This window comes from Sapajus apella, unplaced genomic scaffold (assembly GCF_009761245.1).
Source record: "Sapajus apella isolate SASKATOON/1434 unplaced genomic scaffold, GSC_monkey_1.0 scaffold28, whole genome shotgun sequence".
NCBI lineage: Eukaryota > Metazoa > Chordata > Mammalia > Primates > Cebidae > Sapajus > Sapajus apella.
Genome location: NW_022436968.1, coordinates 12,290,506 through 12,362,594, shown reverse-complemented (window position 1 = coordinate 12,362,594; position 72,089 = coordinate 12,290,506). Strand labels below are relative to the sequence as shown.

Here is a 72,089-nt window from a genome sequence, read left to right as displayed (position 1 = left end):
ATAGATATGCTTGTGTTAAATTCAAGTCTTTTTCTGTTAGAAATGAAATGAATAAATAGATAACAGTTAAAATATATCAGTTTGGATTTGTGCAAATTATCACTGTCTTTTTTGTGATCATTCAGATAGGAAAATCACACAAAGATCTTTCTGAAAGAATAACCATTACTTTTTAAGATTTCAAGTTATAATAGCATTTAGAGATGAAAGCTAATGATCTGAACCTGTTCATGTACTTAAGCTGATTGTTAAAATGGAACTCAACCAACCAAATTGGTCTAGATAGCCTAATGAAAGCAAGATAAAATTTCTTTCAGGAGGGGGTATGGGTAAGTAATCAAGTTATATATTTAATGTTACATAAAAATTCTACTTGTGGTTTTTTATTTCAAATAACTCTTCAATCTCCAGTGGCAATTTATTTTGAAGCTTCTGTTAGACTAATTTCAATTTACATTCCAGAAGAAACATGCTTATCTTTACTTATTAATTTTCGCAGCCCTTGATAGGTCAATGACTCTCCATGCTAAAAGATCTCTGACTAATGTAGAGCATACAGTTATGAGTGTAGGCAACGGTTAGAAATTCCAATTCTGATCAAGTTGCTGAATGACATAAGGGAAAGGGGGAAGAATCCTAAAAGAGCTAAGAAGACCCAGCTCCCAGTTTGGGTGAAATTTATGCCTCCATTCTACAAAAATTAAGAATGTTAAACATGTTTTCTAGTCCTGACCCTCTGAAGACAAAATCTAAAGAAGGAAAAATGTCATAAAGGGAATTGAAAGGTACCTTCTCCTAATGTACCTGGGATCTAATCAGGCCAGGCTGGGAATCCCAACTCTGCCAATTAGCTGTGTTATCTGGGACAAATCATTCCACTTTTCTAAACCTAGTTTTCCTCATCCATTAAATGGGTCAATCTTCTACAATTGCAGAGAAGCTGGAGGATTCAAAATAAAAGACATAAAGCACCTAACAGAATGTAAGGCATAATACAGACCATCCATAAACAATAGTGTTCTAGCTCTGGTCACTTCTTGTGGCCATGGTTACAGGAATGTGGAATTATGGAAGAAAACTCAGTTCTGGCTGGGTGCAATGGCTCACATCTGTAATCCCAGCACTTTGGGAAGCCAAGGCAGGCGGATCGCCTGAGGTTAGGAGTTTGAGACCAGCCTGGCCAACATAGTGAAATGCTGTCTCTATTAAAAAAAAAAAAAAAAAAAAAAAAGTTAGCCGAGCGTGGTGGCAGGCACCGGTAATCCCAGATACTCAGGAGGCTGAGGCAGGAGAATTGCTTGAACCCGGGAGGTGGAGGTCTCAAAAAAAAAACAGTTCTTTAAACCTCCCTGTTCCTATTCATGGCTCCTCATACTTTTCCAGTAGTTTTGCTTCTCAAGTCAAGAAGTTGCTGCAGCTATTCAGGGCTCTGAGAAATTCAAAATTCAAGGTAATTGATCTGGCAGTGAATCTGTGGCTAAGGGGAAAAGGCATAATAAGATCCATGAACTAAAAATGGAGTTAGGGTTGTTAAAACGGATTAGGAAGTTAGGCAGAAATTTAAATACATGATTCTTGGGATAGAAGGGACAAAGTAAGAATTTTCTTAGTAATCTTTGTTTATATGTGCTGTGTCTACTAATATTTACCATATTAGAAATTAAAACAAATTTTAAATGTTTATTAATTTATTTAAAAATAATAATTCTATTACATATTAACATACATACCTGTGAAAAATTTTCCCCAAAATTAATGAGTAAGATGATAGCATTTTACCTTTCTGCAAATCTCTTAATGTTTGGCTTTATAAAGATCAACTAGATGTTCATATCTGTGCCTGCATTCAATCTACTGTGGTACCACACATCATCACATAGTCTGTGGAAAACTCCATTGTATATTCAACAATGAGAGTGGATAAAAGAATTATCCAGAAAGTATTTTTAACTCCACAAAGCCCTGGAAAGAGTTTGGGGGTCTTCAAGAGTCCCTAGATCATACTCTATGGACTCCAGGATTAGATATACACACCTTTGTTCTAGTGATTAAAGTATTTAAAGACAATAATTTTTTTAATTCTTAGATATATCCTGGAGAATGTGGCAAACCACAACCTATTAGTTCTCTTACTTCTGCAACTATCAATAAAGTAGAAACAAAATCAAATAAAAGGTTTAACTTCGAAAATACGCAATGTAAAAACCTCCAGGTGTCCTGAAGGACCAAATCTCATATATGATAATTTTTTAAACAAAAATTCTATATGATGTGGAGTCTTTCTCACTCATCTTTTGCAGTATAAATATGGCAGCTCATGTAGCCTAATTAATAGTGGGTGGCATCTTCTGCTGGCTCAGTGGCATTTTTACAAAGTGAACAAAAACAATTATTGAGGGCACAGAAGAAGACAGGCATAGTGACAATATGTTTGCTGCCATTGACTTCGTGGTAATCTACCCTTTAGCTTTTGTTCATAACAAAAAGAGTTACTTAACTAATTAATATTGCTAATTAATAAAACCAAAGGCATTGGTGAGAACATTTTTACAAAGAGCAGATTAGGTCCTTGGGCTATAAATTAATCTTCATGAGAGCTAAGTCTTTTTTTTTTTTTTTTTTTTTTTTTTTTTTGAGATGGAGTCTTGCTTTGTCACCCAGGTGGGAGTGCAGTTATGTGATGTCAGCTCACTGCAACCACCACCTCCCAGGTTAAGCGATTCTCCTGTCGTGGCCTCCCAAGTAGCTGGGGTTACAGGCCTGCACCACCAAGTCTGGCTAATTTTTGTATTTTTCATAGAGACAGGGTTTCGCCAGGTGGATAAGGCTGGTCTTGATCTTCTGACCTGAAAGGACCTGCCTGCCTTGGCCTCCCAAAGCATTGGATTACAGGCATGAGCCACTGTACCAGGCTGAGGGCTAGGTCTTTTAAAAAAAAATCATGACAGTAAACAGTTATGTTTAGTTGCAGAATATTATTGATTTCATTATTATGCAATAAAAATTTCTTACAAATGGAATAACTGCATTAAAGGATTTACTGCTAGTGACAGGAGACATACAAGATTTTGTGGTCAGTTATGCCAACAGAATTGTTAAACCTAAATCTGACTATTAAGGAAATTAAAACCTTTAAATGGAGAATGGGATAGAAGCCTATAATCAAATGTGAGAGTTGGCTATCAGGTATAACAAATCTAAAAGCCATCATCAGGTCAGGTATTTTTACCTAGATCTAGACACATGAGAACAGTGGTTCAGTGTCTTTAAACCTCAAAGAGCGTCTTGGCACCTACTCCCTTCTGTGAAATTCTGTTTCCTCCTTTAGGGACAGAAAATGGTTGTCCTATTTATTTAGCATCTCCATTCAACATTGAGTAGGATTCTCAGCACATTAGCCTAAAATTGAAATTTGAAATTTTTATTTCATCTTAATTTTGATTACGTTAATTTGGGCAAAGGCACATTCAATTGTTTGATGTTTTAAAATATTTGAGGAGGAAAATGCCCCGGAAAGAGCATTTAGTAAATAAATTCCTTTAGATCTAAAACATACTAACCTAGAAGGAGTGAATCATAAAACTTGAAGCTCGTTGAAATGAGTAATATATTTCAAGATGACCAAAGTAAACTTTTCTGATTTAAAAAGATAATCACAGAAACAAGTTCTTTTGTGTTGTTTTGTTATTAACACCCCACCCATGTTCTTTGTTTTCTTGTCTGGCTACAAAATCTGAAAAGGTACATGGCTTCTAGAGCAAACAGAAGTTGCAGAAAACAAATAGTGGTTCCACAGTGTCTGGTTAATCAATGAAAACAGTTACATGCTAGCAACGTGTGAAAGCCTGGGCATTCTAATTTCACACTGGTAGTAACAAAGGAGAACGAACGAGTAAGCAGTAACAAATATATTTCTGTTACCTCTGCTGCTTTATAGCAGCAGAGGTAACAGAAAATTCCGTATTCTCTTTAAAGCAAAATGAAGAAACCCAAAAGTAAATTTGGCAGTCAAACAATGGCTGATGCATAGCAGTAATGATCAGGCACTATTCTGAAAGCACTTCACTTCTACAATAATCCATTGTTCATTGTGCCCCACACGATCTTTGAGGGAGGTACTAGTTTATTCCCCCGTTATATTTAAATAACCCATGTCCAAAGAAGAATTACAAGGGAAATTAGAAAATATTATGAACTGAATCAGAATAAAAACACAAGGCATCAGGATTTGTGGGATGCCACTAATACTGTACTTAGAAATTTAGAACTTTAAATATTTATACCAGAAAAGAAGAAATATCTAAAATCAGTAACTTAAATTTCCAGCTTAAAAGGCAAAAAATTTAAAAGAAGATTAAACCCAACATAATCAGGAAAAAGAAAATAATCAATAAGCTAGAAAATAGAAAAATAAGTCAATTAAATCAAAAGCAGTTTATTTGAAAGGATCTATAAAATGAATCAGTCAATAGTTTGATTAAGAAAAATGAGAAAGAGCAGAAACAAATAACCAATGTCAAGAATGAAACAGGAACATCACAACAGATTCCCCCAGACGCTAAAGGATAATAAAGGAACCGTATGAACAATTTGATAGTAATAAATTTGACAATGTAGATGAAATGGACAAATTACTTAAAAGACACAAATTACTAACACTGACTCCATAAGAAATAGAAAATCTGAATGGCCCTATATCTAGCAAAGTAATTGCATACATAATTTTTAAATCATATAAAAACTTTCTCATGAAGAAAACTCTAGGTGGATTCACCATGGATTCTATCAAATACTTAAGGGAAAAATAAAATCAACACCTCTCTGCAAGTAAAGGAGAAGAGTGCACTTCCTGACTCATTTTATGAGGCCAGCATTACCCCCATATCAAAAGTACAGTCTAGGTAGAAGTAAAATTAAATTGTGGTTATTAGCAGCTGGGAATGGTAGCAGGGAGGAGAGAATAAGGAGTAGTTGGTTAAAAGATGCAAAGTTACAGCTAGATAGGATTACTAACTTCTAGTGTTCTATAGTACTGTGAAGTAACTATAGTTAACAATAATTTATTGTATATTTTTAATAACTGGAAGAAAAAATTTTGAATGTTCCCAACACAAATAAATAATAAATGATTAAGGTGATGGATATGCTATTTACCCTGATTTGATCATTACATATTGTATACATGTACCAAAATATCACTCTGTACCCCATAAATATGTACAATTATTATATGCCAATTAAAAATACACAGTTTAGAACTAGGCTGCCCAGATTCAAATTCCAGTTCTACCCCCACTAGCTTTACAACCCACCCTCATGATTCAATTATCTCCCACCGGGTCTCTCCCACAACACATGGGAATTATGGGAGCTATGATTCAAGATGAGATTTGGGTAGGGACACAGCCAAACCATATCAATAGCTTATTATGTTACTATGAAAAAAATCTATGAAAATGACGCCTCTGCTAACTTAAGTAAATGCTGTCAAAACATTTCCATTAACTGACTTTGGTGTCCTTTGTGGACTCCAGATCTACACTGCCTGTATTAGTCAGTTTTCACACTGCTCTACAGAACCTCCCTGAGACTGGGTAATTTATAAAGAAAAGAGGTTTAATTGTCTCACAGTTCTGCATGGCTGGGGAAGCCTCAGGAAACTTACAATCGTTGTGGAAGGTGAAGGAGAGGCAAGCACCTTCTTCACTAGCCCGTCAGATCTCTGAGAACTCACTCACTATCGCAGAACAGTATCGGGGAAACAGCTCCCATGATCCAATCACCCCCTACCAGGTCCCTCCCTCAACACATGGGGATTACAGTTCAAGATGAGATTGGGTGGGAACATAGAGCCAAATCGTATTACTGCCTATGCTGGAACCCAAATTCTACCGCTTACTAACAGTGTGACATTGGCAAGTGGCTAAACCTCTCTTTGTGTCAGCTTCTTCATCAATAAAATTGACTTAATAACAGTATTTACCTCATATGGTTGTTGTGACAATTAAATGTATTAATATAACTCAAGTACTTGAAATAGTATCTGAGAATTATGAAGCAGATGTAAGTTTTGGTTATTTCGATGATCATTATTTCGTACTGGTCAAAAAGACATGAACCATAGGTTATGTTCCCATGTCATCTATTTACATTTGAGTGTCTTTGGGCAAGTCGCTCATCAGTCTACCTGAGCCTGAGTTTCCTCCTCTATGAATTGAAGAAATAGACTTTACGACCTCAAAGATTGTACCTGATTCTAAAATTCCATGTCTTTTGAGGAATTCTTTTTTAAGAAAAATTTAGAAACACCCAGCTTTCCTCTAATTCTCCTTTGGGACACTTCAGCCCCAAATTAATTCTTTTGGAACTGTATGGTTCATATAACTCATTTGACAAATAGAATATTTCTACACATCAATTGTCTGTTCTTCACCTTCTCCCACTGGGCTAGATGTAATAAACTTTAGGAATAAAGGTCCACTCTTACTTCTTTGTACATAATAAATATTTATTCTTCATTTCATCCTAATGCATGTATTGAATACACACCAAGCACTGTTCTAGCTAGGCACTGAAGGAAAGATAAACAAAACCAGATTCTTGATCTCAAATAATTCTGTATGGTAGACCAACCAATGAAATGTATTGTAATTTTAATATATTGTGATAAATGTAACAGTAATGGATGAAGTGATCAAATATGCTTAGATGGAGTTTATAAAATGTTTTTTCAGAAGAAACATAAACTAGATCTTGAAAGATGAGTAGCATTTCTCCAGATGAAACTTAAAAAATGAAATGAAATGCTTTCTTTGTTGTAACATATTTCGTACATATATGATGGTGCTGTTGTATTGAGTTTTGACTTACTATACTGAGACTGGCAAGGCCTTCATTTCCCTGAAGCAAGTGGACATCCTTGATGTCAATTATTTGAAGTAGAGATGTGTCTTCAAACATCTTTCTCTCTCCCATCATGACCAATTTATCACCAAATCCTACCTATTACCTTCTGTTTTTTAATTTTAAAATATTTAATTGACAAAAACTGTATATATTCAACATATACAATATGATTAGATATACATTCTATACTGATTACCACAGTTGAGTGAATTACCACATCAATCACCGCTCACTTAGTTTCCAGTGTGTGTGTGTTTGGGGGAAGAGGGAGGTGAGGACACTTAAAACCTTCTCTCTTACCAAATGAAAGGAGACAATATATTGTTAACTATAGTCACTATGCTGTACATTAGATCCCCAGAACATATTTATCTTACAACTTAAAGTTTGTTCTTTTTGACCACCATCTCTCCATTTCCCCCTCCACCCTATCCCCTGGCAACCACTGTTTTATTCTCTGCTTCCATGAGTTTTACTTTTTTAGAGTCTACAGATAAGTATGATTATACAATATTTGCCTTTCTGTATTTGGATTATTTCAGTTAGTATAGGTAATGTTTTTCACATTCATCTATGTTGTTACAAATAGCAGGATTTCCTCCTTTTTTATGGCTGAATAATATTCCATGGTATATATATCACATTTTCTTTATTTATCTATCAATGAATACTTAAGTTGTCTTCATATCTTGGCTAACGTGAATATTGCTGCAGTAAACATGGGCTCCACTTTTTTCTTCTGTTTATTTCTCCGCATCTATGCTAACTCTACCCTAGTTCAAGCCATCCTCATCTCTCACCTGGGCTATTTCAGTAGTAACATAGCCAGTTTTCCTCTCTCTTCCGTTGCTCTCCTCTAACATATTCTTCAAAATTTAGCTAAAACAATTATTAAAAAATAATCATGCCCTTCCCCATCTTCAATAATTAAGACCAAAGCCATGAGAAGGGGCTGGAGCAGTGTCAGGGCCCAACCAATGCAAGGAGAGTATTCATATAAGGGGGAGAGAGTGAGTCACTGTGTATTGGAACCCTTTGAGAATGACACATATGTCCTTGCCAGAAAACACCCTGGAATAGGTTGGAACCTGAGTGGAGTAAGCAGAGCATCTGCTCAGGTGAGCAGTGCAGTATAAGGTGTGGGAACCCAAGTGCAAAGAGGGGAGAAATCGCACAGGGGATATGGGGAGCATCAGCAATGGAAGATTGGTTACATATACATACTCATTCAGTGATAATGGGAATCAGTTTTCTTATTGTCAGAGAGAAGAGCTACATGTATAGAAAGTACAATAAATCTGTAGTACAATAAATCTGATACCTGTGATATTACACTGCAATTGAAAACATTGGTGTAAACTGACAGTTTTATACATACGTAAATGTAGAAGTGCATATGTGTATGTGTGTATATATACATACACATATTCTCTATCTGTGTCCACTAAGAAGGCCTGGAAGCAACAGCAACCCCATGCTATGATGCATGCCTAGCACCTAGGTCTTGCTGTGTAAATACCATTCTTCAAAAGAACCAAGGCTTCTTAGAGAAATGGCTAGCATAATGGCTGAGGCAGGAAAAGTCCTGGATGAGCCTGGAACATCTTATTGTGCACTAAAACAAGAATGATGAAATTGTCAAAAGGACACATACCCCAAGAATGATGGAATTGTCAAAAGGACACAAAAGCCAGCCTGAAAGAATTCTCATTGGTCGAATATAAAACTATTTAAACATCTAAATAAATGGTAATGGATTTTAACCCACTGAATAAATTAAGAATCCATGAATCCATAATAATATAAATAAATTGAAAGTTTGATGAGGAATAGAATATGTTCATAGAGTCTCAAAGTACTTCCCATAAAGCACTTATTAATTACAAAAGGAAAAACGTAACATTGCAGTAGAAAAGCCTCTCAGACATCTCTATAATGAAGCAATCTAAATTAAAAGTACCAACAATGAGACAAATCATAATTCGGGGCCTGCAAGGGATAAAATATAGGGTCAGTTCTGCTAGATTCTTCCCAAATGCATAACCTAAATCTAATCATGAGGAAATATCAGACAAATTGACACAGAAAGACATCTACAAAATAATTGACCTGTATCCTTCACAAGTGTCAAAATCTAAAAAGTCAAGGAAAAACTGAAGAACTGTTTCCAACTGAGGGAGCCTGAAAAATAACAGGACACTAAATTTAAACAAGTAGCTGCTGGCTAGATCTTTGTACTGCAAAGACATTATTGGGACAATTGGCAAGACCTAAAAGGGGTCTGAGGATTAGATGATAATAAGACATTAATGTTAATTTCTGGATTTTGATGATTGTGTTTTGATTATGTAGGAGAATGTCCTTGTTTTTAAAAAATATAAACCAGTTTTGGGAGATAATGAGACAAGAAGTTAACAACTTATTCTCAAGTGGCTGAGGAAACAAAATTTTTGTTCTATATATTTAATATTCTTATAACTGAAATTTTTTCCAATTTTTTTAAAGTAAAGTAATAATTAAATACATTACACTGTTTAAACTCTCCTATGGCTTCCCATTGCTCATAGAAAAAGGCCCAAATTCCTTAAAACAAACCAAACCTTGTCTCTGTCTTTTGCATTCCCATTTTGTTGACTCTCTCCTTTCGGCTTGCTACATTCTGGTGTTCTTTTTGTTCCTTTAATACCTATGCTCTTTTGAAGTACAATAAATATGCACTTGCTGTTTAATCTGCCTATGATATTCCCTAATATTTTGCCCATATATGTTAAATTTTTTCTTTTTTATTTTTATTTTTGGTAAGACCTTTGAAAAACCTTTGCCGCTAGAGTAAGTCACAACATCACAACTCTATGTATTCTTCCTTCATAATTACAGATTTGTTTGAATAATTGATGTGTCCTCCATTATCCTAGTTCTTGAGGGCAGAGCTATGTCCTTGCTCACCACAGTAACCCCATTGACCTAACCCAGAGAACGGTAAACTACTTTAATTAATAAATGAACTATGTAAGATTAATGAATCCATCTGTGCTTCTGATTCCATCCCTCTCATACCTGTGGCCTCTCTCTTTTTTGGCTTCTACTCAGCTTATAAACTTGCTCAAGTCTTTCCAAGCCTAAAGCATTTCCTCTTTTGAATCCACATCCTCTTCTAGTTACATGACAGTTTCCTTCCTTCTCTTTTCACCCAAACTTTGAACAGAGTATATATACTTGCTATTTCCACTTCCTCAGCTCAGCTCCTAGCCAATCTCTAGTCTACTACACTCTAACATCAAACCTTACCATCCACCAAAATTCTGATTACTAAGGTCCCTATAACCTCCTAGTTGCCAGACCTAATTAACAAGTTGTACTCAGTATCTTATCTGACCCACTTTAACTTCCTTGATGTTAAGTTCTTTCTGTCCATCTCAGATCATCTCTTTTTGACATCCTGTATGGGCTCTTCTTCAGCCTATTTCTCAAATTAACATTTTTTCATTCAAAAAATATTTATATAGTACCTATCTTATAGTAAGAACACCTGGAGACATAACAGTAAATAAAGTGAACAAAAATCCACCTTCATGAAGCTTAGATTATTTTTTCGTGTGTGCTTTCATGCTTGAGGTTAGAATTTCTCAAGTTTTAATCCTTGGCCCACAGCTTATTCTGCACATTTTCTTTGGGTGATCTTAGATTGTTCTCCTATTTTTCCTCCAATCTAGATATTACCTATGAATTTTATACAGGATATATTCACTAAGACATAATCTAGGAACCTTGAACTAGATATGCCCAAATCAGAACCCTTTATCTTTTCCCTAAACAGATCTTCATTAAATGGGTAGTATTCAGCCATGTGAAATCAGAAGTTAACGTTAAATCGTTTCTTTATCTCCCATATCCAACCAATCACCATCTCTTACCTTTTTTCCTTTTTTTCCCCCTAAGACGGGGAATCTTGCTCTGTCGCCCAGGCTGGAGTACAGTGGTATTATCTTGGCTCACGGCAACCTCTGCCTCCCAGGTGCAAGGTATTCTCCTGCCTCAGCCTTCCCAGTAGCTGGAATTACAGGGGTGCGTCACCATGTCCGGCCAATTCTTGCATTTTTAGTAGAGATGGGTTTTCACCATGTTGGCCAGGCTGGTCTGGACCTCTTGACCTCAAGTGATCCACCTGCCTCAGCCTCCCAAAGTGCTGGGATTACAAGTGTGAGGCACCACGCCCGGCCCACCATCTCTTAAACCATTTCCTTATTTGTCTAACATTCTCCTGCTCTTTCTCCAATTTTGTATGCTTTTCATCTTCTCTCCAATAGCTGCCAGAATGATAAAAAATACAATCTCAGTCTTTTTTTTTAAAAGCGTCCTCATCACCTAAGAGATAGAAATCTATGTCTTCATCTTGGCATAAAAACCCGTCTGTAATCAGGTCCCTGCTTAATTTTCCAGTTTTGTTTGTTTTTCAATTTAACATTTTGCTCATTACAGTGTGTCGTAATGCTTAACATGACAGTCTCTAAAGCCAGGTTGCTTAGGTGTGAATCCCAGCTCTCAGATAGTTGCCTGAGTTTCTTCCAATGGGAAATGGGTATAATAGCCACTATCTTGGAAGATTATTTGGAGGATTAAATGAGTTACCACATGTGTGCTTAGACCAGGTCCCGAGACATATTATCTACTATTACATCAGGCTGCTTCTAATATTTTTGCCTTTGTTCATTCTACTTCCTCTTCTTTCCTACCACTTAATTAGCTTAGCCATAATCCTGTATAGTCTTCCAATTTTTTAGAAGCTGACACTTGATTTACTCCCCCGAAGCTATTACCAATCACAACTTATTTCATGTTAGGGCTGATGTTACACGCAGGTATCCTCTAGGCATGATGTTTTCTCTTTTAAATATAGAAAATGTAAATATAACCACTTCAATTGTTATATTGCTGTGGGTCAAAATGCAGTTTCTGTACCATAGTAGTAGGATGTAACAGTAAGAGAGGCGAACACGGATAACTTCCCAGTTTCTCGCTTGTATGACTCAGAAGCCAGGAAATACTGTGGAAGTCTCAAATGTTTGTTGATACACACGCTCACACAAAATTGTAAATATTCTAATTTCCTTGAAGTTTCCTACTGCCTCTTCAGTCCGCTAGCCTGATATTGCAAACAGTGTCTCTTCAGGCAAGTTCTTTCTCCGCCAAACTTGGCCTTTTGGCCTCACCCAAACATCACCCAGACAAATCCTCCAAAGCTCCGTCTTCCTTTTGAAAGAGTCTCCGGGAACTCAACCCCAAAACCCGCCCTCCAGGTTTCCCCGTCACCCTAGCAACGGAAGCAGGAAGAGGCGGGCTTCGCCGGCCACAGTCCCCGCCCGCTGCAGGCGCCAGCCGCATTTCTGAGGGCGCGCGGGCTTCTTGGCTGCGGCAAGTCCCCAAGGTCCGGGTTGGTGCCGGAGCCGGAGCCGGATCCCGCGCACATGGCCACGTCAACCTAAACCTACACCGCCCTCTCTACCCTGCCGCCAAGGTCTCTGGCCCGCAACGGGTTTCCCAGGCAGCGTCCTCCACGCCTTTCCCACAATGCTCCGCGCCAGGCTCCGCCCCGGCTCGCTGTGGAGACCGGCGCGTGAGGAGCCGACCGGTGCCGGCCGCGCGCTGGTAGTCGCCGGTGTGGCTGGACCTTCCCCAAACCGTGCGCGGCGACCGGGCAGTCGGAGAGTGCGTGTTTTACTCTCCCGCACGCTGTGGTTGCGCTCGGCCAGGCGGGGACGGCCGCCAGGGTTTGAGGATGGCAGAGTAGCTACAGGAAGCGACCCCGCGCTGGCAAGGTGGGCTTGGGCCCGGGACCAGGGCTTTGCTGGAGCCGGTGGTGGCCTGGGCCCTCTGCCAGGGAGGGGCGGAATGGCTGCGCGCCGAACCTCCCTTCCTCTGCGCTCCTAAGACCTGAGTATTGTATTCTCGCTCCCCGTCTTCCTCCTCCCTGTTTTCCACACCACACTTCTTCTGCCCGGCTGTTTCCTCTCTGTTACTTAGGCTCCCTTCTCTCTGAGTCCGGCCTGAGACTTCAGACACCAGCAACACTTGACAGCCCTGTTCGCCCGCTGCTCCATCTTTCCCCTCCCCTGTCCCACTCTGCAGTGATAGCAACGCGAAAGCTTTCGCCTTGCGTTTACCTGGCGCTTCCACCTGCCGCGTAGCACGGGCCACGGGCAGTTCGGCCACACCCACGCTGAGAACAACCCCTGAGCTAGGAACAGCTTACTCAGAGTGTGGATTGAGACTGTGTCCTCTCTTTTTCTGATGGTTTTCTTATTTGGATACTTGTTAATCTCTGCATCATTGTATTTTTCAAAGGCATATTTTTGTGGACTGAAAAGGACATATTAGAAATGACCTGAAGACCGTTCACAGGTAAGGAGAAAAATTTAAAAATAGACATTTAGAATTAAATGAAAAAAGGAGAAACTGAGGTGCAAGGAGAGTTAGATTTTTTAAAGCATTACGGGTATTTGGAACTAAGATATAGCAGTTGAAATATGATATGATGAAGTAGTGATTGTTTTTGCCCTGCAGAGAGCATGCCTAACCGATTCCCTTTTCTTTTTGTTTTTGCTTACACCAAACATCAACTTTGCAATAAAATTACACTTACAATTATTATTCTACTATTTTAGAAAATGGCCTCTACTTAAATTCAATATAAGCACCTCCTGAGAAAACTCCCGGAAAAAGACGGACTGCTGTGTATATTGTCTATTACAACAGTATACTTGTCTGCCATTTTTGGTAGGGTTATATGAAAAGTAAAGAACCCTATGTTTCTTTCTCGTCCTTCCCAAACAAGTGAACCCTGTTGAAAATGAAAATTAGACAGCTTTAGGGGGTAGAGAAGTAGCTGAAAGGAAGAGGTATAAAAGGCAACACTAAAACTGGGTAGACAGAGGAAAGATATATAGCTTATTGCCAGCTTTATGTTCTGATGCTCCTCAGGTCTTTTCTCAATATGTAAATTGCTGAGTGTGTGTGTTCTATCTAGCTACTACCACTCATGACCTTTATCTGCTGTCTTCAGTGATTTCACCAATCTAGCTACATGGATGTAAGAAACTGAAAAATAGAGCGTGGGGCATTCACACTGATTTGCCATTTAAAGGAAATTGTATTGCTGATGATGTTCTTTGATAAATTGTGCTATTATTGTTTAGTTCAAAATGTATTTTAACTGCCTGCTTTCCTTTCTTAGATTAACATTTTTGGGAACAAATTTGTGATGCTTGATTCACCCTTGAAGTTATGTGGACAGAAGTTCTCAAATTTGCATATTACATCAACTGGAACCAGCAGTGAATCTTAATGTTCACTTAAATCAGAACTTGCATAAGAAAGAGAATGGGAGTCTGGTTAAATCAAGATGACTATATCAGAGACTTGAAAAGGATCATTCTCTGTTTTCTGATAGTGTATATGGCCCTTTTAGTGGGCACAGATCAGGATTTTTACAGTTTGCTTGGAGTATCCAAAACTGCAAGCAGTAGAGAAATAAGACAAGCTTTCAAGAAGTTGGCATTAAAGTTGCATCCTGATAAAAACCCGGTAGGTAAACATTTGTTTTCAAAATATTTGGTTGTATTTTTGATACATTTTGATATTTACTTAAATTGTTTTAAATGATCAAATGCTTAAGAATAATTATATGTCAAAACTATAATTCAACTTGTATGCTAGAAGCAAAATCAGCAAAATGTTCTGGTTTACTTAGAATCCTGTGAAGGAATGTCAGTTCCAAAAATTCAGTTCCCTCTTAATTTGTAAATGAATTCCCAACAATTGTATTAAAGATGTTAACCCCCAAACAAACTATAATATCTGTGAAATAGTTGAAGTAGTTTTCTTAGCAAAATAGGTTAAGATCAAGTATTTTCGAACAGTAACAAAAAAATATTTCTTTTAAAAATGGAAATAATAGCTAATAATAGCGTGTTTTAACTTTCACTATTTTCCCATGCACAAGTCCACAAACCAGAGTTAGAAAGTTTTGTAAATACTTGAGAGCAGCTGAATATAATTTCAGTCATAAATATTTGTATATCCAATAATGTAAAGCTTTCAAAACTAAATTCATTTTAATTTTTATGGTTTTTAAATTTATTTGATTATTTCTTAATGAGATTTAGTGTTCATCATTAACAAGGAGAAATCATAGTATAATTTTTTCTAAGTAGAAGTTTTAAAACAGGATTATTTCAGTGCATAAAGCTGAGCAAGAGAAGCAATACTTCTTTAAAACATTTGTTTAGTGGACTATCTTCCTGAGATCTGCATTCTATTTAAGATTTTCATTTGTTTAAAGTTTCCATATGAAGGATGGTAGATCTTCTACCACCCAAGTATTATTTAAATGAAAGCATCCTTCAGGAACACATTTTATGAAACACAGTAACAAGGAAGAAACATTTCCAATCCAATTTTGGATTGTTTTGTTTCGTTTTGCTGAGAACGGGTCTCACTGTCTTGCCCAGACTGGAGTACAGTGACACCACCTTGGATCTCTGCAACTTCCACCTCCCTAGCTCAAGGGATTCACTTGCCTCCACCTGCTGAGTAGCAGAGATCACAGGCTGGGATCACAGGCATGCGTCACTACTGCTCAGCTAATTTTTTTATTTTTGGTAGAAACGGCTTCACCATGTTGGCCAGGCTGGTCTCAAACTCCTAACCTCAAATGATCCACCCTCCTCAGCTTCCCAAAGTGCTGGGATCAGTTTTGGGTTATTTTCTGATACCGGTTTTTATGTAATTATCTGATAGATTGGAGCACATCGTTTTTTCAATTAATAAGTTGATTGTGCCTCAAATAGAAAAATAACCTACAAATTTCTTGATTTATAACTGTTATAGTAGTGATAAGTATTTATGAAATTAAGGCTTCAACAGGCTTATGAGTTTCACTCAGCTGCATTTTTTGGGAAGAATAACGTACATCATCTGGTAACGTCTGTCAACCTTTTGAAGAGTCAATTTTTTCATTACTTTTCTTTTTCTTTTTTTTTTATGTTTTTATTTTAAATATTTTTTTTAATATTACTTTCTTAAAAAATATTTCATTTCAACCCATGGTAACTCATGTCATGTTATACTACCCCTCCTCATGTTGGTTTGTGGTCTCCCAGAAATTACTAGGTTAATTAAACCTACATATATGTTCTGAAGAAACTTAGATTGTGTGTCTGAAATAATCGTATTATATCCAATATTTTTTTAACAGAATAACCCCAATGCACATGGTGATTTTTTAAAAATAAATAGAGCATATGAAGTACTCAAAGATGAAGATCTACGGAAAAAGTATGACAAATATGGAGAAAAGGGACTTGAGGATAATCAAGGTGGCCAGTACGAAAGCTGGAACTATTATCGTTATGATTTTGGTAAGGTAATACGATATTGCTTATGAAATGTTTTTTATCTGATTAAAAGAAAAGCAAATTTTGTTTCACCACTTAGCTTATATATTTAATATGTATCACTTTGACACTTTTTAATTTACCATGGGAGTGAAATTTAAAAGGCAAGTCAGTTGGTATACAGAGGTAATCTATACAGATATGAAGTTGTATTGGTCAAATCTTATTAAATACTTTTAAAATAAGGATTGCTGTTTAATAAAAAATATGAATTCATGAACTGTATAATGATGACATTTCATTTAACAACTGACTCTATGTGGGACGCTGGTCCCTTGAAATGATAATACCATATTTTTACTGTACCTTTTCTATGTTGAACTACAAAGATACATACCATTGTGTTATAATTGCCTGCAGTATTCAACAGTAACATGCAGTAGAAGTTTGTACCATAGGTATGTAGTAGGCTATACTATCTAGGTTTGTGTAAGTACACTGTGATGTTTTTGCAATAACAAAATTCCCCTAAAAACACATTTCTCAGAACATGTTGCCATCAGTAAGTGATGTATGACTATATATTTGCACTAGAAGTAGTTAAATATTTCTTTCAGTATTTTTTAGGTATTGAATAATATTAATTTCACTATATTTTAGAACATCATATTTTCCAAGAAAGGCTAAATTTTCCTTTAAGTTTAATAATGATCTCTTCAATAGAAATGCTTTCCTTCTCTTATGGAACCCTTATTGATGTTTTAAGGTGTGTTGGCCTTCCATTGACATTAAGATCAATACCCTGAAACATTACCAATAAAGGTTTCATATGAGAAGGAAGGACCGAAAGGTGTTTTTTTCTTAAACATAAAGGAAAAAATAAGGTGGAAGGAGGAAACAAGGTAAAGGAACCAAGGAAGATAGAGAGTAAACATGCAGGTATCACGACAGGAAGGTATGTTCAGAGACCCAGTATTTCTACTAGTCATTAATTATTAGCCTCAAATGCAGGCTGAGAACTGAATATGCTTCTGTATTAGAGTAAGTGAAATATTTTACATTCATATCTGAAGGATTTGCTTCTCAAGACTCATTTTCTTTTCAAAATAGTATTTTCAAGTGTATTCCCTACACCTTGATAGTCTATATCAGCTGTTAGCAGATTGCATTTCATAGACCAAATCTGGCTTGCCATTTGCTTTTATAAATAAAGTTTTATTACAATGCAGTTTCGTTCACTTGTTTACATAATATATATGACTTATTTCACACTTGGAGAGCAGAGTCAAGAAGTTGTGACAGAAATCATTTATCTCACAAAGCCTAATATATTTACTGATGGTCTCTACAGAAAAAGTTTGCTGACCCCTGGTCCCTGTGCATCATTAATATTATTTGAATATTTTATATAGTAATGAGAAATTTTCTCATTAATTTTAATTATTAGGGTAAAAAGTTATATTCACTAATTTTTTACTATAATTTTATACTATAATTTGTGTCTGCTTCTGCAAAATACTCTAAGCTTTTTAACAGTAGAAGATATTCTAAGGTGATACCATGTATTAAAAACCATGTAATCTGAAAATTGAATGAGGTCTATGGTCTAGTTAACAGTGTACCACTCTCAATTTCCTGGTTTTTGATATTGTACTATAGCTACATAACATGTCACCATTAGAGCAAAGTGAGTGAAAGGTGCACAAAGAGTCTATATTTTTGCACCTTCCTGAATCCATAATTATTTTTAAATAAAAAGTTTAAAAAAAACAAATTTTTTATGGAGGTGAAACTATGTGAATATTAGGAACTCCCACAAACACACCTACAAGAGTCCATATCAGAATTCTAGAATCTTTAAATCACTCTAAAGATATTGATAGTCTTATTTACATTTTTTCACTTAAATTGTTGCATATTCTCCAAGTTAGAGATTTAATACAGTAGTTTGATTTTTTTGATGACTAAAATGAGTAATCTATTTTTATGTGGCAATTTATTTTCATGGTGAAGTTTTGATTTTTTTTAATTTTTATGTACTTTTAAAATTAGGTATTTATGATGATGATCCTGAAATCATAACACTGGAAAGAAGAGAATTTGGTAAGTTGTGGGCATAACATTTTATAAAACCAGTACAAGTCCAATCTCATCTAAAACTCTTGGGGTTATATATGTTTGAAATTTAGAAATCTTTTGGATTTTTGAACAGTAATATGCAACATACTATATATTAAATATTTCTGGTAGAATGTCAGGAAGTGTACTATAATAAAAATATTAATATTTCTGTAGCAAAATGTATAAGTATGTATACCAAATTAAAAAAAAATTTTTAAATCAATTCAGATCAGGTTTTGATGCCAAGTGACCTTGCTACAAATTTAACAGCAAAACTTCTCAGAGCTTTTTTTATTTTAGAGTTTTAGATAAAAGTATAGTTATTTTTTAAGTAGATATAATTTGATCAGCAACTTGTGTGAAAATGGCCATAAAAATTCAGTTCTGCATTTTCCGTTGCATTTTAGAAAGTTGTATACCAGAATAGGTTCTTATAGTTTCATCCTTTGTACAGTAATAATAGGTTTATTTTTTTTCTACTTCAAAGCAATCAATTTTATTTTGCTCTATCACAATTGTATTTAATTTAGAAAACTAAAATTAGGCCGGGTGCAGTGGCTCACACCTGTAATCCCAGCACTTTGGGAAGCAGAGGTGGGTGGATCGCCTGAGGTCAGGAGTTCGAGACCAGCCTGGCCAACTTGGTGAAACCCTGTCTCTACTAAAAATACAAAAATTAGCTGGGTGTGGTGGCACACACTTGTAAATCCAGCTATTCAGGAGGCTGAGGCAGGAGAATTGCTTGAACCTAGGAGGCGGAGGCAGCAGTGAGCCAAGATTACAGGATTGAGCCACCACACTCAGCCAAGGGTAGCATTTTAATATTTTTTACAACATGCTGGTGAGCTCCAAATACAAAATAGCTGTTCAGTGTGTTACTTTGTTAAAAGCCTTGTACTTGAACATGTTCTAAGTGAATAGAAAATACATCTTCCCTACATTCTACAAAGAAAGCCAAACAATTTGATTCTTGTGGATTGTTGATAGAACCAATGCTCATGTCACAAACTGGTAGAATCATAACTCTGTTGTGTGAGTTATATGAACCTATATGCTATTCCTGTGTGGTTTTTATTGTCTCTCATTTCCTAACGTATCAATAAGTGTTTTGTAGACCAATAGGTTAGAAGACATTGGAATTACAGGTAGAGGAACTGAACAAAACTTGCAAGTTTACTAATCTATGAGTCTACCTAGAATGAGACTTCACTGGTAGTTATATTGTATATGAGTTCACACTTTTTCAGATGTGTCACTACGCAGAAAAGCTTAAAAACCACTAATAATTCATATTGAACCCCAAATGGCAGTTCAAGATAAATTGCAGCCACAAAACTTCAGAGTTAACTCATAAATAATTAGCCCTGCTTGATGACAGGAATGAGCAGCAGCATTGTGGTAGAGAAGGACCCTCTGGTGAAGCTTTCCCCGGCATTGCTCTGCTAAAGCTTTGGCGAAATAATCATGGAATAAGCAGTTTGTATCGTTCTCTGGCTCTCCAGAAAGCTGACAAGCAAATGCATTGAGCATTCCAGAAAACTGTTGGCAGGACCTTTGCTCTTTTGCTCTGACTGGACCACTTCCACCTGTTAGTAACCATTCCTTTGATTGTGCTTTGTTTTCAGGATTGTACTGGTAGCTAGTCATGTTTCATCTCTTGTTATAATTATTCAAAGAAATGTTTCAGGACCTTGATCCCACTTGTTTAAAATTTCTATGAAAAGCTCCACTCTTCAGCTGATTTGAGTGCAGTGGTCTTGACACCCATTGAGTGGATAGTTTGGTCAACTTTAATTTTTCAATGAGAGTTGTGTAAGCTGAACCAGTTGAAATGTTTGTGGTGTTGGCTGTTGCTTCCACTGTTAATCGTCAGTTATCTTCAATTAGGGCACAAATAAGATTAATTTTTTCCTCACAAATGAGCATGGATGACCTGCCACTGAAAGCTGCATCTTCAGCATTGTCTCATACGTTCTTAAAATGAGTTATCCATTTGTAAACTACTGATTTCTTTGGGGCATTGTCCCTATAAACGTTTCATAAAGTATCAGTGATTCACCATTCTTCTGCAGAAGCTTCATCATAAATTTGATGTTTATTCTTGCTTCAACTTTAGCAGAACTCGTGTTGTTCTGATAAAGAGATCTTTTGAAACTGCCTTATCCTTCCTAGTGCCTCAAACTAAATCCTGTTAAAACATATAATAGCAAGTTAGTATGAATTTAGTTTGGTGCAAAAACAATTTTAAAATGCATGTTTTCCATGAACTTTTTGAAGTCCCTTTGTATTTGCCACCATTCCATCTGATCTCAATACTCTTCATATTACTGGGCTAAGACAAGATGATCTGAAGGTTTTAGTTGGAGAAACAGAAAGAAGATGGCAAGCATGGATAATAGTATCAATTCATACTTATATAAATATCACATTAGCTTCTTGGTTATGTGTCTCTTTCTATTACCAGTTGTTTCTATTGGTTTGAGTTACTTAGTCTTGTTTTTTATAAAAATAGTTAAAGAGTTATTTCAAAGTTATTTATGTTCTCTTCTTTTAGTGAGGAGTTATGTTTTTTTTTCCTGGCTAGAGCCACTAACAATCTCAAATGAGCTTTTTTATCCAAACAGAGATTGAAATGTTTCAAAAGCCAAGTTTTAGATCTTGACAGGACTAGTCACTTTACAATTCATCCTTCCTTAGATGTGCCCTCAACTTCGTTTTTGTCCCTCTAGCTTTATGAATCTATTGAAAACTCTGCTTAATTTCTTGCTTGTCAACCATCTTTGTAAAAATGGCAAGCATTGGCTCTCCGATTTCCACCTCCTCCCATCCTTGCCCCCCTAATGTTTCACTGCATTGTGAACTGTCTGATGCTTTCAACAGAAGTCTTTTATACTTTGTCCAGTTTTCCAGTTGTTTGTAATGGAGAGTTCGTCCAAATTACATAGTTCACTTTTACCAGGACTATAGCTCCAAAATGTTCAACTATAGTACAGACAAGAAAATGTGATTAATAAATTCCACTTCCAAAGTTTTAAAATGTTCTTTTCTTCCCGTTAAATATGGTGCATCTTTTCCCTTTATATGTCACAGTATGGTAGTAGATCAATCATTATAAAAAGTTCTAGATATTATTTGCAAATGTTAGAACATGTAACATGTGTAATAGTCATTCTGAATACATCTACATAATGCAGGCATCCTTTTGAAGACAGCTTGAGAAAGAGGAACTCAAAATATGTCTACTTTTTCTTACATTTTGCTTTGCTGAAAAAAGCTATTAACTGTAGTTGTATGTATATTAATAGACAGGAGCTGTAGTTGTATAGTTTAGAAGTGGAAAATTGCATTTTGAAATGCAGTTATTTTATTCTGGGTCACTGTTACACATAACATCCCATTGAGCTGTGATGATACAGTATTAAAACTTTACTTATTACTCAGCAATAAGCAGGAAATTGGCAAATATAGGAAGTGCTCTATGGAGACGAAGTGCATGTGTACCTTATTTTATTACACTTTGCTTTATTGCACTTCACAGATACTGCCTTTTGTTCTTTTTGACTAACAAAGTTTATTATTTATAGTTGATACCTAAGTATACTTACATAAAGATTTATCTTTTTTATTGCTTAACATGTGTAATTTTTTATTTTACTTTATCTTTTTAAAATACTAATTATAATAATACAATTATAATTATTAATTATAAAAGACAATTATAACAATACAATTATAATTATTATAAAAGACAATTATAATAATACTTCTAAGTTCTGGGGTACACGTGCAGAACATGCAGGTTTGTTACATAGGTATACATGCGCCATGGTGGTTTGCTGCATCCATTCACCCTGTCATCTATATTAGGTATTTCTCATAATGCTATCTCTCCCCTAGCTCCCCACTCCCCTAGCTCCACACCCCCCAACAGGCCCCAGTATATGATATTCTCCTCCCTGTGTCCATGTGGTCTCATCGTTCAACACCCACTTATAAGTGAGAACATGTGGTGTTTGGTTTTCTGATCTTGTGTCAGTTTGCTGAAAATGATGGTTTCCAGCTTCATCCATGTCCCTGCAAAGGACATGAACTCATCCTTTTTTATGGCTGCATAGTATTCCGTGGTGTATATGGGCCACATTTTCTTTATCCTTCTATCATTGATGGGCATTTGGGTTGGTTCCAAGTCTTTGCTATTGTAAACAGTGCCTCTGTGAACATACGTGTGATGTGTCTTTTTAGTAGAATGATTTATATTCCTTTGGGTATATAACCAGCAATGGGATTGATGGGTCAAATTGCATTTCTATTTCTAGATCCTTGAGGAATCGCCACACTGTCTTCCACAATGGTTGAACTAATTTACACTCCCACCAACAGTGTAAAGGTGTTCCTATTTCTCTACTTCCTCTCCAGCATTTGTTGTGTCCAGATTTTTTAATGATCACCATTCTAACTGGTGTGAGATGGTATTATCTCAATGGGTTTTGATGTGCATTTCTCTAATGACCGTGATGATGAGCATTTTTTCATGTTTGATGGTTGCATAAATGTCTTCTTTTGAAAAGTGTCTGTTCATCTCCTTCACCCACTTTTAGATGGGGTTGTTTTCTTCTTGTAAATTTGTTTTAGTTTTTTATAGTTTCTGGATATTAGCCCTTTGTCAGATGGGTAGCTTGCAAAAATGTTTTCCCATTCTGTTGGTTGCTGGTTCACTCTAATGATAGTTTCTTTTGCTGTGCAGAAGCTCTTTAGATTAATTATATCCCACTTGTCAATTTTGGCTTTTGTTGCCATTGCTTTTGGTGTTTTAGTCATGAAGTCCTTGCCCATGCCTGTGTCCTGAATGGTATTGCCTAGGTATTCTTGTAGGGTTTTTATGGTGTTAGGTCTTATGTTTACATCTTTAATCAGTCAGGAGTTAATTTTTGTACAAGGTGTAAGGAAGGGATTCGGTTTCAGCTTTCTGCATATGGCTAGCCAGTTTTCCCAACACCATTTCTTAAATAGGAAATCCTTTCCCCATTGCTTGTTTTTATCAGGTTTGTCAAAGATCAGATGGTTGTAGATGTGTGGCATTATTTCTGAGGCCTCTGTTCTGTTCCATTGGTCTGTATCTCTGTTTTGGTACGAGTACCATGCTGTTTTGATTACTGCAGCCTTGTAGTATAGTTTGAAGTCAGGTAGTGTGATGCCTCCAGCTTTGTGTTTTTAGTTTAGGATTGTCTTGGCTATGCCAGCTCTTTTCTGGTTCCATGTGGAATTTAAGGTGTTTTTTTCCAGTTCTGTGAAGAAAGTCAAGGGTAGCTTCATAGGGATGGCATTGAATCTATAAATTACTTCTGGCAGTATGGCCATTTTCCTGATACTGATTCTTCCTAACCATGAGCATGGAATGTTTTTCCATTTGTTTGTGTCCTCTCTTATTTCTTTGGATAGTGGTTTGGAGTTCTCCTTATAGAGGTCCTTCACATCGCTTGTTAGTTGTATTCCTACATATTTTATTCTCTTTGTAGCAATTGTGAATCGGAGTTCACTCATGATTTGACTCTCTGTCTATTATTGGTGTATTATTGGTGTATAGGAAAGCTTGTGATTTTTACACATTGATTTTGAATCCTGAGCTTTTGCTGAAGTTGCTTATCAGCTTAAGTTTTTGGGCTGAGCCTATGGGGTCTTCTAAATGTACAATCATGTCGTCTGCAAATAGAGACAATTTGACTTCCTCTTTTCCTAATTGAATACCCTTTCTTTTTCTTGCCTGATTGCCTTGACCAAATCTTCAAATACTGTGTTGAATAGGGATGGTGAGGAAGGGCATCCTTGTCTTGTGCCAGTTTTCAAAGGGAATGCTTCCAGTTTTTGCTCATTCAATATTATATTAACTGTGGGTTTGTCATAAACAGCTCTTATTATTTTAGATACTTTCCATCAATATGTAGTTTTTTAAATTTTTAGCATAAAGGGCTGTTGAATTTTGTTGAAGGCCTTCTCTGTGTCTGTTGAGATAATCATAGATGTTTTTGTCTTTGGTTCTATTTATGTAATGGATTACATTTATAGATACACATATGTTGAACCAGCCTTGCATCCCAGGGATGAAACTGACTTGATTGTGATGGATACACTTTTTGATGTGCTGTTGGATTTGGTTTGCCAGTATTTTATTGAGGATTTTCACATCAATGTTCATCATGGATATTGGCCTGAAGCTTTCTTTTTTAGTCGTGTCTCTACCAGGTTTTGGTATTGGGATGATGATGTTCTCATAAAACGAGTTAGGGAGGATTCCCTCTTTTTGTATTGTTTGGAATAGTTTCAGAAGGAATGGTACCAGCTCTTCTTTGTACGTCTGGTAGAATTTGGCTGTGAACCCATCTGGTCCTAGACTTTTTTTTTGGTTGGTAGGGTATTAATTGCTCCCTCAATTTCAGACCTTGTCATTGGTCTATTCAGGGATTCAGCTTCTTCCTCGTTTAGTCTTGGGAGGATGTAAGTGTCCAGGAATTTATCCATTTCTTCTCTATTTACTGGTTATTTGCATAGAGGTGTTTGTAGTATTCTCTAATGATAGTTTGTATTTCTGTGGGATAGGTAGGGATGTCCCCTTTATCTTTTTTTATTGCATCTATTTGATTCTTCTCTCTTTTCTACTTTATTAGTCTGGCTAGTGATCTATTTTGTTGATCTTTTCAAAAGACCAGCTCCTGGACTCATTGTTTTTTTTTTTTCAGAAGGTTTTTTTGTGTCTCTGTCTCCTTCAGTTCTGCTCTGATCTTAATTATTTCTTGTCTTCTGCTAGCTTTTGAATTTGTTTGATCATGATCCTCTAGTTCTTTTAATCTTGACATTAGAATGTCAATTTTAGATCTTTCCTCGCTTCTCATATGGGCATTTAGTGCTGTAAATTTCCCTCTAGACACTGCTTTAAATATGTCCCAGAGATTTTGGTAAATTGTGTCTTTGTTCACATTGGTTTCGAAGAACATCTTTATTTCTGCCTTCATTTCATTATTTATCTAGTAGTCATTCAGGAGCAGGTTGTTCAGTTTCCATGTAGTTGTTCAGTTTCAGTGAGTTTCTTAATCCTGAGTTCTAATTTGATTGCACTGTGTTCTGAGAGACTGTTATGATTTCTGTTCTTTTGCATTTGCTGAGAAGCGTTTTACTTCCAGTTTTGTGGTCAGTGTTAGAATAAGTGTGATGTGATGCTGAGAAGAATGTATATTCTATGGTTTTAGGGTTGAGAATTCTGTAGATGTCTATTAAGTCCACTTGGTCCAGATCTGAGTTCAAGTCCTGTATATCCTTATTAATTTTCTGTTTCACTGATCTGTTTAATATTGACAGTGGAGTTTTAAAGTCTCCCACTGTTATTGTGTGGGCTTCTAAGTCTCTTTGTAGGTCATTAAGAACTTGCTTTATGTATCTAGGTGCTCCTGTATTGGGTGCATATATATTTAGCATAATTAGCTCTTCTTGTTGCATTGATCCTTTTACCATTATGTAATGTCCTTCTTTATCTCTTTTGATCTTTGTTGCTTTAAAGTCTGTTTTATCAGAGATTAGGATTGCAATCCCTGCTTTTGTTTTGCTTTCTATTTGCTTGGTAAATCTTCCTCCATCCTTTTATTTTGAGCTGATGTGTATCTTTGCTCATGAGATGGGTCTCCTGAATATAGCACACCAAATGGGTCTTGACTCTTTATCCAATTTGCCCATCTGTGTCTTTTGATTGGGGCATTGAGCCCATTTGCATTTAAGGTTAATGTTGTTATGTGTGAATTTGATCCTGCCATTTTGATGCTAGCTGGTTGTTTTGCCTGTTAGTTGATGTAGTTTTTTCCTAGTGTCAATGGTCTTTACAATTTGGTAGGTTTTTGCAGTGGTGGGTACTGGTTGTTCCTTTCCATGTTTAGTGCTTCCTTCAGGAGCTCTTATAAGGCAGGCCTGGTGGTGAGAAAATCTCTCAGCAGTTGCTTGTCCATAGAGGATTTTATTTCTCCTTTGATTTTGAAGCTTAGTTTGGCTGGATATGAAATGCTGGGTTGAAAGTTCTTTTCTTTAAAGGCGTTGAATATTGGCCTCCACTCTCTTTTGGTTTGTGGGGTTTCTGCAGAGATATCCACTGTGAGTCTGATAGGCTTCCCTTTGTGGACAACCCAACCTTTCTCTCTGGCTGCCTTTAGCATTTTTTCTATCATTTCAACCCTGGTGAATCTGACGATTATGTGTCTTGGGGTTGCTCTTCTTGAGGAATATCTTTGTGGTGTTCTCTGTGTTTCCTATATTTGAGTGTTGGCCTCTCTTGCTAGGTTGGGGAAGTTCTCCTGCATAATATCCTGAAGAGTATTTTCCAACTTGGTTTCATTCTCCCCATTACTTTCAGGTACACCAATCAAACATAGATTAGGTCTTTTCACATAATCCCATATTTCTTGAAGGATTTGTTCATTTCTTTTCATTCTTTTTTCTCTAATCTTGCCTTCTTGCTTCATTTCATTGAGTTGATCTTCAATCTCTGATATCCTTTCTTCTGCTTGATCGATTTGGCTGTTGAAACTTGTATATACTTCATGAAGTTCTCATGCTGTGGTTTTCAGCTCCATCAAGTCATTTATGTTCTCTACGCTGGTTATTGTAGTTAGCATTTCGTTTAACCTTTTTTCAAGGTTCTTAGCTTCCTTGCATTGGGTTAGAACATGCTGCTTTAGCTCAGAGAAGTTTGTTATTACTCACCTTCTGAAGCCTGCTTCTCTCAATTCATCACACTCATTCTCCATCCAGTTTTGTTCCCTTGCTGGTGAGGAGTTGTGATGCCTTAGAGGAGAAAAGACATTCTAGTTTTTGGAGAATTCAGCCTTTTTTGCATTGGTTTCTTTCCATCATCATGGATTTATCTACCTTTGGTCTTTGAAGTTGGTGACCTTTGGATTGGGTCTCTTGAGTGGACGTCCTTTCTGTTGGTGTTAAAACTATTTCTTTCTGTTTGTTAGTTTTCATTCTAACAGTCAGGCCCCTCTGCTGCAGGTCTGCTGGAGTTTTGCTGGTGCTTCACTCCACACCCTGCTTGCTTGGGAATCACTAGTGGGGGCTCAGAACGGCAAAGATTGTTGTCTGTTCCTTCCTCTGGTAGCTTCATCCCAGAGGTGTACTTGCCAGATGCCAGCCAGAGCTCTCCTGTATGAGGTGTCTATCAGCCCCTGCTGGGAGGTGTCTCCCTGTCAGGATACATGGGGGTTAGGGAGCCACTTGAGGAAGCAGTCTGTCCCTTATCTGAGCTCAAGCACTGTGCTAGGAGATCCACTGCTTTCTTCAGAGCTGACTGGCAGAGACACTGAAGTCTGCTGAAGCTGAACCCACAACTGCCCCTTTTCCCAGGTGCTCTGTCCCAGAAAGGTAAGGGCTTTCTTTATAATTCCCTGATGGGCTGCTGCCTTTTTTCAGAGATGCCCTGCCCAGCAAGAAGGGAGACTAGTGACAGTCTGCCTGCAGAGGCCTTGCTGAGCTGCCATCTGCTCTGCCCAGTTGCTCTGTAAACTTCCCAGGACTTGTTTACACAGTAAGGTTAAAACCGCCTACCCAAGCCTCAGCAATTGGGGATGCCCCTCCCCTTACTGAGCTTGAATGTCCCAGGTTGAGCTCAGACTACTGTGCTGGCTGCAAGAATTTCAAACCAGTGGATCTTAGCTTGCTGGTCTTCATGGGGGTGGGACCCGCTGAGCCAGATCACTTGGCTCCCTGGCTTCAGCCCCCTTTTTCAGGGGAGTGAACGGTTATGTCTCACTGGTGTTCCACGTGCCACTGGGATATGAGAAGAAAAACCTGCTACAGCTAAAACAGCCTCCCAGTTTTGTGCTGGAAACCCAAGGTGCTGGTGTTGTAGGCATCGGAGGGAATCTCCTGGTCTGTGGGTTATGAAGACCATGGGGGGAAGAGCTCAGTATCTGAGCCAGAGTGTCAGGGAAAGTCCCTAATGGCTTCCCTTGGCTAGGAGAGGGAGTTCTCTGGTCCCTTGCACCTCCCAGGTGAGGCAACGCCCCACCCTGCTTCAGCTTGTTCTCCTTGGGTTGCACCCACTGTCTAGCCATTCCCAGTGAGATGAACTTGGTATCTCAGTTGGAAATGTGGAGATCTCCCCTCTTCTACATTGCTCTCACTGGAAACTGTGCACCGGAGCTGTTCCTATTTGGCCATCTTGGCAGAAATCCCCTTTTCTTTATAAATTGAAGGTTTTTAGCATACCTGCGTTAAGCAAGTTTATCAGCTCAACATGTTTTCAATAGCATGTTTTCACTTTATGTCTCTGTGTCACATTTTGGTATCTAAACTTTTTCATTATTATTCTATCTGTAATCATGATCTGCACTCAGTGATCTTTGTTACTATTATAATTGTTTTGGAGTACCACCGACTGTGCCCATAGGATGGCAGGCTTAATTTTTGTGTGTATTCTGACTGCTCCTTCTTCCTTCTCCTTCTCTCCCTCTTTTTGGGCTTCCCTACTCCCTGACATACAACATTACTGAAATTAAGCCAATTATTAACTACATTGGCTCTAAGTATTCAAGTGGAAGTGATGCATATTTCTCATTTTAAATCAAAAGCTAGAAGTGATTAAGCTTAGTGAGGGAGGCATATCAAAAGCCAGGATAGGCTTAAAAGGTAGGCCTCTTTTTCTAGTTAAATTGTAAATGCAAAGGAAAAGTTCTTCATAGAAAGTAAACATGCTACTCCAGTGAACACACTAATGATAAGAACACAAAACAGCTATATTGCTAACATGGAGAATGTCTTAGTGGTCTGGGTAGATCAGATCATCCACGACATCCCCTTAAGCGAAAGCCTAACCAGAGAAAGGCCCTGATTCTTTTCAATTTTATGAAGGCTGAGAGAGATGGGAAAGCTGCAGAAAAAAATTTTGAAGCTAAAAGAGATTGGTTCACGAGGCTTAAGAAAAACAGTCGTTTCCTTAACATCAAAGTGCAAGATGAAGCAGCAAGTGCTGACATAGAAGCTGCAGCAAGTTTTCCAGAAGATCTAGCTAAGATCACTGATGAAGGTGGCTACACTAAACAACAAATTATTCATGTAAATGAAACAGCCTTCTATTGAAAGAAGATGCTAGCTAGGACTTTCATAGCTAGAGAGAAGTCAATGCCAAGCTTCAATGGATGGGCTGACTCTTGTTAGGGGCCAGTGAAGCTGGTGACCTTAGGTTGAACCAGTGTTCATTTTAGAAAAAGTCTTAGGGCACTTAAGAATTAGGCTAAATCTGCTCTCTATAAATGTAACAACAAAGCCTGGATGACAGCACGTTATTTTATGAGTATTTTAAGCTTTCTGTTGAGACCTGCTCTTCAGGGAAAAAGATTCCTTTGAAAATATTAGTGCTCATTGACAATGAGCCTCATTACCCAAGAGCTCTGATAGAGATGTGCAAGGAGAATAATGTTTTTTTCATGCCTGCTAACACAAATCTATTCTGTGGCCCATAAATCAAGGAGTAATTTAGACCTTCAAGTCATATTATCTAAGAAATATATTTCAGGCCGGGCGCGGTGGCTCAAGCCTGTAATCCCAGCACTTTGGGAGGCCGAGGCGGGTGGATCACGAGGTCAAGAGATCGAGACCATCCTGGTCAACACGGTGAAACCCCATCTCTACTAAAAATACAAAAAATTAGCTGGGCATGGTGGCACGTGCCTGTAATCCCAGCTACTCAGGAGGCTGAGGCAGGAGAATTGCCTGAACCCAGGAGGCGGAGGTTGCAGTGAGCCGAGATCGCGCCATTGCACTCCAGCCTGGGTAACAAGAGCGAAACTCCATCCCAAAAAAAAAAAAAAGAAAGAAATATATTTCATAAGGCTACCTGCCGTAAGTGGTGATTCCTCTGATGGATCCAGGCAAAGTAAATTGGAAACCTTCTGGGAAAGAGTCACCATTCTAGTGTCATTAAGAACATCTGTGATTCATGAAAGGCAGTCAGAATATCAGTGCTACATGAGTTGGGAAGAAGTTCATTCCAGCCTTCATGACTTTGAGGGGTTAAGGCTTCAGTGGTGGAAGTAACTGCAGATGTAATAGAAACAGCAAAAGAACTAGAGTTAGAAGTGGAACCTGATTATGTGACTGAATTGCTGCAATCTCATTATTAAATGGGGTGGTGAGGAGTTGCTTCTTATGGATGAGCAGAGAAAGTGGTTTCCTCAGATGGAACCTACTCCTGGTGAAGATCCTGTAAACAGTGTTGACATGACAACAAATGATTTAGAATATTACATGAACTTGGTTGATAAAGCAGCAATAGGGTTTGAGTCCAATTTTGACTCCAGTTTTGAAAGAAGTTCTGTGGGTCAGATGCTATCAAACAGCATTACATGCTTCAGAGAAAATCTTTGAGGAAAGTAAACATCAATCAATGTGGCAAACATCATTGTCGTCTTATTTTAAGAAATTGCCACAGCCACCCCAACTTTACACAACCACCACCCTGATCAGTCAGCATCCATCAACATCATGACATGTATGACTTGCTGAAAGGTTCAAATGACTGTTAGTGTTAGCATTTTCTACCAGCAATGTTATTTTTTTGTTCCTTGGTTTGTTCGGGGTTTTTTTTTTTTTTTTTTTTTTTTTTTTTTAAACAGATAGGGTCTCACTCTTGTCACCCCAGCTGGAGAGTGCAGCAACAGAATCACAGCTCACCACAGCCTCAAACTCCTGGGCTCAAGGGATCCTGCCACCTCAGTCTCCTGACTAGCTGAGACTGCAGGCATTCTCAGCTATATTTATAGAGACAGGGTCTTGCTGTGTTACCCAGGCTGGACTCAAATTCGTGGGCTCAAGTGATCCTCCTGCCTCAGCCACCCAAAGTGCTGGGATGACAAGCATGAGCCACTGTGTCCAGCCTGTTTTTTAATTAAGGTATATACTTTTTTTTTTAAGACATAATGTTATTACACACTTAATAGACTATAGTATGGTGTAAATACAACTTTTATATGAACTGGAAAACCAAAAAAAAATTGCGTGACTCCGTTGTAGTGATACTTGCTATGTTGTGATTTGGAACCAAACCCTTAATATTTTGAGGTATGCCTGGTAGCAGGGTAGGAGACAGTTTTAACTTCAAGCAAGGTTTTGTGTCAAATACCATTCAGATTTGTTTTATGGCATATTTTTATTTAAAACTTACGAACAGTAATACCTTGTGTAATTATTGCTTATTTTTATATGTAAATTATTTCTTGTTTATAGTTAATAATATAATTCTTTATTTCATTAAAGTTTACATTAATTCTGTTAATATTTTTACCTAAATTTGTACTGGTTTGTGGTCTAAACCAATATGGCAATTTTTTCAACCACCTCTATAGAATAGTCTATTTGTCAGACTTTGAAAACATTGCCAAAGAACAGTCAATAGTCCTGAATTATACATTTTGCCTGTAACATGTAGATTAACTGTTTTCCCACAGGTCTGCCTTATACTTGAAATGCAGGTGAACGCTGAATCCTGCACCTGTTTCTAATTAGCCTAAATTAAGTTGCACCATATTTAGAATACTGTATGTGATTTAATGACTTACTGTAATTTCTGAAATTTTTATTTTAAAGTAACTAATAACTAATTATAACATGGAATTACATGGAAATCCTTCAACCAAAAGCAAATTACCTTCACCTTTTTTATCTTGACTGTGAAAGCACATTTTTACAGTGCTAAATTCTTTAAGTGAGTAAAATTTGTTTATTTGCATCAGGTCATTTTACAGATAATATAAATAGGTAGATATTGTATGTCATTCAGATCTATAATTTTAGCAAAGATGTATTAATGTTTTCAATTGTTAGAAAAACCCCATTCTTTTCAAACAAAATGATTTTCCAAGGTAAATGTCTTATTTAGGGCTTAGATTAAATTTAATCCCCACTGTATTATGTAGGTCTCTCATTTCATTCTTTCAGAGTTTAAAGTAGCTATCAGAATTGTCTAAACATACTTAGCCTATGCTGCATATAATAGAAGAGCTTAAATCTCAGTCACTCTCACTGTTTCTCTTGTTTATTTCTCTTATTCACACAAACTCTTACATGAGGTTTGGCTGCTGTATCTTGTGCCGTCACTTTTTACAACTTTATGGCCATATTTATCTTGCAGTTTGAGGCTGCTTCTTTTTCAAGTATGGGCGTAGGAGAGTTTTTTAGAAAGTTATTGTTGGTTTGACATTTGAAATACTTCTTTTTGTGGAAAATTTTTTTTTAATTTTTTTAGAATGTCATTTATGTAGAAGATACAGAAAAAAATTGCTCAGAAAATCAGAAAGACAATATGAAAATGTTATGACTTTTTAAAATTCTATCTCCACAAAAAGTTTTTAACTAAAATATGCATGAACCTTTAGTAAATAATTCTAAGTTGTTTCTATTTTATGTATTTTTAGATGCTGCTGTTAATTCTGGAGAACTATGGTTTGTAAACTTTTATTCTCCAGGCTGTTCACACTGCCATGATTTAGCTCCCACAGTATGTATTTTTCACATTCTCATTACTAGTTTTATTTCTAATTGATCTGCAGTTTGTATGTTAGAATATTTTTTTATGAATAGTAGTTATCAAAAATAATTACAAATACTTTCAAATGTCTGGTTTAAAAATGTGTAGCTTGGAGTGTGTTCAAGAGAAGAAAAGTGATCTTATCAGAGAAATATGTTTTCTTTTTCTCTCGTAGTGGAGAGACTTTGCTAAAGAAGTGGATGGATTACTTCGAATTGGAGCTGTTAACTGTGGTGATGATAGAATGCTTTGCCGAATGAAAGGCGTCAACAGCTATCCCAGCCTCTTTATTTTTCAGTCTGGAATGGTAAGTGATAAAGTTAGCATTTTTTGAAATTTGTGAAACATTATGACAAATTAAATATTAGAGAAAATACAGTATGTGAAAATTACAGAACATTTTAAGTCTTGTTTTAGGTACTAATTAGACTTTCATAATTATAAACATTTTGGATTATGAATATTTTTAAACATCATTACTTTGGTTTGTTTGGTTTTTTTGGGGGGGGGATGGAGTCTCTCTTGCCCAGGCTGGATGGAGTACAAAGGTGCAATCTCGGCTCACTGCAACCTCCGCCTCCTGGATTCAAATGATTCTCCTGCCTCAGCTTCCCAAGTACCAGAGACTACAGGCGCCCTCTTCCATGCCTGGCTAATTTTTGTATTTTTAATAGAGACGGGGTTTCACCATGTTGACCAGGCTAGTCTTGATTGACCAGGCTTGTCTTGAACTCCAGACCTCAGGTGATCCGCCTGCCTCGGCCTCCCAAAGTGCTGGGATTACAGGCGTGAGCCGCGGTGCTCGGCCAAACACCATTACTCTGACTTTGCTGTATTTTAAAATTAAATGTTTGCCAATTTCAGTCTCTGTCTTAAGGAACATAATTTATATGATATACGTATTGTATTTGGTAGTTTACAAAGTATTTTACAGGTATTATCTCATTGAATGTAAAACTGTGATCATCTTTTTTTTCTTAGTTTCCAGTAATGAAACTGAAACTATTATAAATATTATTGTTAAAATGTCTTCCATAGAATCTGTACTGTCAAGATTATCAGAATATCATTTGGAAGTACATTGTGCTACTGAGAAACAGAACTTTGCTGCATTATTCAAAATAATGTAAAATCAAATTCTTTGGTATTATTTTTACTGAGTTTTAAAAAGAAAAAGTAAAAGGTGTTTCTCTTCTTACAAAAACCAATAGGCCCCAGTGAAATATCATGGAGACAGATCAAAGGAGAGTTTAGTGAGTTTTGCAATGCAGCATGTTAGAAGTACAGTGACAGAACTTTGGACAGGTAATTTTATTTTCTGAATTTGCTTGGTTTCCAGGATATTTTGAAATTAGTATTTTGTTTTAATGGCAATGTTAACATTTTGGTCATGAAATTTCAAAGTATCTTTTCCATGTTTCTTAGAAGAGAATTGTGTCATTTACTCTGAACTCCGCTGAATTTAACAAACTAGTTAAATTTGTACAGAAACTTAAACTATTGAGATGTGGGAAATGGATATGAGATGGGGCTAGGGTAAAAAGACATCTCTAAAGTGCAACTAAATGTTTAGTAATGTGAGTGTTTTATTGCTTTTTTAATTATGCTATATCAGGCAGTAAATTCAGACCAGTAAATTCTGTTTAATTTTAAAGTTTAAAATTCTTCTAATCTTAGGCTTTTAATTCATTAATTGCCTTTAGGCAGATTAAACTATCCATGAAATGATAGTATTTGTGGCTTAAGAAGTTAATTTTATTCATTAAGTAAAGTTGTGTCAGAAGCTATTAAATAGTAAGGTTGCAGTAGTAAAATATATAATCCCTGCCATCAGTGACTTCATTAATGAGGAAGACATTGTAAACAATTAAAATGCAATGTAGTAATTATTATTATAGAGCTTAAGGAAGCATAAAATAGTAAGTAATAAAACAACCCAGTTGGGGAAAAGGAAATGAGTTAGAAAATACTTCTTGAAAGAAGTCATATCCAATCTGTCATGAAAATGAATAGGAAGCCTTAGGAAATCACTGTGTTTGGGGAACTGACAACACTTCATGAATCTGACAAAAAGATGGATAATTGGGTCAGGTGGTATAGGGAGAAATGTACCTGGCTGAATAGGAGACAAAGCTCAGGTTGCAAGATGCCTCACTTGCCAATTTGAGGTTTTTTCTTAATTAAGTAGTGAATTTTGGTTTTATATGATGAAAAAATTGGAAAGCCATTGAAGGAGTTTATCATATTCAAGAGTATCTTTGGAAAGGTAACTGGTAAAACTCAGAGTAGATTAGGAGAGGTTGAGATTAGAAAGGAAAGATGACTTAGAAGACTGTTTCCATTAGTAAAGGAATATTAGGTGATCAGAATTTGCTTTATTTTTATTTATTTATTTATTATTTTTTTTTAAGGAAATTTTGTTAACTCCATACAAACTGCTTTTGCTGCTGGTATTGGCTGGCTGATCACATTTTGTTCGAAAGGAGGAGGTAATTTTATTTTTTTTATTTTGTTAGGATGAAGAGAACATGACATTTAAATTTTAGTTGACAGTTTTAAGTATGCTGCTATAATTATTAAGTACTTGAAACTAGAATTTATGCCCAAGATTACAGTTTTTTTACTTAATGAATATTTGCCTTTTTCATTGTTTTACACATAAAAGGTTATTGCTTATTTTTTAATGTATTCTTTATGTTCTTACGTTCAGTGAACCAGTTGTTCAGCTTAAATAGCCTCATGATAAATTGTACCTTCAGGTAGCCACAGGTGTTATTTGACAATTTGCAAAAATAACTAGTTGTTTACAGCTCTAACCCCTCCTAAAATAATAATTTTTTGGAAATACGGACTTTGCTTCATGCTTATATGTATCTGTCAAAGATTTATAGATGTCCCTCATACAACTATATATTTGAAGATGACAGCTTCTAGGAACCTTTCCTTGAATAAATTAAGTTGAAAAGTCAGTACTCTGCATAGCAAGCCACAGACTATAAACTGTATTCAAACAATGTGGTTAGTTAAAAATTGGTCCAAGAAAACAAGATATTATAACTCATTGATATATTTTCATGTGTTTAATCCCAACATGAGTCTTTTCCCCACATTTCATCCCTCAGCCTTCCTGCTATTATATTGAAAACATGTTGCCCTATAACTAAAATCAACCCATTATCCCATCCTGTAAGGCCTATGCCAGGAAGACACTGCCTTGCAGCAAAACATCAGCCTTGAACTTAACTAATCACTGAGGGATTTTTTCTTATTTTGGCCTATTGCCCAAATTTCTGTTCATCCACGTATGAACAAAACTTCTTACACTCTCTAAGATTCTTTTACTTCTCACCTCAGGTAAATTTCTCCTCCCTATCTTTATAGGTTCTGTGATGCTATAGCTCTCTTTCTTCTAAATCTTCTCTCATTGCATTCTAGTGTTCATACTTACAGAACTTTCATAAAAATAGCGAAGGTGCTATTAAGATTTTATTGTATTTTGAGGATCCTTTACATACTTTTATCAAATATCTGTTACATTTTATATTCCCCCAATTATGAGATCTCTTGGGTAACAGGGATTGTTGATAGGAGGGGAGATTGAGAGTATTATCCTAAAGAGAGAAAATTACTCTTTTTCTCTGTAGCTAGACATCCTAGAAATTAAAGGGGGAGAGAGAGAGAGGGGGGAAGAGAGAGAGAGAGGGGGGAAGAGAGAGAGAGAGGGAGAGAGAGAGAGAGAGAGGGAGTGAGTGTGTGTGTGTGTCTGTGTAGAAGGATTTCCATGTCTATCAGTAGAGTTCAGCCCAATTAATTGCCTTTGAATGAGCATGGTAATTTGGGGGAAAGGCAAATGCAAGTATTTTTCATTAGGCTTAATAAAGGTAAAACTGCCTCATAAGGTTTTTTTGTCCTCAGATTGTTTGACTGCACAGACACGACTCAGGCTTAGTGGCATGTTGGTAAGCATCAATCATTTTGTAAAACTATATCACCATGTAAAGAAACACATTGGGAAATAGATTTTAAATATTTTCTTCCCTTGTTTCTTGAGCAGTTAACTCACCTATTTGTAATCTTATTTTCTGATGACTGTATTTCTATCCATGTGTTTTTTTCCTGAATAATTAGCTATGTTCAATAAATTTTGACATGGTATCAATTATTAAGCGTCATTTAAGTATTTGGTAATTTATAAATTCTTCTTCAACTGAAGTTACATGTTAGTGTTTTTCTTATTTCCAAACCTGATTTTTTGTTGTTTTCTTTTTTAGTCATTTTTAAATTTATTTATCTCATCATGTTATGGCTGAGAAGTAGTCTGATTGATATTGATTTTTTAATACCATTGAAATTCCCTTTGTGGCTTGACAGTTTGTAAGCTGTGAAGATTGTGGAAATACTTTGTGAACTTGAATATAATAATATTCTCTGTGTTAGGTGCAATATTATATTTATTAGATCAGATTTATTAATGTTATTTATATTTGGACTACATGATGTATAATTTCTAAGAGGAACATTAAAACCTGTACCTTCAATCATTGATATATCTATTCTTATATTTCTGTCAGTTCTTCCTTTACGTTACATTATTCCTTTGCATTTTGACATTATATTGTTGGCAGCAGTATATTCATGATCATTATATCTTTTGGCGGCTATTTGTCCTTTATGCATTATGGATTTTTTTTTTACATAAATTCTATTTTATTTGATATTAAAATCACTAACTTACTCTGCTTTTTTGTTTCCTTCTCTTTCCTTATTTCACCCTATGCCTAGGCCTTCAGTTTTTCAATACTACACATTAGAATCACCTAGGAGCTTTTAAAAATGATTTAAAAAAAAACAAAAAACAGGCCTTTTCTTCCCAGTTCTTCCTGGAGTCGGGAAAAGCTGGGTTGAGAGGGCGGGAAAAAACAAAACAAAACAAAAAAACACAGTGAGCATTAGCATCTTTATTTTTTTAATATTTGGTGAACAGAGCGATTGGCCTGTATTTTTCCTTTCCAGTTAAGTCTGTGTGCTTTTAGCATCAAAGTTAGGTTGGCCTTTAAATGTGTTGGAAAGTATTCTCTTTTTCTCTTCTTTGGAAACAGTTTCTATACAACTGGTGTTATTCCTTTCTTTCTTTTTTTTTTTTTTCCTGGTAGAATTCATCTGGAAGCCACCTGGGCCTGGAGTTGGAGTTGTCTTTAAATTCTTATTTTATAGACTTCTCCAATCTCTATAGATAGACAGACAGACAGATAGATTGATTGATTCTCTAATTCCTCTATTTGGTAATTTGTTTTTCTAATACTTCGTTGTTTCAACCAAATGTCTAAATGTATTGTTATAAAATTGTACATAATGCCCTATTTTTTCAAGTATCTGTGGTATCTATACTGATGTTCTTTCTTACTTTCTGATCATGTTTTTTGTGTGTGTGTCATCTCTATTTTTTTCATATTCTGTCCCAGGAAAGGTTCATTAAGCTTTATAAGCTTTTTCAAAGTCCCAAGTTTTAGCTTTATTGATTGTTTTTTCTACTATATATTTCTTTATTTCATTAAGTACTGTGTTTCCTTCCTGCTACCTTTTTATGATATAATTTACTGTTCCTAAAATGAATGATTAGTTCATTGATCTTCACGCTTTCCTTTGTAATATATGTACTTACAAATTAGTGAGTACAGCTTTAGCTACATCTTCTCTTTTGAGAGATATATATATATATATATATATATATATATATGTGTGTGTATATATATATATATATATATATATATATATATATATAAAATTATCAGTTCAAATTTTTTTAATCTTCCATTTTTATTTCTTTTTGAATCACAGATTATTTAGCATTGTATTTTTCATTCCTAATCATAAAGGATATTTTTTAAAGTAATTTTGTTATTTATGACTAGCTTAATTCTGCCATGGATAGCGAACATGAATTTAGTTTTTTAAAGTTGTTAATTAAGCCTTGTTTCATGGCCCAAAATATGGTAAATTTTTATAAATGATTCATGTGCATTTGAAAATTAATTCTGTAGTTCACAGGTGCACATTTCTATAAAATCAGTAGGATCAAATGTGTTAGCTATGTTAAATCCTCTAGATCTTAATAATTTTATTGTCTACCTGTTCTATTAATAACTGAGAGAAGTGTCCTAATATTCTCCACTATTTTTGTGGATATTTCTTTTTTCCATTGTTTCTGTCAATTTTTATTTATCTATATCAATGTTTTATTATTAGATAGATATTAATTTAGAATTGTATATTTTCTTGGTGATTTGAATCTCTAACCTAATGAAATAACCCTCTTTATCTCCTTTCATGTCTTTTGCCTTCAAGTCTTCCTTGACTGATAATAGTATAGATACACCAGCTTTCTTTTGTTTAATGTTGACATTTTTCTGTTTTTTGCTGTCAGCCTTACTGTATCCTTATATCCTGCAATCAGCATTTAATTAGGTTTTGTATTCATCTAGTTACCATTTTTTATCTTTGTCCATTTACATTTAATGTTATTCTTGATATATTAGGCTTTATACTTACCATCTCATTAGTTTTCTATTTGTCCTACCTGTTTTATAGTCCTTTTTTCTTTCCTTTTTGCCTTCTTTTGGATTAATCAAGTGATTTTTAAAATTTCATTTCCCATCTCTACTAGTTCTTTAGGTACCCATTCTTTTACTGTTCATTTAATGGAAACCCTACAAATTTTGTACATGAATCATTTGCTACCCAACGCAAGAGTACCAAAGATAAATGATTTTACTACCTCTGAAACTTTGCTGTTATTTTAATCAAGTATGTTTTAAGTTCTATCTTAAATGCAATAAAGTGAATACATCTTAAGTGTACAACTTAATTTTTATATCTATGCTCACATGTAACACCACCTAAATCAAGATCTATTATTTTTTAGCTTTTAATTGTTTTTGATTTTCTGAAGTTCCATTATACTATATGTAGGTCTGAATTTCTTGTTTATTCTGATTGAGATTAACTGGACTTCTTGATTCCATAGGTTAATACCTTTCATCAGTTGTGGAAACTTGTCAGGTGTTATTTCACTTTTTGTTGTTGTCTTGTTCTCTTATCTTTTTGAGATCCCAATTGAATGTTTGTTAGAACTCTGTTACTAATTGCCCAGTCCAAAAATTTTTTTTCAGTAACTTAAGGTTCTGAGAAATGTACTTTTGGACAGGATTTTGGAGCTCACTAAAGGAACTTAGCCACTGTAGATGAAAACTGGGAAGGTACTAATTTAAATGTACATTTTAGACACAGAGAATATCTCATAAACTGTATAATTATTAAAAGGATAGCCAAAATGAAAAGTCTTAAACAGTAGGTTGGTTTATTTTCTTTAACCTGAAAGACTATGGGACAGCTCACTTTCTAAAAATATTGTAAATGTAGTTTTTTGTGGATTCATAGATTTCTAATATTAGGGAAAAACCATTTTTTCATGTTACTAAGTACAATTTTTGTACTTAATATTTCTAAATTTATTAAAAAGTAATTTATAATATTAGAAATATTGTCTACTTTCTGATATTATTTCTAATATTAGAAATCTTTTTAACTTGGCTATAGAACTCTAAGGCATGAAATTTTAATTTTATGGTAGTTAAGTAAATCTCTAAATCTCTTTAACTTTTTTCCTCCCATTTACAACATGGTTTGTTTTTTGTTTCTTTCCATTTTAGGATGGTCTTGTTAATGTAGGATGGATGGACTGTGCCACCCAGGATAACCTTTGTAAAAGCTTGGATATTACAACAAGTACTACTGCTTATTTTCCTCCTGGAGCCACTTTAAATAACAAAGAGAAAAGCAGTATTTTGGTATGAATCACTTTAAAATTATTTCTTTACATATAATGTACAAACACACAAAAATAATATATTATCTTTGTAAGCAGTGAGTGAAGAAATGAACAATTTATATTGTCTGATTGTGGAACCTTTATATAGAACACATAATTTCTGAGATTCTGTTTAATACATGCTTCAAATTATAAAAGTAAGGATTATTTTTAAACTAACATTTACATTTCACTTAAAGTCATTACATCTTTACATTTAAAATTACCTTACGTTTAAAACCATTACACTTTTAAACCCCAAAAGTATGGAGTACATTCCTAAGTTATACAAAAGAGCATTTATACCATGAGTTTTCAATTAAAATTTTTTTTTTTTTCTTTTTTGAGACAGTCATTCTTGTTGCCCAGGCTGGAGTGTAGTGTAGCGTGATCTAGGCTCACTGCAACCTCTACCTCCTGGGTTGAAGCAATTCTCCTGCCTTAGCCTCTTGAGTAGCAGGGATTACAGGCACCCACCACCACACTCAGCTAATTTTTGTACTTTTAGTAGAGACACGGTTTCGCCGTGTTGGCCAGGCTGGTCTCCAACTCCTGACCTCAGGTAGTCCGCCCATCTCGGCCTCCCTGAGAGCTGGGATTACAGGTGTGAGCCATTGCACCCTGCCTAATTGTTTATTTTCAAATGTTAAAAATGCAAATCAGCTGTATTTATGGCTGGGGCCTAAGTATTTATTTTTCTAAAGCACCCCATGGGATTCTGGTGTAAACTCAGTTTTGACTTCTACTGATGTGGTTTACCTCCCTAAATTTATGAGTGAGGAAACTGAGGTTCAGTCTAGTTGTCAAGGAGCTGAGATAAAAATGGGATATTGGATGGGTCACTATGGAATCCCAAAAGAAAATAAAGGACTCTGATAAGACAAATCTCCTTTAGTTTTCTTTTCTGTATTTTAATTCTGCTTTTTTAGATGTTGATAAAGATAACACATACTCATTTCAGAAATTCATACATGGTACAGAGCTATATAAAGAAGATGCAAAATTTCCTAAAACCAAATTGCTATCAGACAGCCACCATCAAATCTTGGTAAATACCCATCCACATCTCAACTGATATGTATATGCAATTATGACTTTGTGTTTATATCTGTGGCTCAAACCTCCGTTCTCCACTCCAGATACACGTGCTCATATACATATATATGTGGGTGTGTGCATATTTATATGTGTATGTGTGTACATACGTATATTATCACTGCTTGTTCAATGTCTCCCCTGGAATCTTAGTCACTGTCTCAAATGTAGATACCTATAACTATATTCCCAATATCCTCCCATAAATCTGCTTCATCCAGTTTTTCCTCATATTATTTGATGAAAACTCTGTCCTTTATTATTCAAGCCAAATGCCCTGGAGTTATTTTTGATTTCTCTTTTTCTCATACCTTATAACCAATTCATCAGGAAAATCTATGGCGCTATGTTTAAAATGTGTTCATGCACTTAAAATGGATACAGACAGGTAATTTTTTATAAATGGGATTGTATAGTAGATTCTATTTTGTAATCTAGTTTTTTCACTCAGTGTATTAGGAAAATATTTTGTTATTTAAAAAAATATATTTTATAAACATTATTATTTTATAAATGAATATGTATACATTATCCTTGAAATAATAATCCCTAAATGGTGAGTCACTGACTAGATGTGACATACTTAGTCAGTTCTTTCTTGTTATGTGTTTCTACTTTCTCAAGATTATAAGCAATGGTGTAATGAGCAATCATGTATAGTATTTATCCTCATGCACTTCTTCAGTTATCTGTTTAGAATGGGAGCGCTGTGGCAATTTTAAACTCAATTCCGTATTGCCAGGTTGCCCTCTAGAAAAGATGTGCTAGTTTATTCTGTGTCATCATTCCACAAGGATTGCCTACACGCTGGCCAATGATTAAAAGAGCCTCTTGCCTTTAGTATGGTAATCTCTGGGCTTCGTGATAGAAAATTGCAAAGTCAAGGCTGTCTGAGACAGGAAACAGAAATGAATGACTCTGGAAATATAACAGGAACTAGTGAATTAAACACTACTTGTCCCTCCTAAAAGCATTCAGGTTTTAAAAAATATAAAACAGTATGCCAGCTAAATATATCGGGTAGGTGAAATTCAGAGGCTAGATAAGACAACAATCCTTTATAGGTGTAACTAACAAATTCTCCTCTAACAGAAACAGGTTTATAATGAGGTTTTAGTAGGTTAATCATTACAAGTTTGTATAGGCTGTGTAATAGGCATATTTTTAGTAAAGTCTTCATAGTGAATAGGACTGAAGTGAATGAGCTGTAGAACTGAGACATGAAATATTTTGTTTTGGCATTTTAAGCTCTTTGTGGTAGCAGGAATTTTTACATCAACCTCTAAGAATGTTTATGCTATAAATTTTTTTTTAAAGTTTTAAGAAAACAAACTTAGAAAAACAAAATCTGAGTTTTTATTCTTATGTTGTACCTATTGTTTTTAGCCATGTTTGTTTCATGTCTAGCATGATTAAGCTATGGATTCCGTGACTGTTCATACACGTTAATGAGTTTTAGATCTTTCAAGTAATACTTAAACTGTTAAACACAGATGATTCATAATTAAAGACATATATTAAACTCTGTCAACTTTCATATACATTTCTTGTTGTAACCATTGCTGCATTCTTTATAATAATGACTGCGTCACTGAGAGAATCAGACCAGCAGGGAGAGTTCTATGAGAAAGTATGCTGAGGATAAAATATTGACAGAAATAAACAAGATTTTTAGAAAGGCGTGCTATACTTATTTGTGTTTTAAATAAGAGACTCGGCCCTAAACCAAGTTTAAGATAAGATCTTTATCATTATATTTTTACTTATGAATTCCTGAGTGGTTTGGTTTTTAGATGAAAACATCTGTAATGAACAATAAGATCCATTTCAATTTTCCAGTTATAAGTTCCCCTTAATCTTAATTATTGGTTGGTGTATGAAGTGTCTTCAATCATCTATTATTTTTGTGTTATAAAACTTCTGAAGTGAATGTGTAAATCATTGGCATTCTGTTCAAATATGGTTAGCATTAAAATTAAGCTAAACATAATGTGGTTTTTGATGATTGAGAGGTCACTCAAGATTATTGTGAGGATTTCTATAGAATACACAGCATAGTTAATTAAAAATTCCAGTTAATGCAACACCTTATAATGGAATTTATTGTATATTACTATTTAAGAAACAGCCTAGTTATATAATATTTTTGATAATTGCCAAAATATACTTTAAAAAAAAAAAGACATTTGGAATTATTTGAAAAACTGTTTACCTTCTACCTTCTATAGTTGTTTTCCTAAAAATACTACACTGGAAATTGAAAAAGAAAGATATCAGATATAATGAATATTTATTCAAAAAGATAACAGTGTGATTTTCTTTTTCTAGTTTCTTAACTCATTGGATGCTAAAGAAATATATTTGGAAGTAATACGTAGTCTTCCAGATTTTGAACTACTTTCGGCAAACACACTAGAGGTAACGTTTTTATTAATGATAAGTAGCACTAAATGTTAGTATCATTTCAAGTCTTAACATTTTTAAATCAACATTTATTTATCTCTAGAGAGAACTGAGAGTAGCAGTTTCAAAGGATTTATGTATTAGTCAGTGGTCGGTTAAATTTTAATTGGAGTTCTGGTGTTGCTAATTCAGGATGGTCCTGTAGTTGTGGAAAACCTCCCATTCCTGAAAGTGGGCTTCAAAAGGAACATCAGAAAAGGCAAAATTTTAATCACAGCAACTTTGGATCTAATTTGTAACTTTTTGTTCTTGCTTACAGAACAGACTATATTGATACTAAGAAGAAGTATTCGGTTTGTGAATAGAATGCTGAGAAATATTGTAGTGGAATCAGTTTTGTCTTGTTTTGTTTTCCCTATTAGGTTGGTGCAAAGTAACTGCGGTTTTTGCAGAAACCTAGATACTTCCTAACCACAGACCTTTTGAAGTCTATATCACTACCAAATCTTACGTGTTAAGCCTTAAAAAGCTGGCAACTTTACTGTCCAGCTTTTTATCTATATGCTGTTAAAACATGTGTTTGTTTTTAGCAGTCATCTACTCTGAGATTTTATAATTTAGTGACCAACCTTCCTGTAGTATTTATTGATTTTATGTAGCATTATTCTAAGTAAATTACAAAATAAGGGAATAAGTGGGTCTGAAGTTTAGACAGTATTTTGAAATAATGGGTCGGGGAGCTAAAATTAACTTCAAGTCATAGAAATAAAGATAAAAATAAAGATTAGAACCCTTATAATTTCCCATCTCTGACATTTCCTTTTCTTTATCACTTTTAAGGATCGTTTGGCTCATCATCGGTGGCTCTTATTTTTTCAATTTGGAAAAAACGAAAATTCAAATGATCCTGAGTTGAAAAAACTAAAAACTCTGCTTAAAAATGATCATATTCAAGTAAGAAAATTGTATTCTGCCTAGCCTTCTGCTGGTGTACTTTCTTGTTAATACATATAATTAGATTTTAAATAACAAAAACTCTTATTTGAAATTATTAGAGGCCTATAAGTGTCTTTGGTTTGTGCTTTCTTTTTCCCCTTTTTTACTAAAAGTTTATATGTAACCTGAAAGTGGTTAATTTCATTTATTTTGGCATTTGATAAACCTGTATCATACAATTTTTCTGGAATGCGTACTATAGGAGATTATCCTTCCCTTTTTAAAATTCTTATTTTTTTATATAAGTATTTCTTGCTCATTGATTAAAAATCAGAATAAATAAGTACAAAAATAATTATCTAAAAAATAACCCATGCTCTTAAGACTGTTCGTCCCTGCTAAGTATTTACTCAATAACTATTTAAACATTTTGTGAGTTTCTATATGCATATGTGGGCATATGTGTACGTGTACACATGCATACATATTGTAATGGCCATTGAAATAGACATACACATGTAAAATTTATATGTATATGTTTTAATCAAAATGGATTCACTGTATACTTTTAACTTTTGTCATTCAACAATATCATAAACTCTTTCATGGGCCTGTAAAAATACATATATATTTATATGGATGTCAAATCTCTGTATCCATGTATATCCTCATTATTTCCTAAAGCCTACATGGTGCTTACTGTATGGTTATACTGTAATTGTTTAGCAAATCCTCATTGATTTTTTTGTCATTCCCATTATTTTTTATATCAAATGATGCAGAACTTATCCTTAGTATGAGCAATTTTCTTTTCCTTTTTTTTTTTTTGTTTTTTTGAGACAAGAGTCCCGTTCTGTCACCCATGCTGGAGTACAGTGGCGTGATCTTGGCCCACTCTGCCTCCCAGGTTCAAGCGATTCTGGGTGCCAGTGATTCCTTCCCAGGTAGCTGGGACTACAGGTGCATGCCATCAAGCCCAGCTAATTTCTGTGCTTTTAATAGGAACTGGGTTTCTCCATGTTGGCCAGGCTGGTCTCGGACTCTTCACCTCTGGCGATCCGTCCGCCTCGGCCTCTCAAAGTGCTGGGATTACAGGTGTGAACCACCACACCTGGCCATATGGGAAATTTTCAAGGTTATATTTTCTTCAGTGGTTTTTGTTCTCCTTACTAGAGTCCTCCAGAAAATTTTTATCAGTTTATAATCTCACTGACAGCACATTATTGGCCATTTCTCCATGCTGTGCCCACCATGGTACTATCATTCTTCATAATCTTCACAATTCCAGTAGGCCACAGGTGATATGTTAACAATATTCACTTTCGTTTAATTGCTTTCTACTAGTTGGGGGGAAAAAAACTTTTTCATGATTATTAACAAATCATAATTGTTCTCTAGTTAATTTTCTCTTTCTATCTATGGCCCATTTTCTTTTTCCTGATGGGATGCTTGTCCATCTTTTTTTTTTTTTTTTTTTTTTTTTGCTGGAGTGTAGTGGTGTGATCTTGGCTCACTGCGACCTCCCAGGCTCAAGCAATTCTCCTACCTCAACCTCCCAAGTAAGTAGCTGGGACTACAGGCACACACCACTATGCCCAACTAATTTTTGTATTTTTGGTAGAGACGCGGTTTCACCATACTGGTCAGGCTGGTCTCGAACTCCTGACCTCAGGTGATCCACCTGCCTTGGCCTCCCAAAGTGCTGGGATTACAGGCGCGAGACACCACGCCCAGCCCATCTTGTTTGTTAATGGATCCTCTGTCTTAAATGCCTCAAATTTTTTTGCCTCAAAATTTATCATTTGGCTGTTTTATCATTTGACTCTTTTATTTACGCTTGTTTTTCATACTGTTTGAAAACATCAACCTTTTTCTCCATTTCTGCTTTTGGAAGTGATCTCTCCTCTATCTCAAGATTATATAAACATTCTCCACATCTTCAGAAAGTAGATTTCTGGAATAACTTCATATTTTCCTGGGAATTTCCTCAGGTTTTTTTTTTTTTTTTTAACTCTATAGGAAGCATTTTTTAACAAAATTGAATCTTAGAATTAAATTTAAATGAGTTGTTTCTGTCTTATTTTCATAGCCTATTCACTTCTGTTTAAAAACTGTGTCATTAGGGCAATGCAATTTTTGGATTATCGTGAATATTTACAAATTGAATGGTAAGGCTGTGTTTTTGTCAAATTTGACCTTCTTTTTCTCCTTAAGGTTGGCAGGTTTGACTGTTCCTCTGCACCAGACATCTGTAGTAATCTGTATGTTTTTCAGCCATCTCTAGCAGTGTTTAAAGGACAAGGAACCAAAGAATATGAAATTCATCATGGTAAGAATGGAAAAAATGTTTAAAATTTAGCTTCATTTTCAAATAGAAGTTTTCTAATTGTGTTTTTAAACTTGTTTTGTATGGACATGCTTATTGTAAATAACTTTTCTCAGTAAATATGAGGACTGATATTTTGAATTATATATAGTCATTTATTCTCTTTATTCTTTTTAACATAAATGCCTTTTCTCTATTCAACATTTTGATCAGGGTTTTCAGTGATAAGTCAAGCTAGTGAGAAATTTAAGTCCTGCTTTTTAGCAAAAGTAAGCAACACCTGCAGTTTATATTCAGGCTTGCCATGTGTAGCATCTCAGTCATTATAGGCAATTTCCAGACATTTTTTTTTTTTATTTTTCCCCCACTAGACTTCCAGACTTCTCCATTAATTATCTTACCTTTCTTGCATTTATAATTATATTTCAGCTAATTTGGGACTTTAGCTCTGCATTCATGTGAGTACAGTCTCAATTCCAAGAGTTTGGACTACAGCAGGGTCCTTGTCCTAAAAGAGGTTATATATAGCAAAAGAAACACACAAATTACCAAATATCGTACAGCTAAATGAGTAACAGGTACTGATGAAATGCCCATTGGCACCTAGTACTGCTTTCAATGTTCAGGATACAAATTTGTAAGACATGAGATCCTTCAACAAGTTTAAAATAGTATAGTAGGGACCAGAGGAAGGAGATCCATAAGAAAACATAAAAATATTTTAATGGTCGTTATGCATTAACTACAACAAGATCAAATAGACTTCTGCATAGTAGAGGTCAAGAAGTGGTATTTGAATTGAGCATAAAGTGCTCAATTTCCTCAAGCAACTATAGGGGAAAAAGTAATGAGACCTCTAGGCTGGAGGAACTTTGTGAGCAAAGGCTTGGCAAGATAACCCTAACAGTAACTACTGTTTATTCACTGCTTTCTACAAGTCAGACATTCTGCCAAAGGCCTTACATACATAATTCATTTTTGTCTTTACAACAACTCAGTGAAATAAAAAATGGAGACTCAGAAAGGTTAAGTAACTTGCCCTATGACACACAACTAGAAGCTAGCCATAGTAGATTTTTTGTCTGACTCCAAAACCTAGGTTTATAGCCACTAAACTATGCCATACACTAGAAGGACTAGAAACAACTACATTTTAATAATGGAATTATATTCTTTTTTTTTTTTTTTTTTTTTTGCCTCTGAAATAGTTCTCAGACCTCCCTCTTCTCTATGCTTACTGCTTTGCTTCAGGCCCATCATCTCCATGTATTATAATATCATCTGGGAAGATTGCTTGTTACCTAGCCTTTGTTCCTTACAACTGATTCCTTGTTTTATTTGCAGTTATTACCCATTCTTGTGTCACTTTTCTGCCTTGACTTTCCTGGTTTCAGATTCCTTATTATAGAAGCAAGGATTTTGTCTGTTTTGCTCACTGCTCTATATCCAACACCTAGAATGGTGCCTGGCACATAGCAACAACTCAGGAAATATTTGTTAAATGAATGGGGTGTGTTCAGCCTGGCTCTGCCAGTTTTTCCAGTCTTAATTCCCACCGCAGCCCCTCCAGATAGTCTTAGCTGCAGCTACCTTTGGATCCTTGAGAATGCCATGTTCTTTCAGTCCTCTGTGCCTTTACACATGATTTTTCCTCCTGCATTGTAATCACTCCTTCCTCTGTTCCACAGAATATTTAGCAAACTCCAAATTGCCCTTCAAAACTTAAAGCAGCTTCTTCCCTGGGAAATATAAGGTGAATCTCCAAGCACTTCCTTTTATGTGCGCTTACTAACTTTGTAATAGAACTTACATTGTTTCTTTGGATTAAAATAGTTATTGAGCATCTACATGTACCAGATACAATACAGATGAATAGGAAAAAATGTAAACTATACCTAGTAATCTCTAATCCAAAGAACATTGTGGACTATTGGGGAAAACAGACAAGTAAATGGACGACTTTTTTAAAATGTTTGAAGTAGGGAGTATTTATTATCTACTGCTTAGTAATAAGTTACCCCAAAACTCAGTGGTTTGAAACAAGCGTTTATTAATTCACAGTTTTTGGTGGTCAGGAATCTGAGAACAGTTTAGCTGGATAGTCCTGGACACAGATTTTTTCATGAGGTTGCAATTCAAAATATGCAAGCACTATGGTCATCTGAAGGCTAGACTGGCTACAGGGTCCAGTTCCAAAGCTGACTGCTGCGATGGTCAGGAGGTCTCATACAGCAGGAGGCCTAAGCTCCTCACTGACTGTTGGCAGAGCCCTCAGTTCCTCATCATGCGGGCCTTTGTAGAGCTGCTCACAGTATGGTAGCCAGCTTCTCTGACAGTAACAGGGATGAAGAGAAGTAGATCTGTAAAAGACCAAGAATGCAAAATCAATATTTAGTGACTTTTGAGATGTGGGACGTCAAGAGTGAGTGAGTCAAGAATAATACCTATGTTTCTGACTTGACAAAATTGCAGTTGAGTGATTATACCATTCAGTGTAAGTGGACTGTGGTAGCAATGTAGAAAATGGATTAGTTAAGGAAGGCTGGCTGAAGCAGCACTAGCTAGGTTGTTGTAGTAGGCCACACTGAGTTCAGGCAGTAGCAATGGGTTGGAAATGGTAAGAAATGGAATTGATAGAATTATTATGATACAAGGCAGAGAAAGAAGTCAAAGATCACTCTGGGGAATTATATTTAGGCACCTAGTGGATACTTATGTTATTGCCAAGATAAGGATGATAAGAAAAGGAACAGGTTTAGAGGGAAATAACTCAGCTTCAATTTGAATATATATAATCATGCGTCACTTAACAACAGAGGTGGATTCTAAGAAATGTGTTGTTAGGTGATTTCATCGTCATGCAAACATTAGAGAGTGTACTTTAAAAAAACTAGATTGTATAGTCCACTACACATCTAGGCTATACAGTATAGCCTGTTGCTCCTAGGCTACAAATCTGTACATTGTGTTACAATATACTGAATACCATAAGCAACTGTAATACAGTGATAAGAGTTTGTGTATTTAAATCTATCTAAACACAGTAAAGGGGTAATGTGTTACACTACAAAGTTACAAGAGCAACACCATCACTGAGCAGTAGGAATTTTTCAGCAGTAGAAATTATAATCTTATGGAACCCCATCACATATGTGGTCCACCATTGACTGAAATACCGTTATGCAGCACATGCAGTTTTGGGTTTGATGAGTTTATGTGATATACAAGTACAATTTTTTACTGGGCAGTTGGTAATAGGGTTTTGAATTTATAAGAGAAGTCTAGGTTATAGAAAAAGATTTAGGAGTTAGGCCATAGTAATTGCTGAGGTAAGCATAAATAATTTAAAGGACACTATTTTAAAAAGTCATTATTCTACCTCTGAAGATAAGAGAACATCTCAAAAAGAGTTTGACATTTTTAGTCCAAGAAACAGAAGAGTTTGCAAGAAAAGAGTACTACTATCAGAGCAAAGCCCTGTATAGTATATAGAACACTAAAACCTGACCAAAATCAATTTGTTTATAATTTATATTAATATTTTGAGTATAAAAAAACTTTGAAATGTTTCTGTGCCTACAAAAAGCAGAATTTGGATTTTAATTTCTCTTATTCCCTTTGAAAGGAAAGAAGATTCTATATGATATACTTGCCTTTGCCAAAGAAAGTGTGAATTCTCATGTTACCACACTTGGACCTCAAAATTTTCCTGCCAATGACAAAGAACCATGGCTTGTTGATTTCTTTGCCCCTGTAAGTTATTTTTATCTGTCAAATTCTAACATTTTCAGATTTTCTCTTCTTATGGCAAAAAGACATTTTCTAAATAATTTTGAATTTATTATTACTAGAACTATGTCATTCCATTATGGCCACCATTGCATATTGCTTCTAAAATCTAAGGAAGGTTTACCGCTAAATACAGTTTGTGTTACTTAGCATATTACTTGTTGCAGAAATGTTGGGGTGTTTTTTGTGTGTGTGTCATTTGGCTCGGTGCTTATGAATACTTTTTCCTTCCTAGTGGTGTCCACCATGTCGAGCTTTACTACCAGAGTTACGAAGAGCATCAAATCTTCTTTATGGTCAGCTTAAGTTTGGTACACTAGATTGTACAGTTCATGAGGGACTCTGTAACATGGTAAGGCAAAGTATCAAAAATTCTAATGAGTTTTTTTAAGTGGAGACCTTTTGGCTGTTTAATGTTAAAACAATAAAATAAGAAATAATACCTCTTCTGTTTAGAGTAGTAACAAATTATTTAAACAAATAATTTTTTTAGAAAATGATATCAAATATGATTGGATCAAACCATAAATAGCTAATCAGTGGATTGAATGTAAATAAGATCTTATAAACTCAAGCAACTGTTTTCATTAACTTAATGAAATGCTTATATGATTTTCTAATTATTTAAGATCTTTATATTTCTTTAATATTTTTGACATTTTATAATTTTTTTCCTTTGGCTTTCCTTATACTTCTAAGTATATTTGCTGGAAGGAAATTAAAACAGTTAACAAGCCTTGTGAAATCTTTGTTTAAATGAAAATATTTTATCAGGTAAATACTTACTTCTCAGTTGCAAAAAGAACTAGAAATTATATACTGTAGAATGAAAGTACATAATATCACCTATGAAATATTCTTGGCAAAAAAAAAAGCCTATAGTAGATCTATCTCCAGATCTATTATTCTATAAGAAATTGAATGACGAAGGAGCATATTAAGTGACACCATGGGTATGAAATCTGCACATCCTAGTATGTGGAGAACTTTACAGGACAAACACCGTTTATTGACTAAATACATTGTGTATAGTGGAGGAGAGAGTAAAGAGACTTAGAAGTCAGATACAACGTTTAGACTTTGGATGCAATTTAAACAAATCAAGTGCAAAGAAAGAGATAACTGGGGAAATGTGAACACTGACAAGATATCTGATGATTTCAGGTAACTATTGTTAATTTTTGACAACGAAAATGATATTGTGGTTATATGGAGGAGAGTCCTTACATTTTAAATATACTGAAATGTTTGTGGATGAAATGATAGATCATCTGAATTTTGCTTTAAAATAATTTTGGGAGTAGACTAGGATGGGAGTGTAAGTGAAATACAAGTAGCCATGAGTCCGTGATTATTGTAGCTATGTGAATATGGGAGAGTTTTTTGCTGTCTACTTTCGTGAATGTTTTAAATAACTGATAAAAACTAAAATGTTTTTTAAAAAAAGATGGAGGGAGAAAAGATAAAAGGAAAAAAGAAACGGGAAGAGGAAGGAAAACAAAAGAAAGCCATCTGTTTTTAGAACATCATAGAAGTTTAAGCCAGCAGCAGTGGCACACGCCTGTAGAAATTTCATTTAAATAAATTTTTATAAAAGGAAATAAATAAGGCATTTGGTTTTGAATGTCTTCTATGTAACTTTGAAAGAAATGCCAACCAAAGATACAAAATTGATGTGATAATAATTATCTTAATTTGAATTCCTTTAGCTTTTCTACTTTTAATCTTAGCTCATTAAACATATGTGAGTTCAGTGTAAGGGTTTAAAACTATGATACCAGATGCACCTGGAAATAGAGGCCAGCATTCACTACTCACTAATTAGTTGCCACTCACCAGTTGGTTGAAGTTACTTAGCCTCTCAGTAACTCAGTTTCCTAATCTATACAATGGGTTTTATAATTTTAGCAACAAAATAGAATTATTTTGAAGAATAAATGAGAAACTACATGTTAAATGCCAAAATAGTGCTCAACATATAGTAAACACTTATTAAATTTTAGCTATAATTGCCTTGTTATAAATGTTTCTTTTGTTTTTTTGAAAATTATTTTTAAATCCTGGTCTAAGATTCTAATTTGCTAATGAGTACTTACAACTTTAAGAGTGCAAAGTTCAGCTACAGTAAATCCACAGATCTCTTTCTAACTTTAAAAACATAAAAAAGCTTTAGAGAAATGCTTCCTGGGCTGGTGCCCATTTTAATATCGGAAGGAAATTAAGTATTTCCTACTATAAAGGCTGTCTTGAAGAAAGAATAAAAAGTGATCACCTTCCAAAGCATGATTCATAATTCTTTAACCTAAAACATAATCATGTACCCCCTAATTATTGGTGTCTTTATTCTTGCTGTTTCCTGATCATCATCCATTTCTAGAAACAGTATTTATTGTGGTTTAAAAAAAGACTCAAGCTAGAGATACAGCCTTGTTATAGCCTCTTCTTACCTTGGTTCAGGAGAGTAAAAAGGGACCATTCGTGTAATTACCCATGCTGGTTTCTCAATGTTTTGATGCCTGTGGTTTTCATGGCTAATGGAGCACCTGTAAATAAGGATCAGGTATTCGTCAGTATTTATCAGTATTCATCGCCATGAGTCCTTTGCTAAATTTGATGAGACTAAAATTATTGTCACCAGCAATTTAGCAATGGGTTTTTTTAATCTTGTTAAAGGCAAACTTGTTATAAATTTGTAACAAATAGGTGAAATCTATAAAATCTTTAATTTGTATTCTCCTTATCAGTATAACATTCAGGCTTATCCAACAACAGTGGTATTCAACCAGTCCAACATTCATGAGTATGAAGGACATCACTCTGCTGAACAGATCTTGGAGTTCATAGAGGTATTTCAAATTATAGACTGTGTGGCTAGAAATCTGTCTGTTTATATGTACATTCTTATTTCATACTGTTTAATAGGATTTATTTTTTTTATGCCAAATCTATTTTCTGACAAAATGATTTTTATTTTTCTAATGTTTTATTATATACTTGTCTGTAAACTCAAAATAAATCTGTGTTTTATTTGTTACCTGCTATGTATAGTACCTTACAAACAATGGACACAGTTACTTATTAGGCATTTGCAGTTTACTTTCACATAAAGCCTTGTTACCTCTTTGTCCTGTTTTCTCCAAAAACAAGTGTCCGGCATCTACAGCATCCCTTTTTTCCCTCAGTAACACTCTTGATTGACTAAAATGCTTACAGGGATCTCCTAGAAAAAAAGTGAAAAATTCTGGTTTGTCGTTATCCTTTTAATGACCCTCCGACCCTGTCCTACTCATCTGTTTCTCCTCCTCTAAAGTACTGTTTTGTGTTATTTTCCCAGCAAGCCACTTCATTAGTATTACTAAGTGTTTTTAGGCGGAAGCTTTGTTAAAATATCATTTGGAACAAAGAATCTGTAGAAAGGTGAAGTATCTCCAGTCAGAATGTCAGAAAAATGAGATAGTAGGCTTTCCTTTAGTAATTAAAGAATCCTTTCCCAACCAGTCATTCTTGGTTCTCGAACAGAACTTTATGGCCTCTGTAGACATCCAGGCAGCCCTTGAAACTCTTGGATTATCCACGCAGAAATTTAAAGTCACCTCTTTTCCCTACCTGTTATGATTTTAGTGATACATAGAGATAAAGGGAAAATAGACCTTGATTTTACAAAACTGATGTGCAAAATCCAAACTTAAAACATCTAAGTTAGGGTTTATTTTTATTTTTTAAGATAATTCACATTTTATTTCTTTTATCTATCCTTAAGCATCTTTTGGTTTCTCAAAAACAGGAACTTTCTAAAGGACATACACAGATTGAGCAGCCCTGATCCAAAAATCTGAAATTTGAAATGCTCCAAAGTCTGGATTTCATGTTTAGACTTGGGTTTCATCTCCAAGATAGATGAACATATTCCAAAATTCAAAATTTACAATACTTCCAAGTATGTTGGATAAGGGATACTCAATCTGTACCAACAATTTGCCAGGAGTGTATGAACAGCTATGTTATATATATGTTATAATGGGAGCTATATTCTCTTTAGGATCTTATGAATCCTTCAGTGATCTCCCTTACACCCACCACTTTCAACGAACTAGTTACACAAAGAAAACACAACGAGGTCTGGATGGTTGATTTCTATTCTCCGTGGTGTCATCCATGTCAAGTCTTAATGCCAGAATGGAAAAGAATGGCCCGGGTATAGTAAAAATTATTTATTTTAAACCTTATATAAAAGAGTGTTTAACAGAATTATTTTGAACTGATATGAATTAACCCACAACTAAGTTATTACTTAATAACAGTTCTGATCATACCACTTTGATTCCAGCTCATACCACTTTGATTCCAGCTCTGTTTCTGTCTGGTATGTGAATGGTATAGCCACTCTTTTTGTGTGTGTGGCATTTGGTACGCTTTGTGTTTTTTGGTCAGTGAGGGACAGAGTCTCTGGAGTGCAATGGCATGATTTCGGTTCACTGCAACCTCAGCCACCCAGGTAGCTGCGGTTATAGGTGTGTCCCACCAGGCCTGGCCAATTTTTGTATTTTTTTTCTTTTTACATTGTTTTTTTTAAAGACGGGGTTTCACCATGTTGGTCAGGCTGGTCTTGAACTACTGACATCAGGTGATCCGCCCGCCTTGGCCTCCAAAGTGCTTGAATTACAGGCATGAGCCACCATGCCCAGCCAAATTTTTGTATTTTTAATAGAGACAGGGTTTTGCCATGTTGGCCAGGCTGGTCTTGAACTCTCATGGCCTCAAATAATCTGCCTACCTTGGCCTTTCAAAGTGCTGGAATTACAAGCATGAGCCACCATGCCCAGTACACCTGGTCCTTTTGACTAAATTGTTGACAGCAACAACCCAAAAATTTACCTTTTTTTTTTTTTTTTGAGTCTGATTTTTTTTTTTTTAAGGGGTTTTTCACTCAGGTTGCCCAGGCTGGAGTGCAATGGCACGATCTCGGCTCACCGCAACCTCCGCCTCCCGGGTTCAGGCAATTCTCCTGCCTCAGCCTCCTGAGTAGCTGGGATTACAGTCACGCACCACCATGCCCAGCTAAGTTTTTGTATTTTTAGTAGAGACGGGGTTTCACCATGTTGACCAGGATGGTCTCGATCTCTTGACCTTGTGATCCACCCGCCTCGGCCTCCCGAAGTGCTGGGATTACAGGCTTGAGCCACCGCGCCCGGCCTACCTCATTTTTTTGTTTAAATTTTTTCTACTTTTTTTACAGCTTTGTTTTTAGAGCTTAAAGATATCACTTCCTCACATATTATAGGACCTAGAAGAAAAAAAAAAAAGCCTTCAGCGTGTGTATTTAGAAAATTTCCTAAATACAGGCACAGTGTTTTAAGTTGTAAAAGACTGGAAACAAATTGCTTCAATACCAGAATGGAAAATGCAATTACTGGTTCACGTGTATTTACAAGATAAAAAATAAATCAAAGTTAAAGTGATTTCTAGTATCTTCACATTTAGGATTTCATATTTTTGTGCTCTTTTCAATAAAGTTTTTAAGTTCATTAGGCCGGGCACGGTGGCTCAAGCCTGTAATCCCAGCACTTTGGGAGGCCAAGGTGGGTGGATCATGAGGTCAAGAGATCGAGACCATCCTGGTCAACATGGTGAAACCCCGTCTCTACTAAAAATACAAAAAATTAGCTGGGCATGGTGGTGCGTGCCTGTAATCCCAGCTACTCAGGAGGCTGAGGCAGGAGAATTGCCTGAACCCGGGAGGCGGAGGTTGCGGTGAGCCGAGATCGCGCCATTGCACTCCAGCCCGGGTAACATGAGTGAAACTCAGCTACTCAGGAGGCTGAGGCAGGAGAATTGCCTGAACCCGGGAGGCGGAGGTTGCGGTGAGCCGAGATCGCGCCATTGCACTCCAGCCTGGGTAACATGAGTGAAACTCTGTCTCAAAAAAAAAAAAAAAAAAAAAAGTTTTTAAGTTCAGGTGTGATTCAATATAATGTATTAGACACCTACAGTGCTTGTCTTCATTGGGAAGAGTAATTCTTTGAAATACTGCAAAGACTTCCATTAGTTGCTAGCACTTTGAATTTTAGAAATAGTTTTTCTCATGTAACAGATAGATGAAGTAAATTGTTTAATCTGCAATAATTTTAGTAAGTACTTAATTATAAAATTAGATTACAAATTCATTAGTATAAATGGTTTATTATGTGTTAAACCCTTATCCATTTTTATTGAGTAAAAGTCACTGATAAATAATAGAACTATTTCATTATGATAATATAATGCTTATTTCTTTATTGTAAACATATGTAAAAAGTTATGAAAATAATCCTTTTTTTCTTTTACAGACATTAACTGGACTGATCAATGTGGGCAGTATAGATTGCCAACAGTATCATTCTTTTTGTGCCCAGGAAAATGTTCAAAGATACCCTGAGATAAGATTTTATCCCCCAAAGTCAAATAGAGCTTATCAATATCAGTAAGTAGTCTCTCATATTTGAAGGCATTTATTATAATTATTTAATTATACACTTAACAGTTAAGTTACCTGAACAAAATAAAAGTTAACCCAACAAATATTAATTGGGAGCCCACTATATAAAGACAGTGTGTTAATGAGCATTTCAGGAGATTACACTAGCGTATTCAACAGTCTCATGGTTCATAGAGCTTATAGTCTAGACAAAAAGATAAGGAAAGGAAGAGCTAGCATTTATTAAGTCCTTACTATATTAGATATTTTACTCATATTATTTCCAATAATCCTCACATATACTCGGTAAACTAGGAATTACTACCCTTTCTTCTATTACAGAGAGGTAAACTGTGATTATCAGACCTTAGAATCTAAGGTCTTGGAGTTACCTAAGGCTCATATAACGTCCCCAAGTCACACGGCTGCTAAGCTGGGGTTTGAATCCAAGTCTGTCTCAAAGCGCATGCTGTTTCCACAACACCATATGGTATTTCAGGTAGAAAACTCAAGTGTAAGGTAGATACAATGAATGTTCTTAAAGAAGTAAAAATGAGCCATGGATTTCAAGGGAGGAAAGAATTAGAACTGTGACAAAATTATGAAAGGCTGCATTTTGTAGGTAGTTTTTGACATGTATCTTTAAAAATGGGTAGGAATTTGACAGATAGTAATAACTTGAATAAAGATTCAGAAACTAAAACCTTGGACATTCTGAGTTTTGTGATTCCCGTAGGTCTACAGGAGATGTCCAATAGACAGCTAGACGTTCTGGGCTGTGTAGGGCACAAAGATATCAAGACTAGAGAAAAATACATTTATGAAGCCTTGTAACCAGAATTTGTAGCTAGGTATATCTGAGAAGAGAGATGCCAGATGAAATCAATCAATGTAACTTATTTTTTAAATTGCGACAATAAGATTGTTTTTTAAAACTAATATTTTTTCTTCTCTCAGCAGTTACAATGGTTGGAATAGGGATGCTTATTCCCTGAGAGTCTGGGGTCTAGGGTGAGTAATTAAAATATATATCATTGTATAAAATAGATTCAAAGCTATTTACCCCCCTTTTATGTCAGTAGTTAAATTTACTGTGGGTAAGTTTCTAGCATTTTAAATTACTTAGTAAAGGATTATATTTACCAAGATAATACTGTATTTTATTATATTGACATTCCTTGATACCATTTTTAACTTAGAAAGTCGTATAATATTATTACATTTTAGATGTTTGCTTTGGTTTTATAAAATTAAAAATGATTTTGATCCTTTCCCACAGATTTTTACCTCAAGTATCCACAGATCTAACACCCCAGACTTTCAGTGAAAAAGTTCTACAGGGGAAAAATCACTGGGTGGTTGATTTCTATGCTCCTTGGTGTGGACCTTGCCAGAATTTTGCTCCAGAGTTTGAGCTCTTGGCTAGGGTAAGTCTTATCTATCTTAAATAATTTGTAGCCACATTCATGTTTTAATAATTAGATAAAACATTCTAAATGCATAATTTTTAGGTTTTTTTCTTGTGTTTCCTCTAATTTTAAAAATAATTATTATATTTCTATGACTGTAATCGTTGTAGTAGATTCCATCTTTCTTTGTTAAAGCTTTTAGCTGACATCTTCTCTGTCTTGGTAGACATCATCATCTACCTAGTCGTAAAAGCCAGAAACTTCTCTCTTCTCTCTCTTGTCTACTTCCTCTTCCCCACCCCAGTACCCTGTTACCCTCCAGGCAGTCACTAGAATCTGTCAGTTCTATCTCCTAAATGTATTTGAAATGGCATCTCTTACTCATCTCTACTGCTAGCCTATATCTTCAACCCTTTATCATCTCTTGCCTAAACTTAACCATATTTGCCTTTGAAATACAGTTTTCCCTTGGTATACTCAGGGTATTGGTTCCAGGAACCCTGCATTCCATAGCAAAATCTGTGCATGCTCAGGTCTCACAGTGGGCCCGCTGTATACAGGGTTTCACATCCTATGAATACTCTATTTTCCATCTGCAATTGCTTGAAAAAAAAAAATTCCCAGTTCAAGCAGTTCAACACAGTTCAAGCCTTTGTTGTTCAAGAGTCAGCTATAGTCTCATACTACCAGTCCACTTTTGTCAGTGCTGCCCTAGTCATCTTCTGAAATATTTCCCTCTGTGGCTTGCTAAGTTTCTTAATACACATACATTGACTTCAGCTGTCTGATATGAGCTCTTCTCTGTTGTCCACTTCACACCTTAGATTTCAGGTGTAACAGAGTACTCCGGGTTCTCTGAACATGTATCCTTATTTACATGCCACTCCCTCTCTCTAAAATGCTCTGTCCTTAACTTGGTCATCTGTATTTTTTTCTTCTCCTCCTACAAAACTCAGCTCTGATGGCACTTCTATATTCTCTGCCCTTCTCAGTTAATCAATGTCACCTGGATATGTTATCAAGTATACTGATATAGAAGGAGCTGCATACCAATGGAAATATTTAGTTGTAGCAATTTTGGGTTTTCTGTTTGTTTGATTGGGTGGTTTTGTTTGCTTTTGGTACAGCGTTGTCCATCTTCCTTTGTAAATGGCTTGCCTCTTCTGGAGGGCAAGTTCCATGTTTTATTTATCTTTATATCCCCAGGGCCTAATTCACTAAATACTTACATAAAATTAACCTGAATACATACCCTCAATCCAGTCTGAGTTTTTGGTGTTTCTTTCAACGTAACAGTCTTATTAGTGACTTAATCTAGATTGATAGCTTTCTTGCCTACCTAACACAAGGAAATCTTGCCACTAGTGGTTGGTATAAAACACTCAACTAGAATGAGAAAGTCAGCACCAGTTCTACCAGTTCACACTAAAGCTTAGAATCCCAGACCCTGGGAATTTTTTAGCAGAGGGATTTTAAAGGTCTTATTAGCTATAAAAGATTATTTTTGTTATCAGCTGGTCCATAAGATAAGAGGTTTATTCTTTCCATTTTTTCTAGTCATTTTCTCTTATGCTTCCTTCTGTAATAATTGTTTTACTCCATTTCTCATGTACTAAAAACTTTGCTTAGTTATAAACTTTGTAATGCAACTCTGTATTGTATCTAGATTATTAAACATGAAAAAGATCACTCATTCAACAAATTTTAAGCACCAAGTGAAAAGCAGTTATGCTAAATAGTAGGGCTACATAACTAATTCCAATGAAATAAAAAGAAAATGAAAAGAAAGAAATTCCATGTCTTTAAGGAGATTTTAATCTAGTGGAAAGAGAAAATACAAATAAATCTAAGTAATATAATTGCTGTAGTAAAATTAGAATGAAGCTGAAACATGGGCAGAAGGATGTCAATGATGCCAGAGAAAGATGTTTAGAGCACCAAAAACAGTATAGTGTCATCTCATAAGTAACTGGAAATAAAAATAAACAATTAAACATTTTGTAAATGATATAGAAACTTATGAAAATAACATTTCTACATTTTTCTTACTTTCAGTATCCGTGTGTCTGTATGTCTGCCTGCCTACATGCTTGTGCCCTAACACAAGTTAGTCTGCGTATTAGTGTACCCCTTCCTTGGGGATGTAACTTGAGGCAGCAAAGATACTTTAATTGTCCCAACGTGAGAGGTGATAACTTTAACTAGGATTAGGGCAGTGTGATAGAAAGAAGGAGACAAATACAAAAGAGAAATAAGAATAAATAAAATTGAATGTGATAGATGAAGGTTAGAGAGGAGTCTGGATAAGCCTAGTTTTGGGCTTGAACTGAATGAATAAATACAACAGGAGTAAGAGTGGGTTCGGGGGACATACTGTGTTTAGGTGCTTATGTGGCATTCACCCAAAGCAGGCCAGTAGTTAGAAATGAAATAGAGATAGATTGGGGTACATCAGCATATAGACATGTAAAACCACCCTGGGCAACTGTTCAGAATGAAAAGATTATTGATGAAAGATGGAACTCAGATTGGATATTATAACGAGGGGCAGGTTAAGGAGATCCTCATACTGGAAAAAGGAAGAACAGTCAGAGGGGTATGAAAGCCAAGAGAGAGTAATGATAAATGCTAAGAAAAGGAGTGGTCAGCCTTGCACAGTCCTTCTGAGATTGTTAAGCAGATTATACTTCCATCAGTACTGAGCCGTCAGCAATAAATATCAGTTACCCAATAAAAAGACCAAAAAGTGCCTAGTTTGATCAGATGGTCACTGGTGAACTCACAGCAGTTTCAGTGGAAAAAGCAGTAAGCACAGAAGCCAGACTAATATTGCCAAATAAGCAGACAATGGGGAAGCAGTGAAAGAGTAGACTGCTGCTCAGGAAAAAAAAAAAAAAAAAAAAAAAAAAAAAGAGAGAGATAGCAAGCATGAGAAGCATGATGGTAGAGGAACCATTGTAATCCAGGAGGGAATCCTTCTGTGATTACATACATCTTCACTGGAGAATATGCGTTCTGACAGGGAGGGACTGGAGAATACAGGTGGAGTAGTCAGCCTTCACAAGACAAAGAATGCCCAAAGAGTCCTACCACAGCACACCCCCAATGAAAGGAAGAAAGAATAGAAACAAACATGTTTATGATGTGATGTGCCAGGTGTGGGTAGCAGGAAGAAATTGAAACATTTCAGGATAAAGCCGCTCAGTTTTCTTGATAAGGCAAAGGAGGGAAAGGTGGTGCTAGGTGAACAGGGGCTTAAAGGGATAGCTTGGAAATAATCTTGTTTGAATAGGAAGAATTAAAGTTTTTTAAATAAATTCTTAGATTCAAAATATTTTATGTCCTATTGCTTTGTTGTTGCCAAAGAGAAAATGGCAAACTGTATTTTTCTTTTTCAGATGATTAAAGGAAAAGTGAAAGCTGGAAAAGTAGACTGTCAGGCTTATGCTCAGACATGCCAGAAAGCTGGTATTAGAGCCTATCCAACTGTTAAATTTTATTTCTATGAAAGAGCAAAGGTATGTCCAGGCTTTCTTCTGTTCCTTCCCTTAGTAGTAGACCAAGCTCAAAAGATGTGTTTTAGTCTGAGTAATGTTTTTGTTTTTGTTTTTTTCTATTTTCTGCTCCCTGTCATTTTTTTATATTTATTACATTATTACTGATAAAAGTTTTTGAAACTTACATGTACACTAAGCGACCTTAAAAGGTTTTTTTTTTTTGAGATGGAGTTTCGCTCTTGTTACCCAGGCTGGAGTGCAATGGCGTGATCTCGGCTCACCGCAACGTCCGCCTCCCGGGTTCAGGCAGTTCTCCTGCCCCAGCCTCCTGAGTCGCTGGGATTACAGGCACGCGCCACCATGCCCAGCTAATTTTTTGTATTTTTAGTAGAGACAGGGTTTCACCATGTTGACCAGGATGGTCTCGATCTCTTGACCTTGTAATCCACCCGCCTCGGCCTCCCACAGTGCTGGGATTACAGGCTTGAGCCACCACGCCCAGCCTTAAAAGGTTTTTTTGTGTCATAGTTGATACAGACTCAGATGCCTTAACATTTTTATGCTAATGAATATTAAAACTACTAAAAAGAGACATAACAGTATTATTAGTGATTATCTTTGGATGGTGGAATTCAAGGTAATTTTCTTTCTATGAAAAGTTATGGTGACTGTTGAGGTCACTAAGAACACTCTATAATACACACTGCTGCTTGGAATAATATTTCCTTGCTGTATTTCTATTCAGTATACTGAATATAAATACAATAACTTAGTAAAATATAAAATAACTTATTTTACTAAGTTTCAAAGTAATGAGCTCACTTTGGCAGGGAGGAAAAAACAATGATAAACCAAAGTATTTGCCATGTACTCATGTTTTCTGGTAAAACATTGAAAAGATAATTTAAAATAGTTTTATACTTTTTGAGGGAGAATTAGGTTAAGATCTAATGTTTATTGGCATTATATTTTGAGAGAGGTAGGTCTAAATTAAGAAATTGGATGATGAATTTCAGAAATCTAGAATTACCACACATCTAGATTTTTCAGTGAAAGTTTTTGATCTGTCAAGAATCTGTCTCTGTGTTAAGAACAATCTAGCGCAAGCAGAATTTGATGGAGGTGAAAGGCAGTTTATACCAGAACCTAAGTCTTCATTTCTTTCAATCAACAGTTCTGTTTCCCAGTTTTCAGAACAACAGAGAGATGGGTGACGTAAATAGGGGTCTTCTTCAAATAATATCAGAGAAGTATCAATATAATGATCAGTCACAAGAGTTAACCATACCATAGACAGAGCTGTTTGAAAAGATGTTACCATGTGTCCAGAGGAGTCCAGGGGACAAAATTAGGAACCAAACATCCCTGTCTAAATTGAAAGGCAAGGGTGGCATTCAGCCATTGAGGCCAGACAGGAAGGCCAAAGTAGAATAACAGTTGGAGTAAAGAGAAATACAAACCAGGTGGGCAGTTACACACAAACCAAAATTCTAGCTCAAAGTTTGGGGATTAGGGTTCACACCAAGAGTAAGAAAACAGATGGCTCCAGATCCAAATAAGCAGGTCAGGATATACTGATCTGTTCCTTCACCTGCCTTTCAGCCACCTTCCTGCTGTGGGCAGATGAAAACTAGGAGATACATGTTGCTTTCCAATATTGTTGTTGGTCATGGTTAGCAGTGCTAATTATTGTATTAGAGTGAAATGAGTTCAGTTTTCTGGGAACATCTTTTCTTGTACAGTTTCGATGGTTTGAGACTTTTGGAGTCGATGCTTTTTTTTCTTTTCTTGACAAAGTTTCCATAACACTATTATTAGTATTTATTTTAGGTACATTATGGGTTAACTGCTTTTGCAGCATTGTTCCCTTCAAGAAAAGAAATTTGAATTTCAAACGCTTCAAGTTTTGGAACAAAAGAACTTGAAAGCATATTTAATCAAATTTCTTAGGTGGAAATGTTATGTTTTGATTAAATACTTAAAAGATAACAAGTGTTTTTAATTTTAGAGAAATTTTCGAGAAGAGCAAATAAATACCAGAGATGCAAAAGCAATCGCTGCCTTAATAAAGGAAAAATTGGAAACTCTCCAAAATGAAGGCAAGAGGAGTAAGGTAAGGACTAAGCCTAGAGTTGACTTTTGGCAAAAGTTAGCAAAATTTATTTTTCCAATACATTACATGTATCCATAGACAAGCAAAATAAGGCATCAAAAAATAGTAAGGTAGCTGAAAATTCTACTTTGGGAAATACGACAATCAAAATGTAGCCTAGACACTGAGTTGCTTTTTAAAAATTGGACAAGTAAAACCACTTACCAAAAATAGTGACTCTGGTCCATGCAAAAACATGTGTACAAACGTTCATAGCAGTATCATTCATAATAGCAAAAAAGAATGAAATCAAATGTCTATCAGCTGACAGATAAATGAGATGTGGTCTATCTATACAGTAGAATATTTTCAGCCGTAAAAGAAACGAAGTACTGATCTTATGCTACAACATGGATGATCTTTAAAAAATGCTTAGTGGCCGGGCGCAGTGGCTCAAGCCTGTAATCCCAGCACTTTGGGAGGCCGAGGCGGGTGGATCACGAGGTCAAGAGATCGAGACCATCCTGGTCGACATGGTGAAACCCCATCTCTACTAAAAATACAAAACATAGCTGGGCATGGTGGCGCATGCCTGTAATCCCAGCTACTCAGGAGGCTGAGGCAGGAGAATTGCCTGAACCCAGGAGGCAGAGGTTGCAGTGAGCCGAGATCACGCCATTGCACTCCAGCCTGGGTAACAAGAGGGAAACTCCGTCTCAAAAAAAAAAAAAAAAAGAAAAGAAAAATGCTTAGTGAATGAAGCCAGTCACAAAGCCAAGATATTAGATAATACTATTCATGTAAAACATCTAGAATAGATTAATCCATAGAGACAGAATGTAGATTAATGGTTGCCTGGGGCTGAAGTGGAGTAGGATGGAAAAGAGAGCAGAAATGGGTTAAGTGCTAATAGGTAGTAAGAAGTTTATTTGGGGAATATCAAAAATGTTTTAAAATTAGGTTGTAATGGTAGTTGGACAACTCTGAATATACCAAAAGCCACAGAACTCCTTTAACTGTGGGAGTTTTATGGTATGTGAAATATGTCTCAATAAAGCCATTTAAAAAAAAACAGTAATAAAGCCATTTAAAAAAAAAACAGTGACTGTGGTCATAAATTATTTAAATTTTTTCCAATTTAAGTAAAGCATTTATTCCTAACAAGGAATAAGTGTACTGGAGCCTCATAACACATTTTGGATAGCAAATTTTCTTTTGTTCTTGGTTTAATCAAGATGTATTGAAACTCATATTTGTCTTGGCCCCTCTTTGAAACCTTAGTCTGTCAAGAAGTAGGACAACCTCTTTCCTACTACTCTTCAGAAGGCAGTTCAGTTTTACCTTTTTCAAATCTGTTACTGTAGGTCATACTTAAAAAGAGAACAAAGTCTATGAATGTTGGAGTGCTTTTGGTTTTTGTTTTTTTGGTTTTTTTTTTTGAGACAGAGTTTCACTCTTGTTACCCAGGCTGGAGTGCAATGGCGCGATCTCGGCTCACCACAACCTCCGCCTCCTGGGTTCAGGCAATTCTCCTGCCTCAGCCTCCTGAGGAGCTGGGATTACAGGCATGCACCACCATGTCCAGCTGATTTTTTGTAGTTTTAGTAGAGACGGGGTTTCACCATGTTGACCAGGATGGTCTCGATCTCTTGACCTCGTGATCCACCCGCCTCGGCCTCCCAAAGTGCGGGGATTACAGGCGTGAGCCACCGCTCCTGGCCTGGAGTGCTTTTAAAGTGGAATTTAATCAATCACATGAGGTATCTTGGATTCTTTCCCTATGAAGCAAAAGAAGGACAAAACAGCTCAGCCCCTGGAAAGGACTAGAGAAGCCTGGCTTTGTAACACCGTATTAGAATATAGGTTCTACTGTAATACAGTTCAGAACTGCACACCCCAATAGACAAAAACCTTACAAATTATTTCAAGAATATTTTTTACAAATCTAAAAGGTAGGAAAGAATTATGAGTCTGTATTTTCATGGTTCCACTGAACAAACATGTTTTTCTAGTGTTTTGCTATATTAGTTTTCTCAAGATATTTTATTTTGAAATGTATAACTTTTATCTCAGGTTAAATATTTGAAATTTTTAAATTGTCATAATCTAGATTATAACTGAAATTAAGTTAAAGAGCATACCAAATATGCTTGAAATTATATAAACCTATGTGGTTAGTAATATCTGCTGTGGGCAGGTAAGCACTCAGATAATTTTTTCTTTTTCATTGTTATGTTTTGGCAGAGTATGTTTCATGTCATGATTCATTACATAAGAATATTGAGTATTTCTGAAAAAGTAAAATGTTGGTTTGTGGTATTTTACCTTGTTTTTAACATTACAAACTCATACTTTCTCCTTTCTCTGTCACCTTTACATTATTGTAGGATGAACTTTGATGATATTGAAGATGAAGAAAAAATTTAAAAGAAATTCTGACAAATGACATCAGAAGACACCTATTTAGAATGTTACATTTATGATGGGAATAAATGAACAGTATCTTGGACTTGGAATTGTACTGCCATAATTACCTACAGCACTGGTGTAAAAAAAAAAAAAAAAGGGTCTGCAAACTTTTTCTGTAAAGGGCCAGATTATAAGTAGTTTAGACTTTGCAGGCTATAATATATACATGAGAACAAGAATTGAGTCATCATTTATTCTGTTATTTTTTTTTTAACAGCTCTTTAAAAAATATTAAAACCATTCTAAGCTTAGAGCCACACAAAACTAGGCCAGATTCAGTCCATTGACCATAGATTGCCTTCTTTCACTATGTGCTCATGATGTTTCATGTGGCTGGCTGGAACATGAGTCTGCTGTGCTATTATCTACTTAAATGTCTACATTGTATAAAGTGCACTTTCACTTCCCATTTTTTTGGCTGGCCTGAAAAGAGGTAATGGTTTTTGGTCACTTGTTCTCCTAAAAATGCTATCTCTGAGCATACGTTTATATTTTGTTTTAAAAACATTCATGATGTGGCAAAGTAAACATACCCTGTTATGCTATATTATGATGAAGAGATTGTTCATTGTTTTGTTTTCATCTTAAAGGTTGAAAAAATGCTTTTAATTTTTCACAGCTGGGAAACAGTGCAACAGTATATGCACACACAGTAAGTATACAAATTTGAGCAACAGTCAGTGCTCAAATTCTGTAGCTTGCCATATCATCCAGGAAAAGCTGAGGGAAAAAAATTATAGCAATTACTGGGCATTGTAGAGTATCCTAAATATACTATCAAGTATTTAGAGTTTTACATTTCAAGGATACATGTGTTCATGTATTTTTCTGAAATTGTTTTCATAGAAATTTTCCCACCGATAATTGATTTTTGAGGCATCTTTCTAATATTTACATATTTGCCTTTTGAACTTTGTTTTGACCTGTATTCCTTTATTTGTATTGGTTTTTTTTCCCCATAGTTTTGGTTTTTCACTCCTGTCCAATATATTTATTATTCAAATAGGAAAAATTATTTCGCAGGTTTGTTTTATTGTGGCTTATGATACTGTAGTTATTCCAGTTACTAGTTTACTGTCAGAGAGCTGCCTTTTTCAGATAAATATTGACATAATAACTAAAGTTATTTTTATAAGAAAATCAAGTATATAAATCTGGGAAAGGGATTGTTTATTTCTGTGTTGTTTAGACTCAAAGAATCACAAATTTGTCAGTAACATGTAGCTGTTTAGTTATAATTCAGAGTGTGTAGAATGGTAAAAATTCAATCAATCAAAAGAGGACAGTGAATTTAAAAACATGCAGTTTTTTTCAAAAACCTGTTAGAATATGCTTTATTGTGTTTGGAAGAGTTTTTTTTTTTTCTTTTCAATATCACTTTACCCTGCTCTCCAGTATTTCCTCATAAAAGTGATTATAGCCATAATTAATATTAAAATAGAGTTTGTTCTTCATATTCTCCCATCTTTTTCTCTACTGTATACTCAACTCTGTGTGGATTCTGCTGTATGCCTGTGGGCATATATAGAACTGTCACCACTTCTCACACTTAACACCAGCTTTTTGAATTAATATCAGTAATAGCAAGAGGCTTTTATTCTCAAATTTTTAAAGCCTAAAAGTTCTACCAAATTGGCTTGTTTCTATAAGAATTCCAAAATGTAATGCCTAAAGAACTCTTACTTGGGTAAATATTTACTAAAATGTACTGGCTATGTGCATATCACCGCACTGGACACTGAGGAGTATACAAAAGGAATCGAAGACATGGTCCCCATCTCCCAACTGTCTGTAATTCTCAGTTTTATCACTGAACTCATAAGGTGCTTACATCACTACCTATAAATAAGTTTCCTGCACTTATTAGTTGAGAAATATTTTAGGCAGTAAATAAAACAGTAAATATTTTGTGCCCTATAATTTGACCTGAGCTATGTGCCTTTGGAATCAGCTCTAAGCCAGGGCCCTCTGGGAGTCATGTTAAGTAATGTGTATCATAAAGTGACATACATCAAGGTTATCTTATATAGTCATATCAGTGTTATTGAGTCTTTCAAAAACAGCTGGCAAATTTAGCTTTTAATGACTGTACTGATGCAGTGGATCGAGCACCTCTAAGGAGTACCAAGTATAATTTGCCATTTCTCTCAGCAACAGCATTTTTGTTTGCAGCTGACCCTAACTAACATGGTACCAATTCTAGCTGACCAGAGCACATTCTATCAGGCAGCCAGCCTTGGAAATTAGGTCCATTTAAAGTATGTGGCATACAGCCAGGTATGGTGGTGTGTGCCTGTAGTCCCATCTACTTGGGAGGCTGAGACAGGAGGGATTGCTTGGGCTCAGGATTTCTAATCCAGCCTGAACAACATAGCAAGACCCCATCTCTAATAAACAAATTGTGTTTTGGGCATAAATGATGTTTGTCTTTTATAATTTCTCACATTTTATTTAGGTCTTTCATAGCTTTTTTATTTAAAGGTATATGGTTAAAAGTAAAATGAGGCCGGGCGCGGTGGCTCATGCCTGTAATCCCAGCACTTTGGGAGGCCGAGGCGGGTGGATCACGAGGTCAAGAGATCGAGACCATCCTGGTCAACATGGTGAAACCCCGTCTCTACTAAAAATACAAAAAATTAGCTGGGCATGGTGGCACGTGCCTGTAATCCCAGCTCCTCAGGAGGCTGAGGCAGGAGAATTGCCTGAACCCAGGAGGCGGAGGTTGCGGTGAGCAGAGATCACGCCACTGCACTGCAGCCTGGGTAACAGGAGTGAAACTCCGTCTCAAAAAAAAAAAGTAAAATGAAATGGTTAACAACTTTTTATATTGTCGAAATTTTCTTTAAATTTGCTTTTTGTTTTCTGACAGTGCTCAAAGTGGGAATTTTCTTAGAAGTACAGTTATCAAAAAAAATACGTTTTTTCCTATGCGACACATTTCAAAGATTTTAGTACAGTAAATTTTTCATAAAAGGGTATCATTTTAAGTCATTTTAGTGGAATTTTTGTGTAATATTTAGTATAGCCTTAGTTCTTAAATCTGCCAACAAAACCAGATAAATGTCTTAAATTAGGTACATTTATTCCACTGTGACTTTTAAGAAATAATACAAAGATTAACAAAATGCATTTTAATTTTTTATACTTATAGAAAATTGATAATGAAGATGAAAAGTAAATAACCTTTCTGGTAATATTCTACTTTACACATACACTGAAAACTTACATATACTCAAATTCTTCTAGTGAAGAAGTTTGTAATATGGTTTGGATGTTTGTCCCTCCAAATCTCATGTTGAAATGTGATCCCCAAAATTGGATGTGAGGCCTAGTGGGAAGTGTTTGGGTCATAGGGTCCGATCCTCCATAAATGGCTTGCTGCCTTCCCCAGTGGTAATGAGTGAGTTCTTGCTGCGTTCATTCCTGCAAGAGCTGGTTATTAAAAGAATTCTGGCCCCACCACCTCCTCTCTCTCATTGTGTGACATGCCTGCTCTCCCTGTGCCTTCTGCCATGAGTAAAAGCTCCCTGAGACCTCACCAGAAGCTGAGCGGATGCTGTGTTATGTTTATACAGCCTGCAGAACTGTGAGTTAAACATTTTTTCTTTATAAGGTAACCAGTCTCAGGTATTCCTTCACTGCAACACAAAACAGACTAATACAGTTTCTTTTCAGTAAGAATTACAAAATTTAGGCCAATAACCAAGCCGAGTATAAATGTTATTAATCGTACACAAAAATATGTTTCACTGGCTTGAGTCATTTTTCTATTTAACACTGAATTTATACTTAGATTCTTGTACTATCACTGAGTTGCTTTGGGAACAACTGGGTATATTTTGTGAATGGTGAACTGGCCTACATCAGCATGGACTCCAGGAATTCATCTTTCAACCTACTTAATTGCATTAAGTAGTCATTTGAGTGCATCACCTAGTAGCCTGTGGTCCTGAAAGTTAGTAATCATCCTCAAAAAGTCTATGTTAACTAACTACTGATAATCTTCATTAAACAACTGCTTTATATATATATATGCACTTTAAGTTCTGGGATACATGTGTAGAACATGCAGGTTTGTTACGTAGGTATACATGTCCCATGGTGGTTTGCTATACCTGTCAACCTGTCATCTACATTAGATACTTCTCCTAATGCTATCCTTCCCCTTACCCCTCACCCCCTGACAGGCCCTGTTGTGTGATGTTTCCCTCCGTGTGTCCATATTTCCCCATTGTTATGGGTGAGAACATGTGGTATTTGGTTTTCTGTTCCTGTGTTTGCTGAGAATGACGATTTCCAGCTTCATCCATGTCCCTGCAAAGCACATTAACCCATACTTCTTTTTTTTTATGGCTGCCTAGTATTCCATGGTATATGTGTGCCACATTTTCTTTATCCAGTCTAACATTGATGGGCATTTGGGTTGGTTCCAAGTCTTTGCTATTGTGAATAGTGCTGCAGTAAACATACGTGTGTGTGTGTGTCTTTATAGAATGATTTGTAATCCTTTAGGTATATACCCAGCAATGGGATTGCTGGGTTGCTGGGTCAAATGGTATTTCTATTTCTAGATCCTTCAGGAATCACCACAGTCTTCCAAAATGGTTGAACTAATTTACATTCTCACCAAACAATGTAAAGCATTCCTGTTTCTCCATATCCTCTCCAGCATCTGTTGTTTCTTGACTTTTTAATGATCACCATTCTAACTGGGCTGGGATGGTATCTCATAGTGGTTTTGATTTACATTTCTCTAATGACCAATGATAATTA

General features: G+C 35.7%; 1 protein-coding gene across 1 annotated transcript; it reads left to right on the top strand.

Moving 5' to 3' along the window:
* The first annotated feature begins 12,284 nt into the window (after positions 1–12,284).
* DNAJC10 (DnaJ heat shock protein family (Hsp40) member C10) lies at positions 12,285–68,770 on the top strand. Its single transcript, XM_032292748.1, has 24 exons — positions 12,285–12,722; positions 13,249–13,305; positions 14,138–14,487; positions 16,160–16,322; positions 18,351–18,401; positions 32,867–32,949; positions 33,155–33,286; positions 34,191–34,284; positions 35,391–35,468; positions 36,895–36,938; positions 40,689–40,826; positions 44,270–44,359; positions 45,185–45,298; positions 47,495–47,609; positions 51,232–51,359; positions 51,631–51,747; positions 54,140–54,241; positions 55,435–55,590; positions 57,722–57,855; positions 58,807–58,860; positions 59,129–59,276; positions 62,657–62,776; positions 64,764–64,868; positions 67,235–68,770. The coding sequence occupies exons 3-24, from the start codon at positions 14,284–14,286 to the stop codon at positions 67,244–67,246; spliced, it is 2,382 nt and encodes a 793-aa protein (XP_032148639.1). The 5' UTR covers positions 12,285–12,722; positions 13,249–13,305; positions 14,138–14,283; the 3' UTR covers positions 67,247–68,770.
* Positions 68,771–72,089: the final 3,319 nt, after the last annotated feature.

Excerpts from the sequence above, each read along its gene's own strand:
- DNAJC10 (XM_032292748.1), top strand. The coding sequence starts at position 14,284 with ATGGGAGTCTGGTTAAATCAAGATGACTATATCAGAGACTTGAAAAGG. Across the intron at positions 40,827-44,269 it reads AAGAGAAAAGCAGTATTTTG|TTTCTTAACTCATTGGATGC; the intron begins GTATGAATCACT and ends TTCTTTTTCTAG. Across the intron at positions 54,242-55,434 it reads AGATCTTGGAGTTCATAGAG|GATCTTATGAATCCTTCAGT; the intron begins GTATTTCAAATT and ends TATTCTCTTTAG.